Here is a 72089-nt window from a genome sequence, read left to right on the forward strand (position 1 = left end):
AAGTCAAGTTGTTATAAATGTTAGTATACAGAAAAATTATTACCTTTAACCACAGTAAGTAATTGCTATTTCACAATCAGGGCACAGATACATGAAAACGCCTGGCAAATGAGAGGATTTTAGCAGAGGAGCAGGACCCATGAGCACAGGCATCATACCTTTCAGCTACACACATTCAGTTCTCACCTTCTAAATGTGTCAAATATGAGCACTTACATTATCCTGCTGTAATCTCTCTGTAATACATAGAATATATAAACTTAAAATTATGCTCAGTGAACAATGTTTCAGTATTCTATCTTACTCAGAAAATATTTAGCTATTTCGATTATTTAGTTAAAAGAATAGACTCAGGAAATTCACTTAAATGGGTGTGTATTTGCAATTCACTAAAAGTGAATCAATGAATAAGCTTCTCTGTTATCTTCATTATGTTCAAGTACCATGCAGAGTCAGAAAACCTGATGCAACTCCAAGACCAATGTCATTGATTATAGCTTTTTTCTGAGTTTAGGTGCTGAAGGAAAAACTCCTTGGGACAGAGGAAATGATGATTGCATTTTCCAATCTATAAAACAATTGTTGTGATTATTAAATGAGTTAGCTTGGTAAAATTGCTTAGAACTGTATTTGACCCATGAAAGTGAAAGTGAAAGTGTTAGTCAGTGGTGTTGGACTCTTTGTGACCCCAATGACTGTTAGTCTACCAGGCTCCTCTCTCTGTGGATTCTCCAGGCAAGAATACTGGAGTGGATAGTGAGTCCCTTCTCCAAGGGATCTTCCCAACTCAGGAATTGAACCCAGGTATCTTGTATTGCAGGCACATTCTTTACTGCGTGAACCATCAGGGAAGCCCCCATTTGACCCATAATAAATGCTCAGTAAAGCTTAATTTTCATCATCATCTTTAGCATCATCATTGTCAGAAACATCCTGATAATAGGTATTTAAGAAAAGGTATTCAAAAAATTAAGTTCATACTCGGTTAGAAATGAATTAGTTACTGCATAATCACACAATTTTAAAGGTGAAAGTGCAGAAATTCAGAAGAATTCATGAATTTCCCATAATCACAGAACTTGTTAGGACTTTGCTACATCATATCAGTGTGGGATCATATCACAATTCTTAGAATGCCAAGGGCTACGATTTTAAACAAAACCTTCATTTTGGGATTAGTGTGTGTGGCTCAGCTGGTTAAGAATTCACCTGCAAAGCGGGAGACCTAGGTTCAATCCCTGGGCTTGTAAGATCCTCTGGAGAAGGGAAATGTTACCCACTCCCGTATTCTGTTCTGGAGCATTCCCTGGACAGAGGAGCCTGGAAGGCTACAGTCCATGGGATCGCAAAAAGTCAGATGCAACTGAGTGACTTTCACTTTCACTTTCATGTTATGACTGGTGAATGCTTTTCCTCTAGTTATAGTGCATGGCCAGGTTAGGTGAATGGGTTAAGTTTAGAAAGGGGGTTTTTCAAGGAAAGTTGTTTGTTTGTTTGTTTTTCTTTTTTTTAATTAAAAGGTACCTAATCATTGGAAAATATTTGTAAAATACAAGAGTATATATAAAGAAGAACATAAAGGTAATCTAATCTATAATCTTCCTTTCCATAACTACTCTAAACTGGCAGGTATTTCTTTTCTCTCAGTTCAGGTATGTATTTATTATTATTATTTTTATAAAATTGCTGTGAATTTCAAAGTTCATTTATTTAATAAAGAGAATAGTTTGGGAAGAAAGCAGATACCTATCTTGTTAGCACTTATATCCGGGCCTTTTCATTTGAGTGTCCAATTTTTCAAGTGTGAGAAGCTGACTGCACTTTAGCATTCTTTAGGGCATAAGGCCAAACAGTTTGTCTTTTGATTCTTAATTTACTGCTTCACTGTTGTAATCTCCGGAGCCATAGAGGGTGTTCATCTCTTTACATTGAAATGTACTCCCACCACACACACATTTTATTTTCTTTCACATGGATTTTAGAATTACCTTGTCAAGATCCACAATATTGGCCCATTAGGACTGTAATTTCTATCATATTGAGCCTATAAATCTTGAGAATTGTTATTTTTATATATTTATTTTCTAAGATTTAGAAAAATATGAATTTTATTTTCTATTAAAATATATTTGTTGGTGATTTTACAGAAGTTTCCTTTTTAAAAATATATTGACTGTAATCAAACTTTGTTAAAATTATTCCTAGAATGTTCATTTAATTTTGCCATTTTAGATTTTTTTTTTCCCTTGCTATTGCCACCTAATTAGTTATTGTTGATGTGGAGAAGTTTCTGAAAAAAATAAAACACAACACATAATTTTCTCCAGTATTTCTGCTTCTTTACATTTTAGTGGTTTGTTTCTGTAATTAGAATTTCCAAAATAGTATTCAAAATTGTTTTTCTATAATAAATCAGATCAATTGTTCTTATATTTAGAGTTCCAACAGTCAGCTGACATAGACTATGTAGATTTTAGACAAAAAAATTAACCCTGGCATTACATAATGTTTCTTTTTTCAAGAACTAGTATTTTATCATAGTTTATTTTGCATGCTTTTTTTTTTTATGTCTGATGTCACATATACATGTATTTAGTGACCAGTCTCTTCTTTTTAAAACTCTATTGTTCTTAGAATATGCTGATTTTGATTGTGATGGTTGATGAGAAATGAGGGATAGAAAGGAGGATTGAGAGAGTTCTCCTCGATTGAGAACTCTAAGACTTAACACATTTTCTTATTTTTGAAAGAGAAGCACATCTTCCTAAACTAAAGCATTATATAACAAGGAATTATGTTTTCTGGTGGTCAGATTCTCTGATTCTTGAGACATAGCCAGATGTGGAAGCCTAATTGCTATAACCACAAAACCCACAGAAATAGATTTTGGGCTGATGGTGAAGGCTTTGGTGTGTGAAGTCAGCACCAAGCATTTATCACTGAATTTTTCACAAAGTGCTTTGGAAGCCAAAAATACTGGTAGTTGTGATTCAGGAACAATATATGTATAGTTAGTTATGTCAGGAAGTAGTCTAAAACATCTTTTAAACTTTTGCTTTTTCCCTGAGTGTTCATCTGTGCATAATTTTACAGAAAGTAGGCTATTAAAATGAAGCATTTAAAAATAAATGAACATAATTTGTATTAATCTTTCATTTGCCTTTTTAGCCATACCTACATTTATCTATTTGATCTAACACTCTTTAATGCATATTATTTCTCAGTCAGTGCCAACAGTGGTAACAGATTATATAGTAGCTTAGGCAAAAATACAATGAGGACATTTTCATTTTATTTGGTGGTGGTGGGTATGTGTGGGAGTGTTCTAATCTTCATAAATAAAGTTCTGGACATGAGAATCCTATTACTTTTATTCTCTGTTCCCCTACTTTTTTCTCCCCAAAGCAAACACAATCTTTCTGTTTTATACCTACAAGTATTTTTAAGGCATGCATTTATAAAAGCATACTTCTATGTTTTAATAAGAGTAAAACATTAAATTTTATAAAAGGAATTGTCTCTACAGCTTAAAGCAAATGCTATTCTTAACTTATATCTCTACAAGTCAGTTTTTAAAAGATAGGCATACTTAGATTTAAGCAATATTTTGTAATTTATGAAATATCTTTGTTGGATTTAGAGCTAAGAAACGCTTTAAAGATCATCTAGCCCAAATTTACCTGTGCTCCCAGAGCAGAAAGACAACCAAAATTGAGATGTCCTGCTGGGTATAGGCCTTTGAACCATCTCATTCACATTTACTCTGTCTTTTGCCATCTTCTGATGCAGTCCCACTACAAACCAATAAGGTGATATATTTGTGTGCGTTGATAGAGTCTGGCACATTATGTCTGAAGGTTAGTAATTTCTAATGATGATCCCCATCATCTAAAAGTATGCATGCTAGTCTCTTCAATGTTTGAGGAAGAGCTCTTTTTGTTAATATTAAGATGTGCTACTTGCTTTTGGCAATTGCTATAGAGATGGACAGAGAGGCCTGGCATGCTGCGATTCACCGGGTCGCAAAGAGTTGGACACGATTGAGTGACTGAACTGCACTGACCTGAACTGATAGAGATTTTAGGAGTGGAGACATTGACACATTAAGTATATACATCGATTTGATGATGTTATTTTATTTTCTGAAAAGTTTAAATGTGGGGGGAAAAACAATGTATTGTAGTTTTTTGTGATTTAAGGATTCCCTCTACCTAATCAGATCATGACATACACTATACTATTTTAAATCTTATTTAGATGCATATTTTGCTGTTAATCTCATTTTAAGAAATTGTATTATATGACCTAACATGTGTAAAATGTTAGTTCAAAGAAGACATTTACAAAAAAGAATTCTGGTTGTTCTCTTTTACTATTATCATTACTACTATAGTTATTACTTTTCACAATAAGTGCTAAGCTTTTAATAATATTTCCTCCTTTTTCACCTGGAAAAAGAAACTAGAAAATAATGTAGGTTCTCCTTTTACAAGAAATTTAACTTCGAGATAGATTCTGCACTTTTTTGTAGAAAACTGAATGGCTTGAAATCTCAAAGAGCTGTGTTTGGGATGCTCAGTTAAAGCATTGGAAATTCTGTGCTCTTCTAGAGACATGAGGAAATTAATTTCCTACCAGAGCTCTGAATGCCCTGCTATAGAAATTGGTTTCTATTACTTGGTAAGTGTAATAAAATGTGCCACTGGGGGCAAAAGTAATCTTTGGTTAAGTTCAGTGTGCTGGTTCTTCAATTCAGATTTTTCCTCAGCCTCTCACCAGCTATGAGACCTTAGAGAAAGAATATCTTTCTCTCTCTCTTCTGTTACTTTTTAAACATCCAGAGCGAAGGGGAGCATGTTTGTCTCTGAGAATTGTTACAGAGGTAGAACTATGCTGATTGCATTGGAGATGATTGCTAGTGTTTCATAGAAGTTTTCAAGCTTTCTGAAATAAACTGTGTATTTGCATCTTTCAGACAGATACCATTTATATTAATTTTCCTCCTATTATTATCTAGTGTGAAGTCATTTTGGTTTAAATTTTACGGTATGTTTTTATTCATTATAAAGACAGGGAAAAAAGAAGAAACTTGACGTATTGTGATTGTTCTTATCTTTCTGTCTAAAACACATGCATTTAGGTGCCTCACAATTATTTTCTGAGGTCTATGATTAAAATGGTCTACATTTCAATCTTTTCACATCAGTAAGCATTTATTTATACAGTATTTTTCAAATTTCTTGTCACTCTCTTTTCCTCTTAAAATTAAAATAAAAATTACTAGTAACTGGAAATAAGGCACAGATATTCAGGAAATGCAATTTGGCAATAAATGCTGTTTTAAAGTACATTGCATGGTTTGTGGATAAATATTTCTTTAATGTGTGTAATTACTGGATCAGCAGAATAAATGTGGTCATGTCCTTGTAATTAATACATTGTCAAAAGTTCATTTAAGTATAATAATTTTACTGGGAAAATGCTGTCTATGTGTTTCCTGCAATAATTTGTTAAATTAAGTGCAATAAATATAAAATTACTCTTAGGAATATATTTATTTTTTTCAAGTTCTTTTTTACTAGGTGTCACATAATGCTTATAGGAAGCCCCTCCATACATCCCCTTTACACTACCCCTTACCTTTTCAATTAAAATCCCTCAAGCAAAGGTAAGGATAGATACTAAATATTACAATTAACTTTTCTATAAATTTCACTTTATCTTTAGAATTATTATAATATAGTATATATTGCAGCTTAGGTTGAAAATATTTAGCCAGAAATCATGCATGCAGACTGGCGGGTGGTCTTCGTCTTAATATAGAATGCTGGTGGTAAGGCATGCTGTCCCCTTCTGTACTCAACTGAATATTTCTCTGTGGAGGTTGGAGTCCCAGCAGCACAGAATTCTAGAGCTGGAAGTGATCTCAGAGATCACCCTGTGCAACCCCTTCATTTTATAATCTTGTCACCTTGCTCCAAGCCCTCCATACAAGGATGCAGGCCTCTGCTAAGTGAAATGGCTGTGTGCGCTCAAGGAAGACATGAGAAATCAAAGGTGCTTTCTTTTCAATGTTACGGCCAAAGGGCTGCAGAGAGTTATGTTTTCCATTGCCTGACATTTCACTTGTGGTGGGCATGTAGCTGGAAGTTCTATAAATAAAGGGCAGTGAGGAAACCGAAGATGCTGAGCAGGGTTGGGAAAAGAATGCACTGTGTGGTAGGCATGGCTGGAGGTCATGTGCAGCTAGCAAATACCTTGTTATTTTGGCTCTTTTCAAGTTATTGATGGATGAGGGATAAAGGACAAGATAAGGCTGGGGCAGGTAGGAAGGAGAGTGGACAGTTGTTAAGTCCAGCCTAGACTGATAACTGCTATTTTTAGATTCAGTGAACTGAGGTGGGTTGATCACTTGAAAATGTCTTCATGACCTCTTTGCACCCAGTTTCTTTTTAAAAAATATTCAAAAACTTTGACTCCAGATCAACATTTCAAATATTATACATTTCAATCATTTGACCCTTGAATTTCTATAGGTCTCGTAATCACTTAGAAGTTCAAAATCTAGTCTGCTTCAGAGAATATACCAATTTTATAATTAAATCAAGTTTTTCTTATTTTGCTAACTTGCCCTATAATAGACTACCCGCCCTCTATATACTAAAGTAACACTAACTTAAATTTACTGTTTGCACTTGATGTTGACTGAAGAATGTTAAATAGGAAAGAGTTATGAGAATTGAGTGAGGTAAAACAAATTCTTAAAATTCAATATTAAGCATTGTGACACCTAAAAATATATTACCATTTCCCATCTTGGAAATCAATGCACTGATTGTTTCTCTCTTACATTGACCTCTTCACGTAAAACTCAGACTCTCCATTCATACCTGGTCCTTGTGTATATCTCCTTCTTTCATCATCATACTCCTTCTGTCTTGGACTGATTTTTCCTACGCTGATGTAGAATCATTCTATGCTCTCTTTATATTGCCTTCTTGCCAAGATCACACACTGATGGGCTCATCACCTACACAGATATCTAACAACATTCCTAAACAAGAAGCCATGGCCTTTTATGTTCAGTTCAGTTCAGTTCAGTCGCTCAGTCACGTCTGACTCTTTGCGACCCCATGAACTGCAGCATGCCGGGCCTCCGTGTCCATCACCAACTCCCGGAGTCTACCCAAACTCATGTCCATCGAGTCAGTGATGCCATCCAACCATCTCATTCTCTGTCGTCCCCTTCTCCTCCTGCCCTCAATCCCTCCTAGCATCAGGGTCTCTTCCAATGAGTCAACTCTTCGCATGAGGTGGCCAAAGTATTGGAGTTTCAGTTTCAGCATCAGTCCTTCCAATGAACACCCAGGACTGATCTCCTTTAGGATGGACTGGTTGGATCTACTTGCAGCCCAAGGGACTCTCAAGAGTCTTCTCCAACACCATAGTTCAAAAGCATCAATTTTTCGACCTTTTATTATGCTACTCCCTAATTATATGAAAACAGCACAATGTATTCTTATACTAATTGCTTTCCCTTTCTAATCATTTAAGTCTTATTTGAGCAACCATAGAAAGCATACGGGGCTTCCATGGTGGCTCAGATGGTAAAGAATCTGCCTGAAATACAGAAGATGCAGGTTCAGTCCCTGGGTCAGGAAGATTCCCTGGAAAAGGCAAGGCTACCCACTTCAGTATTCTTGCCTGGAGAATCCCATAGAGAGAGGAGCCTGGAGGGCTACAGTCCATGGAGTCACAAAGAGTTAGACATGACTGAGTGACTAACCCTTTCACTGACTTTTTCAGAAAGCATGTAAGGTGGGGGAAGAAGGGGAGCCTTCACAATGCATTGCATAAACATAAAGTCTAGTTGTGAAAATATGTAGCAGATAGAGTAGACAGAGCAAGAGAGAAAGAGAGAGAGAGAGAATGCTAATAACTAGCTGGGAAACAAAAATAGCCAAGTCGTTAGTTAAAATCAATTAAGCACAAGGTTCTATACAATGATATGAATATATGAAAGCTCAGAGAGTAAAGAATTCAGAATTCAGAGACTGAGTTGGTAGAATTTTATGGGTAGTTTTAGTGCATAGTCATGGAACATGGACATGGATAAGAACAGTTGTTTTTAGATCCAATGAACTGAGGCAGGTTGACTTTGAAATTTATTAACCTAAGCTTTTGGGCTCTTCACTTGCATGGATCCCTGGTACTGGTAGGGGCTCTGACAACATGCTTATATGGTCCTTTATTTGCATTTATGATCAAAAATTTACAAAAGTAGGTTAGTTGATTTAACCACACTTGGTAAAACTCTTGCCTATTTTCCTTCCAATCTCCTCTGCATGTCCCTCCCTCTTTATCAAGTGGTATTACAGCAGTCATATCCTGTTTGGGGATCTTACTCAGGGGAAGTTTAGTTGGTGATACATTAATTTCAGTTTAATGGGTTATGTTTGTGTGTTTCACAGCCACTTTTTCAGAATTGCCAGATAAAATTTAGTACACTAGGTAAATTTTAACTTTAGATAATGAATAGATAATTCAGTTGTAAATATGTCCAAAAAGTATCTTTTCATATGAATTACAAGCTTCACTGGCCAACCCTTATTTTCCTTTACCAAATCTTACTATAGCACACTTGTGTGTTTGGTTTCTGCTATTCATCCTGGTGGGGAATGGCCACCAGGATGTGCTTCTCATCCGCTGTGCCTGCTCTCCACTCATCAAGTCCCAAAGGTGTGGGTTCAGAGGTCATATAACAAAATGGCCATGGTCAGTGCTGCCCTGGCACTGGAAGAATATCTGCCTGTGGTGGAAGAGAAACAAGGTTCAGAATCTCCTACATCAGAAGCTATATTGTGAATATTTTTTCTCAAATTTACAGCTCATAAATTTAAAAAAAAAAAAAAAGAATCTCACAGAAGTTTCCCCAAATTTGACAACATTCACATGCTTTTTATCAACATGACCTGTGATCCTGAAAATAACTTTTCTAAACTACCAATATAGAAAAAAAATCAGATATTTTATAAGGGGAGATTTTATTATCTTTTCATTATATAATAAATAAGAATCATTAAGATATTATAGTTCTATGAAGAGTCAAAGAATACACAAACAAAAATTGTAAGGGAAAAAATTTTAGAGATGGATCAGGCAGTCATTGATACAACTATTATTTTTCAAGTATTTGTGATGATTATTCTATTTAACTGCTTTAAAAATGATATTTTGGTGTGTTTTCTCATTCTAAGTAAATATATGTGCATTCTTAATTTTGCTTCCTTCTTAAAGAGGATATTCAAAATTGTAAAAGCTTTAGACTTGGTGTAATGGCTTGAACATCATCCAAAGATTCATAGAGTTATTTTCATACTGTGTTTGGTGTGTTTTGTAAATATTGATTCTTTTCAGTTAAAAAAATAAATAAACTATGATTTTGAGTTAGTTATCACCTACAGTGGGCTTTCCTGGTAGCTCAGCTGGTAAAGAACCCTCCTGCAATGCAGGAGACTCCAGTTAGATGCCTGGGTTGGATGATTCCCTGGAGAAGGGATGGACTACTCACTCCAGTATTCCTGGGCTTCCCTGGTGGCTCAGAAGGTAAAGAATTTTCCTGGAAGGAGGGTAACTTGGGTTTGATACCTGGGTTGGGAAGATCCCTTGGAGGAGAGCATGGCAACCCACTCTAATATTCTTGCCTGGAGAATCCCCATGGACAGAGGAGCCTGGTAGGCTACAATCTGTGGGGTCACAAAGAGTCGGATATGACTGAGAGACTAAGTATATCACCTACTGTGGCTCAATAGTTGGGAATTAACTGATATCAGATTGCCTGTGTCCAATTCAAACTTTGTCCTCTTTTTACCTTTATGAACTTAGGCAAATTGCTTGACTCACCTATGAGATAATACCTGTGATAAAAAACTTAGAAAAATAACTGACACATGAAGTCTTAATAAATTGTGAACAATATTAGTACTATTATTACGATTAGACCAAAAATTCACCCCTTGTAATTTATTAAAAAGAAGTAGGTACAAATGGGAGTATATTAGGCTCATAGTCTCATGGATCACTTAAGTTATTTCATGAGAGTGTCCGCATAAAGATACATAGGTTTTAACAATGAAACTCAAAGAAAAATGAGTAACCACAAGTGTCTCTTACTGTGTAGTCCCAAATGAGAACCATCCACAGACTCATAGAGTTATCTTCATATTGTATTGATTTGTCTTCTAGATTTGGGGTTCTCTTCAGTTATAGAAAAAAGAGCATCTGTGATTTTTGAATCAGTTATCAACTACTTATTCTCATGAGGCAGAAATTCTATAAAGGAGATTTTCTTCTCAGTGTAAAAGAAGAAAAAATATCATAGCATATGAGTCTCTCCTTTAGACTGTCAAAGTGATTCAGAATAAAATCATACCACTTAAAGTCACATTTGCTCAAGTCCCACTCACACCACATAATAATCAATGTACTTTTCACCAGGAGAAAGCAGAAACCGGCCATCAGTCTGAATGGTCTTGGGGCAGTTATGTCTGCCTCAGTGGGAATCTCAAATACTTGCTGACCCTGAACAACTGCTCATGAAGTTCTCTGACATCCATTAATTCAGTGTAATAATTTCATGGTAGACATTCAAAATAGATTCAAGTGCATGTTTGAAGCAAAGGAAAAGTAGTCATTTTACATATACAGAAATAATTGTATGTTAATATAAACAAAATAGTGTTGTGTGAGATGACACAAACTGAATGTTAAGAACTGAATGGTTTCATCTCCCTAAAATGTATATGTTGAAGCCCTAGCCCCCAATATGATAGAATGGCACTAGATAAAATCATAAGAGAGGGAACTCCCTTAATGGAATTAGTGTCCTCAGAAGTGAACAGAGAAAGACCAGAGCTAGCTTGCACTCTCTCTCTCTCTCTGCCATGTGAAGAAACAGTGAAAACTTATCCATCTGTAAGCCAGGAATAGGGCTTTTGCCAGGGAACCAAATTATCTATGACCTTGATCTTGAACTTTCCAACCTCTAGTACTGTGAGAAATAGTGGCAAAAAGTTCACTTGGGATTTTCCATAATGTTTTAAGGGAAACCCTGGACAGAGTTTTTGGCCAATTCAATAAATTCTGTTATTAAAACATCCAGTTTTGTTATGGCAGCCTGGGCTGACTATGACAGTATGTACTGAAGTATATCCTGTATTCTCTATGAAAACTTGTTGTTGTTCATCCACTAAGTCATGTCAGTCTCTGTGACCCTATGGATTGCAGCATGCCAGGCTTCCCTGTCCTTCACTATCTCCTGGATTTTGCTCAAGCTCCTGTCCATTGTATCAATGATGCCATCCAACCATCTCATCCTCTATCACTTTCTTCTTTTCCTGCCCTCAATCTTTCCCAGTATAAGGGTCTTTTCCAATAAATTGGCTGTTTGCATCAGGTGGCCAAAGTATTGGAGCTCTAGCTTCAGCATCAGTCCTTCCAATGAATACTCAGGACTGATTTCTTTTAGGTTTGACTGGTTTGATCTCCTCACTGTGCAAGGGACTCTAAAGAGTCTTTTCCAGCCTCACAGTTTGAAAGCATTAATTCTTTGGCACTCAGCCTTCTTTATGGTCCAACTCTCCCATCTATTCATGATTGTTGTAAAAACCGTGGCTTTGACTGTACGGACCTTTGTTGGCAAAGTGATGTCTCTGCTTTTTAATGTGCTGTCTAGGTTGGTCATAGCTTTTCTTCCAAGGAGCAAACATCTTTTAATTTCGTGGCTGTCATCACTGTCTGCAGTGATTTGGAGCCCAAGAAAATAGTCTGTCACTGTTTCCACTTTTTCCCCATGTATTTGCCATGAAGTGATGGGACCAGATGCCATGATCTGAGTTTTTTGAATGCTGAGTTTTAAGCCACTCTTCTCTTTCCCCCTCATCAAGAGGCTCTTTAGTTCCTCTTCACTTTCTGCCATTAGAGTGGTATCATCTGCACATAAGAGGTTCTTGACATTTCTCCCTGCAATCTTGATTCCAGCTTGAGCTTCATCCAGCCTGGCATTTTGTTCAGCGTACTCTGCATAAAAGTTAAATGAGCAGGGTGACAATATACAGCCTCAACCTACTCCTTTCCCAATTTTGAACCAGCCTGTTGTTCCATGTTCAGTTCTAACTGTTGCTTCTTGACCTGGATACAGGTTTCTCAGGGGACAGGTAAGGTGGTCTGGTATTCCCATCTCTAAGAAATTTCCACAGTTTGTTGTGACCCACACAGTCAAAGGCTTTAGCTTAGTCAATGAAGCAGAAGTAGATGTTTTTCTGGAATTTCCTTGCTTTTTCTATGATCCAACAGATGTTGGCAAGTTAATCTCTGGTTCCTCTACCTTTTGTAAATCCAGCTTGTACATCTGGAAGTTCTTGGTTCATGTACTGTTGTAACCTAGCAAGAACTTTTTTATAATACTTCTTATGACACAATGTCATTCTTTGTCAAGGTGACTTATGCTAGATTTCCCTGCAGTATGCTCCCTCCATATGGTTCTCCCACTATGCTCTTTTCCACTGTGAAGCATTTATCCGAGTCATCTGAAATGACAGATTCTGTCTCCCCCCTGATTTCTGAGGTCTATTAGGTCCCCATTTTTCTGAATCCCTAGTACCTACTATGATGTCTGGCACAAAGTTATGCTTTTGATAATGTTGTTTATATGAAAGAATGAGATGGGGGTATATATATTTTACTTGCTTAACATTTCACTTGACTACTGTCATATCTGCTGTCTGCCAATAAATGAAAGTGAAAAAGTGAAGGTCAAGTTGCTTAGTCGTGTTCAACTCTTTGCGACCCCCATGGACTGTAACCTATCAGACTTCTCCAACCATGGGATTTTTCAGGCAAGAATGCTGGAGCAGGTTGCCATTTCCTTCTCCGGGGATCTTTCCAACTCAGGGATCGAACTCAGGTCTCCTGCATTTCAGGCAGATGCTTTACCATCTGAGCCAACAGGCAATAGTTATAACTTTAGAAGTAATTCACTTTGGATCTTACTACTCTTATTTAAAATTCTTGATATTATCTCCTTATTTATTTATTTGGCTGTGCTGGGTCTTCACTGTTGCATAGGCTTTTTTTCCAGTTGTGATAAGTGAAGGCTGCTCTCTTATTGTGGTGCAGAGGCTTTCCATTGTGATGACTTCTCTTGTTGCAGAGCATGGACTCTAGCATACACAGGCTTCACTAGTTGCTGCATGTGGGCTCAGTAGTTGTAGCTTCTGGACTCTAGAGCACAGACTCAATATTCCTAGCAGATGGGCTCAATTGCTCCATAGCATGTGGGATCTACCCAGATCAGGGATTGAACCCTTGTCTCTTGCATTGGCAGGTAAATTCTTCACAACTGATCCAAGGGAAGCCCCTTGATCCCATTTTGAAAAAGAACCTCATGCTATGGATTTTGTAGAATGTGTATCTAATACGTACGTATATCAAATAAAGACACAATACATAAGAAGCACAACTAAGCATTGAGCTTGGAAAAACTCTAGACAATCTTGATCTTCACATCTCAGAATATGATTCTAAATTCCCAGTAAAGTTGTAGAGAGTAGAAAGTTATCATGAAAACATATAGCCTACTGAAGTCTGTATTATTATAAGTGTTTGCTGCCCTGGACCACTGCGATTATAGAACACGTACTGAAGAAGCACAGAGTTCTTTACTGAATTCCAAACATCATCAGTTCAGGGACAAATGCTTAGCTAAGGCTCACATCTATCATTCTGGTTGGTACATATGGTAATTTTCTCTAAATTGGCTGGTTTTCTCAGGCTACTGTATCATCCTGAGATATTAAGTTTTTAAATTGGCTCTTCCCACCTCTTTTAAAGTTAGATGGCTGATTGCTGTCACATAATTTAATGATCTAGTCCAATCTATACAATGACTGTGTAACATGGGCAAGATAATTGTAGATGAATTGCATGCCATTAATCAGTTGGCTTTTTGTTCTTACATGTTCCATTGCTTATCATTCAAGGAAGAAAATTGTCTTTTGACAGGGGTCCCATTGCAGCCTTTTTACTATCCAATAACATCAAGTCTGAGATTTCAAAAGATAAATGAGAATGAAATAAGTGTTAGGGGGCGAGACTTAGTTAAAAGGCCTGTTTATCTAGGAACAGTTTATACAGAAATTAAAAATTTGCCTGTATTGCTAGAGAATAAGCTGTGTAAGTTTGTTACATGAAAAAAATATGAAGTCTAAATATAAAATAGATTTTTTCATTAGAGATTCCCCAGTTTATGTGAGAGACTACACTCTGATATGAAAAGGATAACATCAAAGCTCTAACTCTTGGTAACCTCCCTTACTCTTTCACCCCCTAATAAACAGTGGCTATTTTCGCAGTAGGAGAAGGCAATGGCACTGCATCCCACTCCAGTACTCTTGCCTGGAAAATCCCATGGATGGAGGAGCCTGGTAGGCTACAGTCCATGGGGTCACGAAGAGTCCGACACAAGTGAGCGACTTCACTTTCCCTTTTCAGTTTCCTGCATTGGAGAAGGAAATGACAACCCACTCCAGTGTTCTTGCCATGAGAATCCCAGGGACGGGGGAGCCTGGTGGGCTGCCGTCTATGAGGTCTCACAGAGTTGGACACGACTGAAGCGACTTAGCAGCAGCATTCTGGCAGTGGAACTTTTTATCTTAAGTGATAGCCTAGGCACTCTATTCGTTGTTACACTTTACTCTCTCAGAAATGGGAAGCCTGCCTTTTTAATCATGTGTTCCCACAGCCTAGCTCAATTTATTAGATGCTCAGTTAATATTTCTTCAACTAGACCAGTTTGTTTTTGATCTAGTAAAGCTAACTCTGCAAATAAAGAGTGATTACTAGGGAAATAAATCAATATGAGCCTTCTGGATGGGGAGTCAACACAGTGAGTAAAATAGTGACTTTTCCAACTGCATTAGAAGATGTAATTAATAGCTTGAATGCAAAGTCAGAAGCCCCCTTTTGTATTCAACATGTGTCATAGAGTTTTTATTTCATGTTGTTTTATTTAATCTCTGAGGATGACAACTAACTCAAATGAGATTGTAGAATAATCTCTTGTTAAACATATCCATATAGTCATATTTATATACACATATGCATATATAAGCAAGTATATGCGTATTCTTTCTTTCTTTTTTCCTGTTAACTGTAGACTTTATGAGTTAAATTTCTGATTGAACCACTTGTCGTAAATTACTCCTCTAATGCATCTCAGTGCAGGGATGAGGGAAGGAGATGGACTTTGCTTGTCTTGTAGACAGATTTTCTCAATGTTATACCAGATGTTCTTAAATGTACTCTTTGTTCCTCTTTTTTGACTGTTCCCACTTGTATCCTCTGGGGTAAAACTGTTTCTGTGGGAACGACTGTCAATCAAGAATGTATGTTTCTTGATAATAACTTGAAGGCAAAGTCAACTGTTGTAAAGAGACTGATGGAGTCTAACAGTCATGGAAGCAAAGTTAAAAATCTAGGGGGAAACATGAAGTTATTTCAGCATTAACATAAAACATTATTTACCTCCATTAAGCAGAAAATATTTGAACAATAATGTCTTACAACTGGCACTTATTTTATTAAAGTGAAATAGTTTTTTAGGAGAAACAATGACCTCTCTCTATATATATATTTCTCCTAGTATTTTCTAGCTGCATCTTCACCTCAGAAATCTTTGCATATTCATAACTCCTATTTCTTTATCTTAAAACCTTCATTTTAGTCTAAGCTATAAGATGGCGCCCCTTGATGAAAAGCAGATGGTTTTTTGTTGTTTCTTTTTCTTTTTAAGAGCATTTGGATTTTTTCAGTACAATGTAGAATGCTAACTCTTTTTAATAAGCAAGAACATAGCCATGGCACTTAAGTGAAAACAGGGCAGAGGGGCTGGCAGTCATATAAGGAAAGCTTCATCAAACACCAGGACATGCGAATGTGCAAGAATGAATGATCAGAAGTGGGTTTTAAATCAATTTTATCTTCACCATTTTAACATTGAGAAGAGTTGTTAGTTGTAAACCAATTGTTATGCAACTTAATGAACTAATTAGGAAAATCAGTTGCAATAATAGTATTGGTACAAACTGATCTGAATATAAAAAGTAGAATTAGAATTCTAATACAAAACTTTTCCAACTAGAAAGACTACATAATACTGTTGATAGGATCTGCTCTTTGTAAAATTAATCATAGATAGTTCTTCGTTTATTGCCTTTGATTTTTATAGTCCATTCCTCTGTTATAGTGCTGTATCACACTTATACTTATGATTTTCCTGTTTGCATATGTGTCTTGCAGTTCTGCCAGTATGGTCTAGTTCATTTCTTAACAATGTTGTGTAAGCTGGCTTTATTATTATTTTTCTTATTCCTTTGCTTCATTTAGTGAATGAATGACTGTCATTCAGAGGTATGAAATATCAAGACCTCTGACCAACGACCACACTTGGCTTGACAAGAATGCCACATCTGCCTGGTTAAATCCTAAACAAAGCTGGAGAATACTGGAACAGATTCACAAATAACAGAGAAAAGTCATGTGAATATTGCTTAGGCCATTTTTCACATGAAATTTTCCAAAGATGGAATCATAAACTCCAGAAGACATACGCCAGTTGTCACTCCTATCTTTTGTTCCCTAGGTTGTGCATTTTAATATGAATGAAATATTTTCCTCAGAGGTAACTGGGTAATTCTTTTGATAGTTACATAATTTTATATCTCAGTGATGAAATATTTATGTATGCAATTCAAGTTATCTGTTATAAAGGGAAACTATTTAACCATAGTGAACTAATGGTACATGGGGAAAATGGGTGTCAAAAGGAAATTTATTATATCTTCCAAATACTGCTTTCTGTGGTCAAATACAATTGTGTGATTGTGAAGTAGCATTGTTTATTTTTCCAGTCAAAAAGTCACTGTCAAAAGTATGTTTGGGGAGGGAAAAAATGGCCTTAAAACAAATGTATCACAGGGAATATCTAAGTTGTTTAAAAAAAAAAAACCTAGGGCAGCATGTTAAAAATGAACATTTCCAATACAATTTGTCACCCATGCATAAATCTTGCTGACATTTTCAGTCACTTTAATAGCTTGCCCATTTTATAAATCAGTATGAACTTGCACAGTTGCAAAAAGTGTGTATTTTGCACATCTCATTTGCATACTTTACCGAAAGCCAATGAGGCAGTGGGAGCAGCACTGGTGATCACAATCCGTGTTTGGGAGAGGCAGCGGAATCAGTAATGGCTTTGCCTTTAGGGACTGCTGTACTCCATAGGGGACGAAAATGAGAAATATTTTTCAAACAGCAGGGGTAAAGGTTTTAAAACTAGAAACACATGGAGTGATAAAGATGTTAGTGCCACAGGGCGCATAGCAGGAAAAATTTACAATGTAAAAACTGTAATTTCAGCATTAGGAAGTAATAATCGTGTTTCATCATTGTTATTAAAGCATGACCCTTAAAGTCACATAAATTAGATATAAGTTTCAAGAGAAGTTTATTAATCTTTAGCAGGAAAATATTAGGAAAGTTTATTATCAGATAAGATTTTCAGGGGGAGACACGTTCTTTTGATTGTGTGTGTGTGTGTGTGCACGTGTGTGACTTCTCAAGGAAGTCTGTATAATTTCAAAGGGTAAATAAAACTTTGCTCCCTATTAGTGGGTATAAATAATGACTTCTGACAGTTAGCTTTTATTCTTTTAGATTAGCAATTTGAGTTAACACGATACACAAAGAAGGGGGATTAACCCATCTGTAATAGTTCTACTTGTCCGGAATAAAATAGTACATGGGAACTAAAGCTTTTAATACAGAATGTTGCTTAGATGACATTGATGGTGAAAACTCATGTTGCTAACATAATTATTAAATTGTTAAAAGACTTAGGTTTCTTAGAATATTGAAAAATTTGTAACTATATAATGAGGTTTTATTACTAGTTCTGTGACAAAATTAGTGAAAAATTATACTTTAGAGAAAAGCAAGAGTCAATAATTATCAATGGGCATTATAAAACTATTTATGTAAAGAAGGTAAATTATTGATAGTGGATATATTAATTTGGAATGGAGTATCTAGATCATGGATGAAATATTGTTTTTACCAGTTAAGACTTACCTCAAAAGTCAGGTTTTAGAAGTTGTGAATGAAACCTCTTTGTTTGCATAATTATTTAGGTTGAACTCAAATCTTGCCAAGTTAAGGGGAAAAAAACTTTCTCCTTGTTCTTTTTTTTCTAATAATCTGTTTTAACATTTATGAAATATGATGATGAGTTGTAAAACACAGATTTTATAAAACATAGTTGTGGGACAGCAACACTCCTCAAATATTATAAACTGAGACAAAACAAACTTGTATTAGTGCAATATCAGAAACACATTTTTGCATACAAGTAAAAACTGTTATAGAATATACTGGAAAATATAAACAAGTATAAAATATAACTTTTCTAGAAACATAGCCACTTTTTAACATTCTCATATGTACTATTCCAAAATTCTTTTAAGAATATGTATGCAGCCATATAATTTTATTTTGTATACACTTTTATAGAAATATGCTTTGTAAATGTATAAGGCTGTTATTATTTTGGCACAAACAGTGAATGTGTTATCACTTAGCAAAGTGTGCCTAAGTAAAAAGCATGTATACTTTGATAGAATGATAACTGAAGATCATTAAAATGAGATTAATTAAGTGCAAAGGACTTCCAATAAGATATTAAGCTTGTGTACTATGCTCCATCTGAAAAATATCTACTACTGATTTATTTAATAGCACCTTCTCATTCATAGATATTGCTTATATTGTTCTGAGTATTTTAGATGTTTTGTGATATTTTCAAATGCTTTCAGATAGATAAAGTGATATTTATCCTCTTTCAGAAAAAGTAGTCATCCATAACAGTAAGTTGACTTAAGTCAACTTAAGTAAATTTGTATTCCATTGCAGAATCATGAAGTAAATAATTTTCATTGCATTTGTTAATTTGCTGCAGGAAAACCAAAAAGAGTCAGTGATAGGAAATTCATGAGAAACAAGATGAAGAAACTACAAGGACCATGAAAATAACCATTCCTGAGTGGGACTGAGTTGCAAACTATTTGCAGAGGGAAAGGACTTGGTATAGTCTGTGTTATACTTAACCCAGAGTGAAATAGGAAAAATAGGGAGGGAAAAAGTCAGTGAATTGAACTAACAACAATGCTGCAATGCTGTCACTGGGAAAAATAAACCACAATTAAACCAGCATATGAAGAGCCCTGGCAGGCTATAAATGACAAGGGTACAGTAAATTCAGACTTTGGTTCATCTTTAAGGCAGGTAGAATTTGAAAATGAATAGAAATAATGAAGAATGCTTTCTGTGCTTCAAGAATGAGATTGCTTTCCTTTGAGATATCTTCTTTTATATTTTTCTGTCATCAACTATCTCTGTTCTATTTAGTATGTATCACAGTAATGTTATGTCATTGAGATGTTTATTCAGCAAAAGAGTGATATCTTAAGTTTGGGTTATTTCCATGAGGAGATTCACATTGCAAAATTTACATGTCAATATGAAAAAAAGAATGTGAAAGTGAAAGTCGCTCAGTCCTGTCCAAATCTTTGTGACCCCATGGACTATACAGTCCATGGAATTCTCTGGCCAAGAGAGTGGGTAGCCTTTTCCTTCTCTAGGGGATCTTCCTAACCCAGGGATCACACCCAGGTCTCCCTCATTGCAGGCGGATTCTTTACCAGCAGAGCCACAAGGGAAACCCAAGAATACTAAAGTGGGTAGCCTACCCCTTCTCCAGCGGATCTTCCCAACCCCGGAATAGAACTGGAGTCTCCTGCATTGCAAGCAGATTCTTTACCAACTGAGCTATCAGGGAAGCCCCTCATATCAATATACTCACCCTATAAAGTGAGAGCTGTTCTAATATGCTAGTCAGCATTTGCTAGGTTATGTTGCATTAACAAATCACTATCAACTTTATACAAACATTTATTTCTTACCATATTAAGTAAGTGTTAGTTGCTCAGTTGTGCCCAACTCTTTGTGACCCCATGGAGTGCAGCCCACCAGGCTCCTCTCTCCATGATATTTTCCAGGCAAGGATACTGGAGTGGGTTGCCATTTCCTTCTCCAGGGGATCTTCCCAACTCAGGGATCAAACTCAGGTCTCCTGCACTGCAGGCAGATTATTGACTGAGCTACAAGGGAAGCCCAAGAATTAAAGTGGCTCTTATCATATTACATGTCTGCAATTGTGTGTTTTCTGTGTCTCTGACTTACATTCATTTTTGGTTCCAGATTGGAAAGTCACCATGAAACAAGAATATGACTCTTAAATCCTTCTGTCTAATCACCTCATATTTTATTAATCAGAGAAAGTCACAGAGCAAGCCTGATATCCATGCCATATCCATGTGGCAAACCACAAGAATATTCTACAAACAGCTAGAATGGGTGGCAATGTATAACCCTTTTATGGGGAATATAGGATAATTTTGCATAATAATAGAATTTGTTATACTTGTAAATACAATAATATAAGTTAAGCTTTGAAATGAGTGTCTAATTTCAAAGTTTTTTCTTCAATTAGATTTTACAAATACAGTTTTTAATTTTTCCACACTGCTTTTTAGATTTTATTTGGTCTTATTTGATTATTTTTGTTCTTGTTGGCTATCCTTTTAGTGTCATATCCAAGAAAATCATTGCCAATGTAGTTTTATTCTAACCATGAGACTGGGTGGAACGTGGAGGATACAGGAGAGTTGGGGAGGTTGAAATCAGTGTTGATAATTTTATTGACAAAACAATTGGATAAGAGAAATCAAAAGAAATCACCAAAGAGATGGGAGACCCTTTTTTCTCACTCTACTGTAAAAAGCAGAGTTTTTAGTATTAATATCTGTAATGCCACCTGTTAGTTGTTCAAGGTAATCTGTGCTCTTTTTCTTCCATGGTTTGCCCCAGGGATGGAACTGCTCAGCCACACAACTGAATTTTCAGCCTCCTCTTTAGTTAAACAGGCCACATGATGATATGACTCTCTAGGATGGAATGCTTGCAGGTGTAATGCCTACCAGTTTGTTTCCATAAAAATTCCTTTGTGTTCTGATTCTTGCTTTCCCTTCTCCCTTCCCTGGAGATGGAAAGAGATGATTATTCTATCTTTGAAAGCCACCGGTTGAAGATGGAAGAGCCACGTAGGCTGTGTCTGTGAATGTGGCAAAGCCTCTCCCATTCCTCAGCTCTATCAGGAGCGCCTGCCCTGTGCTGTTACAGGAAAGAGAAAAAAAATGTTACTGTGTTTGAGCCACTATTATGGGATCTATTTATTATAGGAGTTTACTTTTCCACTCATTTGAAAAAGACCCTGATGCTGGGAAAGATTGAGGGCAGGAGGAGAAGGGGACAACAGAGGATGAGATGGTTTGATGGCATCACTGACTCAATCGACATGAGTTTGGGTAACCTCTGGGAGTTGGTGATGGACAGGGAGGCCTCGCATGCTGTGGTTCATGGGGTCGCAAAGAGTAGGACACGACTGTGCAACTGAAGTGAACTGAATATACTCTTCTTTCTTAGTCAGTGATATTTTCTGTGAACTTGCCTTTTGTTCCTTCTCGGCTCAAAAATCTTCAAGTGGCTTCCTATTGCCTAGAGAATAACGTTAAAATTCTTTAGTGCCCCTTTGAGAGTCCTTACCAAATGTTCTAAATTTCTGTCACTTTACTATTATACATTCTGTAAATAACAAATGCTTGTTGAGTTTCTCTACTACTACACATTTTTTAGCTTCTATGACTTTGATTATTCTATTCTCCTTTCCAGTAAAGCATCTTGCTTTTTTGAAAAGCTATTGATTCTTTAACTCTGCCATCTCCTGCATATGTTGTTCTCTCAAAACAAATATTAAAAATTGTTTGCTGCTACAATGAAAAAAAAAACCCAATACATTTATTAGCACATGCCCTATATCATAGAGATTGCTTTAATTTTTCTGCAAATGTTATCTACTCCTAAAAAACAGAGACTGTTTCCTCTTCAACTGTATATTCTTATCATTGTATCTTGTTTTAAAGTGCTCATTTCTTTTAATGTGAAAGACTATCAAGAAAGTCGACCCAGGAATTAATAAATATTGATTGGTGGATTCTATACAATTCATTAGTGATACTTTGTCCCAGAGATTGTTAAAGTTCTAAGGGATATAATCATTAAAAAATTGAGTCATATTGCTTATAAACAATGCAAATGATCGTCAATTATAGTATGATGAATTCGAATATTTTCTTAAATTTTGAAAGACGAGGTGCTGCTAAAAAGAGATGTTGCTTTTATAAATGAAATGTCTTCTGTTTTTAAGAACTTCATCCAACTTTCAAGCAATGGATACCATGTTTTCAGACAAAAGGGAACATATCAATACTGAAGGTAGAGGTCTCCATCAGTGAAAGGCAAAATTTATGTATTAAATATTGGTCTCTCTATTGACACAAAAAATTTTCAATTTTTGTAGCTCAAGTCAATTATCTCAGTGGTTTTTTCAGTTCATCTGTGGTCATGAATTATTTTCACATAGAATTTATCTAAAATTTTTGTCTGTGATCCAAGTCATCTTATCATTAGTTAAGTATATCACTTCTTTTAAAAAATAACTTAAGTAATTATTTTATAATTTCTTTGGGTTTTTAATATCTCATTTTGACTTTTGGGTTTTTTAGGACATAATTTTTCCTTGTAATGACTTATAAAACAGATAATGAAATATATTAGAAAAAGGGATCATCTTACTGACTTTTCTATAATACATTTGCAGTTACAAAATGACAAAAAAAAGAATGAGCTGTAAGTCTTGTGAAAAATCTGGATTGCTTTTAACAGAAGAGTTTCTATTGTGTGTAAATTTTACTAAAAACTGAAGTTCCAATACTCAACTCTCAGTTTTCTTTATTTTTCAATTTACTTACATATTTTTTTCAAGCATAGTTGATTTATAATGTTTTGGTTTTACATGTACAGCAAAGCGATATGTATAAACATATATATATATATATACACACACACACACACACACACACAAACATATATTCTTTTTCAGATTCTTTTCCCTATAGATTATTGCAAAATATCAAGCATAGTTATCTGTGCTATAGAGTAAGTCCTTGTTGGTTATCTATTTTATATATATTAATCCCAAACTCCTAATTTATTTCTCCAACCACTTCCTGCTTTAGTAGCCATAAGTTTGTTATCTATATCTATGGTCTGTTTCTATTTTATATATAAGTTCATCTGTATCATTCTTTTTAAGATTCCATATATGTGATATCATATGATATTTATCTTCTTCTGTCTGGCTTACTTCACTTAATCAATTTTTTTGATAGTAAGCTAACATAGCATCTACTATAGGATATTAAGATAAGGTAGAAATCATGTAATGACTCTGGCTATCCAGGGAAATAATAGAGTAGAAAGAAATTTGTAATTTTTTGAAATTGAGACAAGGTTTTCAAACTAGAAGTTAAATATGTCATTGACAAACTTCTCTGACTCTTAAGTTAAAACTGGGATAAAATATCACAGATCTCAAAGTTTATGAGACTCAGTCACAAGTTGTCCATATGAGCTTGAATTTTCAATACTGATATTGATAATGTTCCATTACTTTTGTAAGATTTCTAAATAAAGGCAGAACACTCTCTAGTAAATTTTGCACAAGTAATTCTGAACTATTTCATTAAACAGAGATGACAGTTTATGCTTGCTTACACTTTATGGCTCATCTAAGAATCCATAGATGATCTTCTTGATGTGAAGCATGTATTGGCTACATGCAGGTGATTATTATTTAGGAGGAAAATCTATGTTCTTTGGATCCATCATTAGCATATATATTTTACTGGTATTTCTAAAACCAAACTATGTTATCCAATCTTGGTTTAATTGATTAATTAACTGATTCATTAAAAATTAATCAATGTATGTCAATAATTGTCCTAGGTATTAAGGATAAAAACATATACAAATATTTAGTATCTTTAAAAGATCTCAGGAGGAATGTAATGCTCTGTCAGGATCTTCAAAGGAAACATGTCACATTCAAGTTAAAGTTATTCAATTAATTAATACAGAGGTTAATTCAAAGGGTCAGGCAGAGTTTAGGTAATCCAAACTCTGCATGGGGCTTCAGTGGCTCTGCCACCATTAGTCCTTAAAGAGAGGAGAGAAAAGTGAAAGTAGCTCTGTAGTGTTCAGCGCTTTGTGACCCCATGGACTGTAGCCTGCCAGGCTTCTCTGTCCATGGAATTCTCCAGGCCAGAATACTGGAGTAGATAGCCTTTCCCTTCCCCAGGGGATTTTCCCAACCCAGGGATTGAATCCAGGTCTCCCTCATTGCAGGCAGATTCTTTACAGTCTCAGCCTCCAGGGAAGCCCATGAGAGGAGAGAGTTGCCAAATTTTATTAAAGACAGAGAAAGGGCTGTTGTGGAGGTCCACACCTTTCAGGTGTCAAAATACACCAGACCTCTCGACCCTGTGAAGCACTCCTCATGCACTTCCCTCTGCCACTCAACCTCCAAGACCCAGTGGTTAAAGGTAACCAGAAGCCAGAGGGAAAGGACCACATTCAAGTCTTTAAGATCAGCCCCAGAGGGCAAGTGAAGGGAGGTGGAGTAAGAATGGGAAAAAAGACATCCAACACAATGATTATATTCAATTCACAGAGGAGGAAGCTAGAAAAGTCATAACTGGTAAATGGCAGAGCCAAAATGCAAAGCCAAGTTTGCCTGATTCCAAAGCTTTTTCTGCCTTCCAGCAATGTTGGAAAAATGCCTTCAGCTCTCAAGGCACTTGCAGGATTATAAAAAGGCTAAACTGCGGAGAAAAGAACAATGCATATATCATCAGTATCAAGATGTCAGGTGGGTTTGGCAGCCCTTGGCCATGGCTTTCCTTTGTACCCTATTAAAGACGAAGGAGGAACCATCAATTCCTTTAATCTGTGAATGAGTTTAGAATTGGGCCTCTGTCCAGGTGAGAATTTTGACAACCTTGAGAAGCATCACTTAAATGTTGCAGCTGTTTATTTCATTGGTTGGTTGAAAAAGCAAATCAGACTTCATGATCCCATACCTTCTCTTTCTGCTACCTTTGTCCTGAAATGTAGTTTTTTGTTTGGCATTTGGGGAAAATTGGTAGAGGCTACCAATACTTTAACTTTGGGATCTTTAGAGTGTTGTTGTTGTTATTGTCTTTGAAGATGCAGGTGATGTGAATTTCATCTCCATTGATGCTTCTATTCCTTTAAATCTAAAATTGCCATAAAAATACAAACTTTGTCAGATGGCAAAGTTTTAAATTATCAGAAAGGAGTCTAGAAAAGATGAAGCCTGTTCTTTCCTCGCAGGCCTGCATGTGTGGAAATATTCTGTAAAACTCCAGCGTCAGCATCCAAACATTATAAAGGATGCCACTGTGCATTCATAAAACCCCTTACATTCTACTATGGGATCATTTTCAATCGTTGTCACTGTGCTACAAAGGACAGCTTAATAACTCTGGTCTAAACTCTGTGATTACATATACTCAGATGCTAATTTGATATAATTGAGTGTGCTCTTTTGTTGCATTCTACATTCAGTTTATGTTTAATATGTGAAGACTGTATTTAGCGGTGGTTATCAAGAGTGAAGTAAACCCCACAGGTGCTCCGCCCATGCTCAGGCATCTAAGTCACCTTTTCCATTAGCTGCTAATATTGTTAGCAGCTGAGGCAGCTGGTACAGGAACAAGAGTTCTGCAGTTCCTTTACTTGGGACAAGATTCATTTAAACCAGATCTGAATGCTCTATTTCTATGGCACATCTGTTTGGGTGACACAATGTATGCTTTTTTTTTTTTTTTTAACATCTTAAACATTTTGAATTTTGTAAGATTTTCTGTAGGAAAAATATCAGTTTTTTTTTTTTTTTTAAATTTATCAATTCTTAGTCTTCTATATGTATCATTTAATTACTAAATCCACAAATGCAAGATCCACACATACTTTGTCACCAAAGGTGCAGAGTTTCTTTCTTTCTTTTCTTTTTTTTGCTGCAAAAAGCTTTATTGTTTCCATTTGGTCCAAGACTTGAGAGAGGGCCCCAGGATGTTAAAAATCTGCCTAATGGCTGCAGAGAGGGCTTCAGGCAGCCCTGATGTCAGGTGGGTTCTTCAAAGGCCACTGGTCTCCAGAAGATCCTAGTCGTGCTTGAGGTTGAGCCTCTCGAAGAGATACTCGCCCAACCCAGCCTGGGGACCAGCCAGCCTGCGGAGGTTGGTCAGGTGGTCACCCATCTTCTTGATGAGTTTCACTTCCTCATCTAGGGCGTGGGTCTCCAGCAAATCACAGATGTGGGGGTCTCCGCGGGCAGAAGCCAGGCCATGCAGATCCAACAGGGCTTGATTCAGGTTCTTCTCTACAAGAAGGGCAGCTTCCATAGCGTCCTGGTTTTACCCCACTTATCTTGAGGTGGCTTCTGCACGTCCAGGAAGAGGGCGCGGCCGCCACGCTGGTGTTGCAGTTTCAGGAGACGCTCCGCGCCCTCGCGCTTCTCCTTGGCCAGTTCGTGAAAAAAGTGACCCACAGCCTCCAGAGCCACGTCGTCGCGGTCGAAATAGAAGCCCAGAGAGGTAGGTGTAGGAGGCCCGCAGTTGCATGTTAATCAGGCGGCCTCCACCTCGGTAGAATAATTCTGACGAATCTGGCAGCTCATGATTGGTCGGTAATAAGGAGTTAAAAAATGCTGGCTGGTCCCGGTGATCGCGGACAGCTGAGTGGCTGACTGGAGGTTGCGACTGGAAAAAAGATTGGAGGGTAGTCGGAGGCTGGAGCAAGGGGCATCCCTGGGTCTGCTCAGTCCAAGCACTGTTGAAGCAAGAGACAGATCCGCCAAGCCGCCGAGCGCACTTCAGGTGCAGAGTTTCTAACTTTGTTCATTCCGAATGAGCCTTTTTTTTTTTTTTTTTTTTTAAAGAGAGTTGTACAGTTTCAACTGTATATATGTCTGCATATATACATGATAATGATAAAACTTAATCTATTGCAAGTGAGATAATCATTGTTTGAATGATTCCCTTTCAAGAATATCACCTAGCACTCAGGTTTTGTGTTTGATTTTACAATTTGTCTTTTTTTTTAATTATTGATTTTTTTTATCACAAACATAAGAATATGTTTTTATTAAGTTTTCAACTTGATTATAATATTTTAAAAGGGTTGATACTTATTTATTATATAAATATACATAGTCACCCTGCCTGGAAATTTAGGATCCAGTGTCAACACTGTTTCACATAATTTCGAAACAATGAGCTATGATAGATTGTATTATATTTGAAATTAGTTGCTTATATCTAAACAAAAAGGCCCATTTGGGGGATTTGGTCATGTGACTTATTAATTTAGCCAATTGAATGTGACCAGAATTGGCATCCATTGTGTCTGAGCAGAAGCTTTAAGAACTATTAGTTTATCTCATTTTCTTTCTGCCATGAGAGGGACAAATCCTATAATGGTGACAGTTCCTTCTGTCTCTGTGACTCCTTCACATGGCTCCTTTCATCCTAGACAAGAAATGAAAGCAAAAATGAAGCAATGATTTCCAAATTAGATGTAATGCAAGCACACAATCTGTCCATTGTTAACCATGTTTAGTTTGCTTTTCTTTACCACAACATACCTAAAAAAGAGATAACTGATATAAAAATTGGTACCTATAGATAGGATGTAGCCATGGCAAAATTCCTAAAATACGTGGCTTTGGTTTCAGGGCTATAGGGTTAGAAGTGCAGAAACTCTTAAAAGAGACTGGAAAAATGAAGGAACTTTGTGGAGTGGTGGTATATTTGATAAATCTGTCTCATGCAATAACTTGAAAGACAGATAATGTATTAACAAATTTGCAATTTATTTTATTTTTTATTTTGTATTCAGGTATAGCCAAATAACGATGTTGCAATAGTTTCAGGTGAACAGTGGACTCAGCCATACATATACATGTATTCATTCTCCCGCAAACTCCCCTCCCATCTAGCCTGCCATATAACATTGAGTAGAGATTCACATGCTAAACAATAGGTCCTTGTTGGTTATTCATTTTAAGTATAGCAATGTGTACATGTCCATCCTAAACTCCCTAACTATCCCTTATCCCTATCTTTATTCCCAATAATCATAACAATTAACTTGCAATTTTAGATGAAGAGGTTGAAAAACAAAGTATGACGGAGTGACTTGGTTGCTTTTAGCAGCATTAAAAAAAGCTATTAAAAGAAAGACATGAGCTTAGAAAACTAAGATATAAAGATAATGAAAGAGATTTGCAGGTTCTAAAGATGCTACAGTTTTATTTTCTTCAACCAGTAAATATAAAATTGATAAATGCTTTGAATAACAAAGACAGGTTTGGTCTAGGGCAAAGATCAGATTAAGAAAGTTAGTGACTTGCTGTAGTTAAACTCCAACTCCCATTGTTGTTCAGTCATTAAGTCCTGTCCAGCTCTTTGCTATCCCATGAACTGCAGCATGCCAGGCTTCCCTGTCCTCCACTATCTCCCAGAGTTTGCTCAAACTCATGTCCATTGAGTCAGTGATGCCACCCAACCATCTCATCCTCTGTTGACCCCTCTCCTCCTGCCCTCAATCTTTCCCAGCATCAGGGTCTTTCCCAATGTGTTGACTCTTCGCATCAGGTGGCCAAAGTATTGGAGCTTCAGCATCAGTCCTTCCAATGAGTATTCAGTGTTGATTTCCTTTAGGATTGACTGGTTTAATCTCCTTGCTGTCCAAGGGACTCTCAAGAGTCTTCTCCAGCACCACAATTCAAAAGTATCGATTCTTTGGCACTTGGTCTTCTTTATGATCCAATTCCATAAAGGGATTAAATTGGCTTTCATAAAATCTATCCCTTTGGACCAAGTGGTTTACAGAAAAGACAAAAAACAGCAAATCAACAGGTTCTCTGCTGAAGCTTGATAGTCTCAAGGTATTGACAGTAGTCTAGGGAGAAAAAGGTGCTTGTCATAAGGAATCATACACATCTTTAGTAGAACATGGAGTTTATTAGGATCATATAGATAAAGATTCTAGAGGCTGAAAGAACTCCTTGACTGGACCATAATCCAAAATATAGCAAAACATACCAAAACAAAAATGTGAGAATTAAAGAAAACTTGATCTCCCAACCATCTATGGGCAAGATGCACCTGTTAATGCTAGTTAGCCTCTGGAGAGGGTATGCAATTTAATACTTTCTTCAACGGTAAAGCGTCTGCCTGCAGTGCGAGAGACCCAGGTTCGATCCCTGGGTTGGGAAGATCCCCTGGAGGAGGAAATGGCAACCCATTCCAGTATTCTTGCCTGGAAAATTCCATGGACTGAGGAGCCTGGTGGGCTAGAGTCCATGGGGTCGCAAAGAGTCGGACGCTACTGATCGACTTCACTTTCACTTTTCACTTTAGATGTGTCAAAGGAGGTTGAAAAAAAAAAGGATCTCTTTCCACCTTTTTGAGGGAACTGTAACCAAGACAACCTGGTGATATCATCATGCAGGAGAACTGAGGGCTGATCCTGGAAGGTTCCCTACCCCCAGAGTAGGTGACCACTCAAAATGTTGCTGAAATAATTTCAGGCTTCTTATATACCAGTTATTTTATGCTTCCCATTCTCCTTTTCTAACACAATGTTTATTGAGATTAATACATTCCTGTTCTGCTACTAAATTGTTGGTGTGCATGGAAGAAATAACTTGTCTTTGTGGTTCACACAGCTCTAATTTAAGAGAAGTTGCACTTATAATGTAGAGATAAACATGGACCCTAGACTGGAGTCTAATTTCATGGTTGGTTGAGATTTTTTTTGAGATGTCTTCTTTGGGGTAGAATGTGTTTATTATATGTGGAGATAGAAAGGAGTGAATGTTTTATAATTAAAAGGGTGAGATATAATAGGTCAGGCTATGGTTTTTCCAGTGGTCATGTATGGATGACTGTGGACTGTAAAAAAAGCTGAGCACCGAAGAATTGATGCTTTTGAACTGTGGTGTTGGAGAAGACTCTTGAGAGTCCCTTGGACTGCAAGGAGATCCAACTAGTCCATCCTAAAGGAGATCAGTCCTGAGTGTTCATTGGAGGGACTGATATTGAAGCTGAAACTCCAAATCTTTGACCACCTGATGCAAAGAGCTGACTCATTGGAAAAAACCCTGATGCTGGGAAAGATTGAGGGCAGGAGGAGAAGGGGACGACAGAGGATGAGATGGTTGGATGGCATCATTGACTCGATGGACATAGGTTTGGGTGGACTCTGGGAGTTGGTGATGGACAGGGAGGCCTGTCGTGCTGCAGTTCATGGGGTCACAAAAAGTCAGACCTGACTAAGTGACTGAACTGAATTGATATAATAGGTTGTATTATTGTTCCCAATTATTGGCTTCCCATCATAAGTGATTGTGATATCTTTCTATTGCCATATGAGTGAAGGTGAATGTCCTTGGGTGGCATTTCTGTCCTTCACCCACTGATATGAGACACAGCCATCTGATTTAATCTGGTCAATGGGATAAAGGCTGAAATGCTGACTCCATATGTGAGTGGAGCCTTTAAGTGAATAGACTCTCTCTTTTCCTTCTGCCATAGGAGCAGTATGTGTCAGGTGCAGCTGCTTCTGCAGCCTCAATCCTGTAACGTAGACATGAGAAGCAAAGTAGGGCCACATCTGGCACCTAGCCAATATGTAACTGGAGTTAAGCAGTAGATTTGGTTACTTTAAAGGTGCTGAGCTTCAAAGGGATCACGTTGGAAAAGCTGAGTGTTATGTGAATATTTGAAACTCTTTCTTTTTTTTTCCTTTCCCAGTTTTGTTTGACAAGGGTGTAAAAGGATAACAAAGGCATTTGCCACTGAGATATTAAGGAAAACGGCTAGGTATTACCAGCAATAGTTTGGATGCATGATAAGGCCAAGTAATAAAAAAGAGATAAATTCAAGATATAGCCAACGGTTTCTTAATTCCACAATATAAGACACATGGGAGAATTTTTAAGTGTAGTCCCAAAGCAAAGCTTTCATTCTTTAAACTTTTATACAACACTCACTGCCATCAGTATTAATGAACACACCTATTATTGTATTAAAGCACAACCATTTTCTTGACCTGGGGATGGATTCTTTCACTATCATCTGTTTTCTCCAAAACAGTCTCAGCTAATGTTAAGATACCCTTGCTTTATGAGTTATCCACACAATTCATCTTTTGGCATTTCAAAAGCTCATGGATTTTGCAAAGCAGCCTTTTATTTTCACCTTTTGATAATGCAGCTCATAATGAGGTTAGCTCATCTACCATACTGAACTTGACACAAAGAAAACCTGGATAAAATATTGGTCATCAAATCTAAGATTCAGATTGTACTATTGCAACATTACACAAGAATGCACATTAGGAAAAATTGTCAGAGGCTTTTAAGGTGTCAGAAAGGGCAAGATCTGCATGGATAAATTATGAGAATTTTTTCCCTTTATTCTATTATGCCAAAAATACTACCACCAGTCTGGTCTTCTGTATTGTTGAGCCTGAACCTTTGAAATAATAAACCCTCAAACTTTCTAAAGCATTTTCCTATTTATATTGGTTTTATGTTCATATATTTATGTTTCTGGGCAGTCTTAATTCATTCACAGTTCCATCTCAGGTTTCTGTACATTGTGATACCAGTCCTGTGCTGGACTATTCAGCAAGTATATTTATGAAATTTTTACAGAAATTCAAATTTAATGTAAATAACATCATTTCATTGTGCTATTATTTGCTAGAGAAACAGTATTTTAATATTATTTAGGAGTGTTAGTAGTTTTTATTGTTAATAAGAAAATAATTCTTAAGAGATTACCAAAAAGGGGGGTTGTAGGAAGAAGAATTCTATAGTAATGTTGGTACTCATTTCTACTAAATAATTACAATGATAAATATCAAATATTTTTATAGCCCTTGTTTTATGCCATGTATAATTCTAAGCTCTTAAAGTATGTTCATTTATTTAACTTTAAAACAATACCAAGAAGTGGCTATTTTATAGATATATATATATATTTTACAGATGAGGAAATACAGGCACAGATAAGTTAAGAAGTTTAACTGTGGATACACAGCTAATAAGTGGTGGATTTATCAAATCCAGGTAATCTGAACCAGAACCTCTCTTTTAAACTATAATAGGTTCACATATACCAACATTAAAATTTTGATTACCATGTAAATATTCTCAGTTTTATGCTAATGCACCATAAACCACAAGGCTTTTGAGTTTTGTAGGGAAGAGTTCATTAGTGGGATTTGTTGTTCAGTTCCTACTCTAAACTGTTTATTTTGGTAGAGATGTTTGCCAAAGTTTGTGTTTACTTTCCATACAATATAGTTTTGCTGCCCTAAGTTATCTTCAGTTACTGAGTTTTTTTTAATGGGTCTTACTTCCTGAATTAGGTGCTTCTAAAAGGTAGGGAGAATGATTTATTTATCTTGCTGATTCCATCATCAGTGCCTGTCTTTGCAGCCTCTTGTAAGTAAAAGACACCTTCTCATTACTTATGTAGGTTCATTTATCTTCAGTTTAAGTCAGCCCTAACATTTGACTTATGGAATTGGAGAGGTCTTCCTGTTATTGTTCCCCAAATATGGACGGACCAATATATGGCACTACAATGCAGTCATCCAGAATCTTAGGGCAGGCCCTCTGATCACATGTTTGGCCAAATTATTCTGAAATAGAAACAAACATTATACTTTTGGAGTGTATAGAATGTGTTTCTTTTTCTTGCAGGTAAGGAATAAACACTTGCAGAAGACTAGAATAATGGGATTCACTAGAGAAACTTTTCTTATAAGAAAATATAAAGTGTTTTATTCATTGATGATCAGGGAAGAATGATTGATTTTCATGATTAGGCATTGAATTCCAAACCAAGAATAGCAATGGCACTTTTGCTGGAGAGATTAATTAAGGCATGTATAGTAAGAAACAATATTATTGATAAATAACCTATACTGAGCAATTTAATAAGATAGTAAAAGAAAACAAAAACACAGACCAGGAAAAGTACAAAACCATCTTCTAGCACAAGGAATAAATATCTGAGCTAGGTGCTGAAGGAGAGGCAGGAGATTTGGCCTAGGCAGGACCAAATCCTGGGGTAACTTCTTCTTTTCCTTTATGCTGCTGCTGCTGCTAAGTCGCTTCAGTCGTGTCCGACTCTGTGTGACCCCATAGACGGCAGCCCACCAGGCTCCCCCGTCCCTGGGATTCTCCAGGCAAGAACACTGGAGTGGGTTGCCATTTCCTTCTCCAATGCATGAAAGTGAAAAGTGAAAGTAAAGTCCCTCAGTCATGTCGGACTCTTCGTGACCCCATGGACTGCAGCCCACCAGGCTCCTCCGTCCGTGGGATTTTCCAGGCAAGAGTACTGGAGTGGGGTGCCATTGCCTTCTCCCTTTTCCTTTATAGACAGTGAGAAAAAGCCCATGGTGTAGGCAGTGACTGGAAGTATATAATTATGTTCCAGAATAGCATTTAATTTCAAGGATATGTGATAACTTATTTTTGGATAGACCAAAAAAAAAAAATGAGGTCAAAGGTGAACCCCAGGGAACTTACTATTTGAAGTTCAAACAGGTAGTTGGTATCTGTGCTGTCCATAAAGTAAGAAGGCCTCAATCTTCAACTGTGACTCAGATGCAGAAATCCATTGTCTAGAGGGAGATGTGCATGAACATAGCTGGGTTCTCTACCTAGTGGGTTGTGAACATTGATTCACAACTCTTCTCACCATTAGAATCATCTGGCAGAAATTTAAAATATCTAGATGGCCAGAATCCAATGCTAGATAAGTGAATGTGTAGTTTAATTAACATTTATTAACAAATGCCTTGATCATTAGTTAAGTGTTTTGTAGTTTTCTGTCTCCTGTTGTTTGTTTATATTTTGGTTTTAGTTTGTTTGGTTTCGTGGTTTAGATTCCTGGTGGTTCTAATGTACAACCAGGATTGCGAGCTTCTACAATGTGTGCAAAGCTACTCGGGATTTTGTAGAAATTCAGATTTTGGTTCAGGAGTCTGCCTGAGGCAGAGCCTGGGAGCCTGCATTCCTATCAAATGCCCAGGTGCTACAGGTTCACACACTACACACAGGCTCATGAGGCTCTTCCCCACGGTAACAACACTTCAGTTCAGTCGCTCAGTTGTGTCCGACTCTTTGCAAACCCATGAATCGCAGCACGCCAGGCCTCCCTGTCCATCACCAACCCCCAGAGTTTATTCAAACTTATTTCCATCGAGTCGGTGATGCCATCCAGCCATCTCATCCTCTGTCGTCCCCTTCTCCTCCTGCCCCCAATCCCTTCCAGCATCAGGGTCCTTTCCAGTGAGTCAACTCTTCGCATGAGGTGGCTAAAGTACTGGAGTTTCAGCTTCAGCATCAGTCCTTCCAATGAACACCCAGGACTGATCTCCTTTAGGATGGACTGGTTGGATCTCCTTGCAGTCCAAGGGACTCTCAAGAGTCTTCTCCAACACCACAGTTCAAAAGCTTCAATTTTTCGACGCTCAGCTTTTTTCACACTCCAGCTCTTTGTCCAACTCTTAACAACACTTAGAGGGTAAAAAAGGTTTCTCTTATTAGAATCAGATAAGTACTTCTGATGAGTTCACATTTCAGAATTAGGGTCTAAAAGTAGAAAAGGACATTGTTTAGCTTTAGGTTATCCATCTGATATGTGCTAGGGAAAGTTTTAACATTAAGCTTCAAGCTTCTTACTGGTGTTTCTCATTCTTTTAAAGAATTTTGATCTCTATATGGCTTCAGCTTACTTTTTATAGTTTCTACAAACAGGAGTATTTTTTCAAGCTTTACTTTTTGGAGTTTGTATCATGAATTGATAATTTGGGTATAAAATAATTTATGTATAAAATATACATAATTTTGATAGGCTAATATTCTAATCTGCCATCCTTAGAGTTTGTACCACAAGAATACAAACCTTGTTTCCTATTTCTTTAAAAAAAACTTTGAACATTGTGTGACAAGATTTTACTTACTGGTAGTGTGAATTTTTAGGTGACTTTAATAATAGCAGCTACCAGATTCATTTCAGAAGAATCTTTCCATTCACTTAATCTTGTTTGAAATTGCATTAAGGAATAGTTAATCACTACAAATTTGATATCATGAATTACTTCTGGAAAAATGCATTAATAAAAACTACAGAACAAATTGTTAACAAGAGTAAAGTTTTCTTTTTTGAGTGTTTTTGCAATGTTTTAGGGAATCTCCTTGGGTCATGAAGTGCTGATAAAATGTGCACAGTCATCACTATTTTTTTTGTTGTAGTTTGTTTGTTTAGCCCATTAGAATAAGCAATGACTTTCTTCTGAATCCTGATATTTGAATGAATGTTAATTGTACTATTTAAGTTAAGGTATTATGTTAGGCATGGTGGAAAGCCATGTCAACACTTTAAGTCCACCTACTCACTCTTAATGGAATAAAAAATGCATTTTAAAATCTATGTGTTGCAAGTCTGTTTTCATGAATTTATTTATATATATATATATTTGCACATACAGTGTTGAGATTTGAGAAAATATGCCTGCGTCTCATAACAGATTTCATCTCTTTATTAATAAGATATGTGGGAAGTCATATGAATTTGTTTGCTATTGCTGTGCCCCAAATTATTACACCTTTAGGGGCCTAAAGGAATACAAGTTACAATCCGCTAAGTTAGAACACAATTTCCATGGTCAGGATTCTGGCTGTTGGTGAACTGGTCCTTTGCTCAGGTTTTCACCGGGATGCAATTTTGGTGTCATTTAAGGCTGTGATCTCCTCTGAGGCTTGGAGTCCTCTTCCAAGCTCAAGCCCAATCTTGCTGCCAAGATTCAATTATTGCAGTTACAGGGCTGAAGCTCTCAGCTCTGAGCAGGTGCTCACTGTTCTCTAGCATGTGACTCTCATCAAAATGTGAATTTTTTCTTCATTTAGGCCAACAGGAGAGCACATCTGACATGTGAACTCTCTCTGACTTCTTCCTGACTCTGACCATTTGATCTTTACAAGGGTTCATCTAATTGTATCTTGCTCAGACTGGAGACTTGCATTCGATCCCTGGGTTGGGAAGATTCCCTGGAGAAGGGAAAGGCTACCCACTTCAGTATTCTGGCCTGCAGAATTCCAGGGACTGTATAGTCTATGGGGTCACAAAGAGTCGGACATGACTGAGCAACTTTCACTTTTAGACTTAATATTCTAACTTTTTATTAACTTGAAGTAAACTGATGAGAGGACTTACTTCACTGGAAAATTTCTTCATCTGTGTTATATAACATAATCTTATCACATGAGTGATAGCTTATCCATAGAGCTATGTGGGCTTGACCCCCACCTTCCTGTTAGTGGGACATGGAAGGTGGGGGCATCCACCCCAAGGGGATTATTATGGAGCCTTAAGATCTGATGGAATTGCCTTGCTAGGTTTTAGAAATACTGATACTTAGGGTCCATTTTCCTCACAACTTCTCCCTTTTAGAATGAGACTGTCTATGCCTTTTGCATTATTGCATTTTGGAAGTACATACCTTGCCTGGTTTGACAAAGTCACAACTACAGTGGGATTTTGCCTCAAGATGAATCGGACCTCACGTCTAACCCATGATGTCACCTTAGGTGAGACTTTAGAGTTGATGCTGCAATGAGTCAGGAATTTCAGAGCAATTGTTACAAAATTAATATAACTCACATGTGAAAAAGATAAGAATTTGGAGGGCAGAATGTTAAAGGCTAAAAGTTTGTATGGTGTGGTATGTGCATACTCAGTTGTGTCTGACTCTTTGCAACCCCCATGGACTACAGACCTCCAGGCTCCTCTGTCCATGGAATTTTCTAGGCAAGAAATACCAGAGTGAGTTGCCATTTCCTTCTCCAGGAGATCTTCCAGACCCAGGGATCAAACCTGTGTCTCCTGCATGTCCTGCTTAGGCAGGGGGATTCTTCACCACTTGTGCCACCTGGGTATCTCCCCCTCAAATTTATATGCTGAAGCCCTACCTCCACCCCCAGTGAGACTGTGTTTGCAGATGGGGCCTCTCAGAAAGTTATTAAGGTTAAGTGAGGTCATAAGGGGAGGCCTTGATCCAAAAGGATTAATATCCTTATATGAGTTGCCAGAGAATGCTAGTCCTTCACACCTTTCTCTGTCTCCACATGCACATGGCAAAGAAAGGCCATGTGAGCAAAAAGTGAGAAGGCATGTCTCTGCAGTCCAGGAGGAAAGCTTTCACCAGACACCTATTAGCAACTTGACCTTGGACTGTTAGTCTCCAGAACTGTGAGGAAAACAGTTTCTATTGTTTCAAGCCATCCAGACTGGTGGCAGCACAGTGGACTGATAAACTAAATCATACAGTATGTTTGGTTAGCTAAGGTAGATGATGCCACTGTTATGCAACCTCTACTGATGTGTTTCCAACAGCATTATCAGAATTTTCAGTTGGTCCACATTTTTGGTAACACACAGAATTTTCTTTCTTTTTAATTTCAGTCATCCTGGTGGGGAGATAGTGATACAATAAACAGTTTTATTTAGCATTTCAACAGTAATGAAATTAAATACCTTTTCTTACTTTTACTAGATATGGAAATATTTCTTTCATTAAGTGTTGAAGCCATTAGCCAGTTTTTCTAAAAAGATGAGCTTTATTTTTCTTATAAATTTTTAGTCTTTTATATCTTTTGTACATGATTTAACACATCTCTAGTAAGATATATGTTTTGCAGATACATTCTTCAAATCCATGTATTGTATTTCACTTTTTAATGCTTTTGGTTAACAAAAATTCTTAAATATATTTCAATTAATATTTTATGGTTAGCATTTTGGAGTTCAGCTAAAAATTCTCTGTTTACCCCAAAGTCATGAAGATGTTCTGTGTTTTTGATTAAAATCTAATTTCTTTATATTCCCATTAAGAACTATTCAATACAATCTATATGGAATATCTTTGTGTATTTGCTGTAAGAAAGGGACTAAATTCATTTTTTCCCATATGGATAAATAATTAACTTAGTTCCATTTACTGAGAAAATACCATCTTATCTCCACTAGATTGCATGCCACCTTTGTCATAAATCAAGTGACTGGATATATATTCATCTGTTTCTGGCTTTCTCATTCTATTCCACTAGCTGGTTTTTTTTTTTTTTGGATCCTTTTGCTAAAACTCTGCTATACTAATTGATATTAGTTACTAAAGTTTTCATTAATGCTTGATAGCTGGTAGTGAAAAATCTCTAGCTTTATTCATCTTCTATAATATTGCCTTTCTATTCTTGGCCTTTTGTATTTTCATATGGATTTATGGGTCAGTTTTAATTTCCATGAAAATGCTCAATTATATTTTGAGAAAAATTGGGTTGAAATCATAGATTAATCTGACACAAAAGGACATTTTTACACATTGCGTCCTCTATTCCAATCTATACTCATTATATGGGGCTTTGTTTTTACAATTTTTCTTTAAAAATTGTATCTCAATAATATTATTTTATCTTTAGTGTAGAGGGGTATAACACAACTTTTGGTAGGTTGCAATGATTTTGATTCTAATGTAGTCATCGTTATTTTAAAGAATTTTGTTTTTAATTTGCTTGTTGATGTATAGAGGTACACTTTTTTTTTATTAATCATGTATATAGCAAAACTGTGAGATTCACAGATTTATTCTATATGTTTTTCTGTAAGATTTTTTTTTTTTTTATTGTCCTAGGTACAGAATCATTTCATTTCTAAGCTGGAAGTTTTTATTTCTTCCCTTCCAATTGTTATAGTCTTTCTTTTGTTTTCCCCCCCTTTTTCATGTGTGTGTGTATCTGTGTATTTGTCCACTAGCTAAAACCTCCAGTATGATATTTAATAGAAGTGGCAATAGCACCCCATAGAAGCAGACGGACACACCACTCAGTGTCTGGTTTGTATGCTGAGACTGATGATGTCACACACACTCCAAGAGGTTATGAAAAGGTGTATAACTGATATAATGATGCTTTCTAGGGAAAGTAAAGAAGACTCCCATGGAGGTCTGAAATGGCTTGAGAGACAGTTGAGGAAAGGGACTGGTTTAAAGCTTTATGTTTGTTGGTGGGTATGGCTGGAATGAGGACTCTCTCACACAGACTAGATCTTACATAGTTTGAACTCCTCATCAGAGCCAAAGGAGAGAGCATGGGGACTTTCTTATCAGCTTGTCTAAATGGGAGGCAGAAGTAGAGGATGGGTAGTGGGCTTGAAATAGGAAGCACACAAACCTAAACTTACGGAGTCAGCTTTATTACATATGCTTTATTCCCTAAATTTGAGGTAAATTTTTAGATATTGTGCAACTGAATGTAAGATTTGACTTAAAATCAAATAAATTATGTGTCTACATCTGGTGTATTGGTTGAATATTCTGGGAATTTTCTTTATCTGAAAGAGAAGTGTTAAACTCTTTCATTATTGTAGATTCATTTATTCTCCATCTTAGTTGTCTGAATTTTTGTTCTATATATTTTGGCTAAATGTTTTTGGGTACATATATATTTGTTATCTTAAAAATTGGATTGACCCCTTTAAGATGAAATCATCCTTTTTATTTCAATGAATTTTTTGACTTTGGTGTATTTGTCTGATATTAGTATTATTGTTGTTCAGTCACCTAGTCCTGTCTGACTCTGCAACCCCATGGACTGCAGCACACCAGGCCTCCCTGTAACCTCACCAATTCCTGAAATTTGCCCAAGTTCATGTCTATTGCATTGACGATGCCATCCAGCCATCTCATCCTTTGACACCCTCTTCTCCTTCTGCCCTCAATCTTTCCCAGCATCAGGGACTTTTCCAACGATTCCGCTGTTTGCATCAGGTAGCCAAAATACTGGAGGGTCAGCATCAGTCCTTCCAATGAGTATTCCAGGGTGATTTCCCTTAAGATTGGCTGGTTTCATCTCTTACTATCCAAGGGACTTTCAGGAGTCTTCTCCAGCACCAGAGTTCCAAGGCATCAGTTCTTTGGTGCTCTGCCTTCTTAAAAGTCCAGCTTACACAACCATACATGACCACTGGGAAGACCATAGCCTTGACTATATGGACATTTATTGGCAGAGTAATGTCTCTGCTTTTCAACACACTGTCTAGGTTTCTCATCGCTTTCTTGCCGAGAAGTAATTGTCTTCTGATTTCATCGCTGCAGTCACTAACCACAGTGATTTTAGAGCCCAAGAAGAGAAAATCTGTCACTATTTCCACATTTTTCTCCTTCTGTTTGCCATGAATCAATGGGGCTGGGTGCCATGATCTTAGTTTTGTTAATATTTAGTTTTAAGCCATCTCTTTCACTCTCCTCCTTCACCCTCATCAAGAGGGTCTTTAGTTCCTCTTTGCTTTCTGCCATTAGAGTGGTATCATCCGCATATCTGAGGTTGTTGATGTTTCTCCCATCTGTCTTGATTCCAACTTGTAACTCATTCAGCATAGCATTTCCCATGATGTGCTTGGCATAATATTAAACAAATAGGGTGACGACAGCCCTGTAGTATTCCTTTCTCAATCCTGAGCCAGTCAATTGCTCCATACAGAGTTCTAACTGTTCCTTCTTGATCCATTTACAGGTTTCTTAGGAGACAGATAAGATGTCTGGTATTCCCATCTCTTTAAGAGCTTTCCAAGAGCTTTAAGATCTTTGTTAAGATCAAAGGCTTTAGCATAGTCGATGAAACAGAGGTAGATGTATCTTTCTGGAATTCTCTTGCTATCTCCATGATCCAGTGAATGTTGGCAAGTTGATCTCTGGTTCCTCTACCTTTTCTAAACCCAGTTTGGACATCTGGAAGCTCTTGGTTCATATAATGCTGAAGCCTAACATGCAAGATTTTAAGCATAACTTTACTAGCAAGAGAGATGAGAACAATTGTCTGATATTTAGAACCTTCTTTAGTACTATCCTCCTTGGGAATTGGAATGAGGATTAACCTTTTCCAGTCCTGTGGCCACTGTTGGGTCTTCCAGATTTGTTGACATATTGAGTTCAATACTTTGCTGGCATCATCCTTTAGGGTTTTGAATAGCTCTATTGGAATTCCATTGCACCCACTAGCTTTATTGACAGCAGTGCTTCCTAAGGCCCAGTTGACTTCACACTCCAGAAAGTCTGGCTCTGAGTGACTGATCACACCATCTTAGTTATCCAGTTCATTGAGTTCTTTTTTTTTTTTTTTTTTTTTTTTACAGTTCTGTGTATTCTTTCCATCTCTTCTTGACCCCTTCAGCATCTATTAGCTGCTACTGTTTCTGCCCTTTATTGAGTCCCTTTTGGGGAGGGAATGTTCCTTTTTTATCTCCAATTTTCCTGAAGCAATCTCTAGTCTTTCCCCTTCTGTTGTTTTCTTCTAGTTTTATGCACTGTTCATTGAAGAAGTCCTTCTTGTCTCTTCTTTCTATTCTTTGGAACTCTGTATTTAGTTCTATATACCTTTCCCTTTCTTTCTTACTTTTCAATTCTCTTCTTTCTTCATCTGTTTGTAAAGTCTCCTCAGGTAACCACTTTGCCTTCTTGCTTTTCTTTTTCTTTGGGATAATTTTGTTTTTGCCTCCTGTACTATATTACAGACTTCCATCCATAGTTCTTGAGGGACACTCTTTACTAGATCTAATCCTTTGAACCTATTGGTCACCTTCAGTGCATATTCATAGAGGATTTGATTTAAGTCATGCCTGACTTCCCTGGTGGCACAGATGGTAAAAGCGGCTTTCTACAATGGGGGAGACTGGGTTCGATCCCTGGGTCAGTAGATCACTTAGAGAAGGAAATGGCAACCCACTCTAGTACTCTTGCCTGGAAAACCCCATGGATGGATGGGGGAGCCTGGTGGGCTACAGTCCGTGGGGTCGCAAAGAGTCGGACACGACTGAGTGACTTCACTTTCTTTTTTTCTTTGGCCGGCCTAGTGGTTGTGCCTGCTCACTTTAGTTTAGGTATGAATTTTGCTAACAGAAGCTAATAATCTGAGTCACAATCCGCTCCAGGTCTTGTTTTTGCTGACTATATACAGCTTCTCCATCTTTGGCCACAAAAGATGTAATCAGTTTGATTTCTGTTATTAGTTCAGTTCAGTCACTCAGTCATATCTGACTCTTTACAATCCCATAGACTGCAGCACACCAGGCTTCCCTGTCCATCACCAACTCTTGGAGCTCACTCAAATTCATGTCCATTGAGTCAGTGATGCCATCCGACTGTCTCATCCTGTCGTCCCTTTCTCCTCCTGCCTTCAATCTTTTCCAGTATCAGGGACTTTTCTAATGAATCAGTTTTCACATCAGGTGGCCAAAGTATTGGAGCTTCAGCATCAGTCCTTCCAATGAATATTCAGGGTTGATTTCCTTTACAGTTGACAGGGTTGATCTCCTTGTGGTCCAAGAGACTCAGAAGTCTTCTTCAACATTACACTTCAAAAGCATCAGTTCTTCAGTGCTCAGCTTTTTTTATAGTCCAACTCTCATATCCATACATGACTATAGGAAAAAACATAGCTTTGAGTATGTGGAGTTTGTTAGCAAATTAATGTTTCTGCTTTTTAATAAACTGTATGGGTTGGTCAGAGCTTTTCTTCCAAGGAGCAAGTGTCTTTTAATTTCATGGCTGTAGTTACTGTCAGCAGTGATTTTGGAGCCCAAGAAAATAAAGTTTGTCACTGTTTCCATTGTTTTCCCATCTATTTGCCATGAAGTGATAGGACTGGATGTCATGATCTTTGTTTTCTGAATGTTGTTTTAAGTCAGCTTTTTCACTCTCCTATTTCATTTTCATCAAGGCTCCTTAGTTCATTTTCTCTTTCTGCCATAGCAGTAGTGTCATCTGTATATCTTAGGTTATTGATATTTTCCCCAGCAATCTTGATTCCAGCTTGTGCTTCATCCAGCCTGGTATTTTGAATTATGTGCTCTGCATATAAGTTAAATAAGCAGGGCAATAATATACAACCTTGACATACTCCTTTCCCAAATCGGAACCTGTTCATTGTTCCATGTCCAGTTCTAACTTGCTTCTTGACCTGCATACTGATTTCTCAAGAGACAGGTAAGGTGGTCTGATATCCCATCTCTTTTAAGAATTTTCCAGAGTTTGTTGTTATCCACACAGTCAAAGGCTTTAGTGTAGTCAATGAAACAGAAGTTTTTCTGGAACTCTCTTGCTTTTTCTATGATCCAGTGGATATTGGCAATTTGATCTCTGATTCCTCTGCCTTTTCTAAATCCAGTTTGAACATCTGGAAGTTCTTGGTTCACGTATTATTGAAGCCTAACTTGGAGAATTTTGAGCATTATTTTGCTAGCATGTGAGATGAGGGCAATTGTGCAGTAGTTTGAACATTCTTTAGCATTGCCTTTCTTTGGGATTGGAATGAAAACTGACCTTGTCCAGTCCTGGGGCCACTGCTGAGTTTTCCAAATTTGCTGGCATATTGAGTGCAGCACTTTCACAGTTTCATCTTTTAGGATTTGAAATAGCTCAGCTGGAATTCCATCATGTCCACTAGCTATGTTCATAGTGATGTTTCCTAAGGCCCCCTTGACTTTGCACTTCAAAATGTCTGGCTCTAGGTAAGTGATCACACCATCGTGGTCATTAAGATCTTTTTATGTAGCACTTGTATTTTTGCCAGCTCTTCTTAAAATCTTCTGCTTCTCTTAGGTTCATACCATTTCTGCCCTTTATTCTGCCCATATTTGCATGAAATGTTCTCTTGGTATCTCTAATTTTCTAGAAGAGATCTCTAATCTTTCCCATTCTATTGATTTCCTCTATTTTTTTTCATTGATCAGTTAGGAAGGCTTTCTTATCTCTCCTTGCTAGTCTTTGGAACTCTGCATTCAGATGTGTGAATCTTTCCTTTTCTCCTTTGCCTTTTGCATCTCTTCTTTCCTCGGATATTTGTAAGGGCTCCTCAGACAACCATTTTGCCTTTTTGAATTTGTTTTCTTGGGTATGGTCTTGATCACCACCTCTTGTACAGTGTTATGAACCTCCATCCATAGTTCTTCAAGCACTCTATCAGATCTAATCCCTTGAATCTATTTGTCACTTCCACTGTATAATCATAAGGGATTTGATTTAGGTCATACTTGAATGGTCTAGTGTTTTCCCTGTGTTCTTCAGTTTAAGTCTGACTTTTGCAATAAGGAGTTCATGGTCTGAGCCACCATCAACTCTCAGTCTTGTTTTTGCTAATTGTATCAAGCTTCTCCATCTTCCACTGCAAAGTATGTAATCAATCTGATTTTGGTATTGACTATCTGTTGATGTCCATGTGTCGAGTTGTCTCTTGTGTTGTTGGAAGAGTGTGTTTGTTATGACCAGTGCATTCTCTTGACAACACTGTTAGCCTTTGAACTGCTTCATTTTGTACTCTAAGGCCAAACTTGCCTGTTATTCCAGGGATCTCTTGACTTCCTACTTTTGCATCCCAGTCCCCTATCATGAAAAGGACATGTTTTTTTGGTGTTAGTATTAGGAGGTCTTGTAGGTCATCATATAACTGCTCAACTGATACTAGTAGAACCATACAAAGTTTACTTTGGTTAATATATGTATGCTCTTTATCCTTTCACTTTCAAACTTCTTCTCAGCCAAAGCAAATTAAATGTATATTCATATTTCTAAGTAGATTTAAAAATCCAAGAATTTTACTTAATTAGCCTATTTGTATTTGAATTGTTATTTATATATGTATCCACAATCATATTAGTCATTTTTTGACTCATTTAATTTTCACTTTGGGATTGTTCACCTTTTTCTTGATTCACCAACATTTTTTTTTCTTTAATTATATCATTCTAATTATTTTATTATTCTCTTAGTGGTTACTGTCGGTAACAACATTTTGTATTTATTTTCACTATCAAAAGAGTTTCTTTATCTATAAAATACCGCTAGAATATCAAAGCATTATCTTCCTCAAATTCCCAGCATACTACATTGTGGCCATGCACACATAAAGCATTACAGTTATCTTTTTGTATAATCTCTAATTATATTTAAACACATTTTTACTTCTTAAAAAATCCTTATTTTCTTCCCCCATTTTATGTTTCTGTTTAGGACCTTTGCCTTTTTGAAGAAGTTAATTTAGTTTTTCTTTTAGTAAAATACTGATGGTGGTAAATTATCTATTTGTCAGAAATTGCCTCTGTTCACCTTCTCTTTCACAAGAATATCTTAATGGGTATCTAGGTTAGCATTATTTCCTGGTGAGCTGTAAAATGTCATTCTGTTGTTTTACTTTTCATAATTTATGTTGATTAGTCATCTCTCTGTCTTATTGTACCTATTAAGATAATGTAGTATTTCTCTAGTTGTTTTTAAAACTTCTTTTTTTTTTTTTAAATATTTTTCTGTCATTTTCTTGGTATAGCTTTCTTGGTATTTATCCTTAGATTTTTCTAATCTTCACAAATCTCTAAATGGGCATCTGCCAGGAGATTTGAAATCCTTTGCTATTATCTCTGCAAATATTTTGCCCCATTCTCTTTCTCTTCTTCTTCCATGATTCTCATTACAGGTATATTAAAATTTTTAAACATTTTTTTTGAAACATGACTTACATCCTCTGTTTTTTTCTTTTTCATACTTTTTTTCTTTCTCTGCATAATATTTTGTATTTCTTATTGACTTTCAGTTTACAAAACTTGTGTTTTTCTACTTGCAGTGTGCTATTCAAGCCATCCATTTAGTTCCTAAATTCCAGGATCTTATTTTTCAATTATGGAAAGTTTTTATGTTCATATATTCCAATATTCTGTTGAAATTTCTTTCTCTCTACTTATGTTTTTGTATTTACTCTGTATTTTCTTAAACAATAGTTGAATATTTAAAGTGTTTGCTTGCAAATTCTATTATCTATGTATTCTATTAAATGTCTTCTGACAATTTTTCTTTATATTTTTTGCTTAAGTCTCTTCCTCTTCTTGGATCTAGTATATAATATTTTTATTGCATGCCAGAGATTATGCATAAAGGAAACACAGAAGTTCAATATGTTGTTACTCCAACTGAGGATGTTCTTCCCTATGCTAGACAGATGGGAAAGGGCTAAAACCTCAGTGAAATCATGAAGGATTTGTTGGAGAACTTGGTTGTAGTTTTACTGACTCATTTTTTTTTTTATAAATTTACAGATATTTTAATTGTATATTTTCCCAATTAACTGATGACTCATTCTATCTTTGCTTTGTTTCTTGGGCCTGCCCTCCTTGAGATTTGATTGAAAGCCATTTTTTTTTCCTCTCTCTCTTTTCATTTATCCTAATGAGATCACAGCAAACTGAGGTTTACCCTCTAGAATCTCCCAATTCAGTACAGTCTATAAGACTCTGGAATGACTTTTGCTGCTTTCTGTAAACTTTTAAATAACTCCCAATCTTTCTGCAGTTTTGAAATTCTGAAGTATGCTTTAGAAAACACTAGCTTAGTGATGAAGTGAAGTGAAGCTGCTCTGTCGTGTCTGACTCTTTGCGACCCCATGGACTATAGCCCACCAGGCTCCTCCGTCCATGGGATTCTCCAGGCAAGAACACTGGAGTGGGTTGCCATTTCCTTCTCCAGGGGATCTTCCCAACCCAGGGATCGAACCCAGGTCTCCCAAATTGCAAGCAGACGCTTTAACCTCTGAGCCACCAGGGAAGCCCAGCTTAGTGATAAGACCTCTCAAATTTTAAAATTGTTATTCATATGGTGCTTGATACCTGTGACTGGTTCATGCTGATGTATGGCAGAAATCAACACAATATTATAAAGCAATTATCCTCCAATAAAGAAAAGAAAAAGATTTTAACTGATTTCTCTTTATCCCAAAAAAGTATGTAAGATTAAGGTAAGCTATACCATCAAACTGTGACTAGAAAATGCCCACAATTCAGTAAATGCCTCAAGCAAAAAAATATCTGATGAACATGAAGTCCCCTTGAAGACATTCTCTACTTTCTGGTACTTTTGTTTCTTTATAAGTTCATGTCTTTAAAAGTATTTTTTTGAAATACATTCAACTTTTAAAAATTCTTTAAGGGAGAGCATTCCCATCATAACTTATTGCATCCTTCTCATAGTGGGAGCTCTCAGTGAGGTATCTTTTCCTTTTTTTAAGTCAAATATATTGAAAGTACAATTTAAATGTATAATCACCACCACAACCATAAAATAGTATGTAGAATATTCCCAGCAGCCCCAAAAGTTTTCCTGTGGATTTTTCTGTCAATTACTTTCTTCTACTATTAGACCCAGCAGACATTAAGTCCCTTTCCTATATTTGTGCCTATTCCATAATGGAAATACAATATAATTGGGATCATAGAGTATGCAGTCTTTTGTGCATGCCTTCTTTCACTCAGCTTAAGGCTTTGTAGATTCATCCATATTGTTACATATATCCATAGTTCACTAATATTTCTGAAAAACATTTTATTTATTTTACATGAGTTGACAGACATTTGTCATTTTTCTAGACTGGTAATTATGAATAAAGTCACTATATCAGGACATACATTTCTAGACCTTGAGGAGAGGGTTAAGGGCATATAGGCTATTTCCAGCTGTCACTGACATATAGATATTTGGGTAGGCAAGTTTTTATCTCACTTGCATAGATATATAGGGATGAACTATATAGGGTGTGTAAGTATATATTTGCTTCATAAGAAATTGACAAGACATTTACCAACAGAGCTGTATTATTTGACAGTCCCCACTAGCCCTGTATGCAAGTTCCACTTGCTCAACATCTTCACTAACACTTGATATTTTCCATTTAATTTTAACTAGTTAGTATGTAGTGGTTTTAGTTTTCATTTCCCTAATGTCTATTAATGTTTTTAAGTGAAATGTCAATTTTTTTGCCTTTTTTCTTGGACTCCTACTACTACTTACTGAGTTGTAAAAATTCTTTGAATGTTCTGCATACATGTCTTTCATCAGATATATACATTATAAAAATGATCTCCCTGTCTATAGCTTGGATTTACCTTTTTGTAACAGTATCTTTGTATGTATGAAGTTTCTTACTTTGATAAAATTTAATCTGTATTCATGTATATATATCTGTATACAATTATATGCATATCTGTATATATTTGCATATATATATATGGCTTTCCTGATAGCTCAGTTGGTAAAGTACCCACCTGCAGTGCAGGAGATCCTAGTTCAAATCCTGGGTGGGGAAGATGTGCTGGAGAAGGGATAGGCTACTCACTTCAGTATTCTTGGGCTTCCCTTGTGGCTCAGCTGGTAAAGAATTCTCCTGCAATGTACTGTGGGAAACCTGGGTTTGATCCCCGGGTTGGGAAGATCCCCTGGAGAAGGGAACGGCTACCCACTCCAGTATTCTGGCCTGGAGAATTCCACAGACTGTGTATAGTCCATGGGGCTCTAAAGAGTCGGACATGCCTTTGCAACTTTCACTTTGACTTGCAAATATAAGAAATGTAAATACATATACCTAAACAATCTTTCCATAGCAGAATGATACTAGGATTTTCTACTTTGTTTCTTTCTGGAATTTCTATATTTTACCAATTGCATTTATGTCTGTGATCTACTTTGAACCAATTGTTACATATTGTACCCAGAAAAAAGTGAGAGTAGCTGTTCTTTTATTTTTTCCTGTGTTGATGCTCTTTTCCAGCAGTTATTCTATCCATGTCCCACTATTGGATGGTGAAAGCCAGTGAAGCAGATAACTTTTATCATTAATTTCATAGATCTGATTAAGTGGTATTATCCTGTAGGAGTTTACTTCAGGAACTGTTCTTGAGGTGCCTCATCCACATTGGGAACTAATATAAATGATTAAACTTCAAGGTGCTACTGCAAGGGATAAAACCTTTACAAATTTGAGGAGGAAGGAGTAAATGTAGTTTGCACACAAAAGGTACGAATGCATAGAATGTGGTATAAGTGATAGGATGTTATTCCATGATTAGGATACAAGACTGTATATATTTCCTTTCTGTTCCCTCTCTGTCTCTCTTATTCTCTCTTTCTCTCTCTCTCATTCCCCATCTCAGCCTGATATATTGGGACCCTTTGCTAATGGAGAAGTCTCATATAACTACAAGTTGAAGCCAGCCTCTGGCCAATAGCATATGAGGAACAGAAGCTTTCTGTCCAACAGGCTGTGGAAACTAAATTCTGCAAACAACCATGTAGGAGAGTTTGAAGCAGTTCCTGTCTTAGTCTGTTCAAGCTATTGTAAGAAAATACCTTAGACCAGGTAGCTGATAAGGGGCACCAAAAAAAGTATTGCCTACAATACAAGTTCTAGAAGCTGGAAACTCAAGATGGGAGGGATCATCTTCTGAGTCTCAGACTTCTTGTATCCCCACGTGACAGAAGATGCTGGGAAGCTCTGTGAAGTCTCTTAAAAGCACAATCATCCCATTCATGTGAGCTTCCTTCTCATGACCTAATCATCTCCCAAAGCCCCCAGCATACTAATAACTATCTCACTTGAGGGAGATAGTGAATCTGGGGGGACACAGACCTTCAGACCATAACAGATCCTTTCTCAGCTGAGCCTTGAGACTGCTGTGACCATATCTGGCACTTTGCTTACAGCCTATGAGGGACCTTGTGTCAGAGGCATTCAGCTAAATTATACCCAGATTCTTGATCTACAGAAACTCTGAGATAATAAATATTGTTATTTTAAGCCTCTATGTTTGGGATACTGTTTCAGTTAAGTCGCTCAGTCCAGTCTGGCTGTTTGAGACCGGTGGACTTCTGCACTTCAGGCTTCCCAGTCCATCACCAACTCCTGAAGCTTGCTCAAACTTATGGCCATCAAGTACATGATGCCATCCAACAATTTCCTCCTGTGTTGTCCCCTTCTCCTCCCACCTTCAATCTTTCCTAGCATGAGGGTCTTTTCCAATGAGTCAGTTCTTTGCATCAGTGGACAAAGTATTAGAGTTTCGGCTTCAGCATCAGTCCTTCCAATGAATATTCAGTGTTGATTTCCTTTATGATTGACTGGGTTGATCTGGCAGTGCAAGGGACTCTCAAAAGTCTCCTCCAACACCACAGTTCAAAAGCATCAATTCTTTGGCACTCAGCTTTCTTTATAGTCCAACTGTCACATCCATACATGACTACTGGAAAAGCCATAGCTTTGACTAGACAGACCTTTGTTGGCAAAGTAATGTTTCTACTTTTCAGTATGCTGTCTAGGTTGGTCATAGATTTTCTTCCAAGGAGCAAGCATCTTTTAATTTCATGGTGGCAATAACCATCTGCAGTGATTTTGGAGCCCAAGAAAATAAAGTTTGTCATGGTTTCCATTGTTTCCCCATCTATTTGCCATGAAGTGATGGCACCGGATGCCATGATCTGAGTTTTTTGAATGTTGAGTTTTAATCCAGCTTTTCCACTCTTGTCTCCACTTTCATCAAGAGGCTCTTTAGTTCTTCTTCACTTTCTGCTACAGGGGTGGTATCATCTGCATATCTGAGGTTATTGATATTTCTCCTGGCAATCTTGATTATAGCTTGTGCTTCATCCAGCCTGGCCTTTGACATGATATACTCTGCATATAAGTTAAATAAGCAGGGTGACAATATACAACCTTGACATACTCCTTTCCAATTTTGAACCATTCTACTGTTCCATGTTCAGCTCTATTGTTTCTTGACCTGCATACAGATTTCTCAGGAGGCAGATCAGGTGGTCTGGCATTCCCGTCTCTTTAAGAATTTTCCACAGTTTGTTATGATCCACACAGTTAAAGGCTTTGGTGTAGTTAATAAAGCAGAAGTAGGTGTTTTTGTTTTTTTTTTTTTTTCTGAAATCCCCTTTTGGGGGGGGTTGCTTTTTTGGTGATCCAAAGGATGTTGGCAATTTGATCTCTGGTTCCTCTGCCTTTTCGAAATCCAGCTTGACTTCTGAAAGTTCACAGTTCATGTACTGTTGAAGGCTGGAATACTGTAGTGGGTAGACATTTCCTTCTCCAGGGGATGTTCCCGACACAGGTATTGAACCTGTGTCTCCTGTGACTCTTGCATTGGCAGGTGAATTCTTTACCACTGAGCCACAGGGCTTCCCATAGGAATTTATATGGGCGACAAATACCTGAGATACCCTTACTTTAATATGAGACAGTTAGCAGGAGAGCCTCATCACCATGTGCATGCCGAGGCTTCACTTTATCAGAAATGATATCCTCTCCCCTATCCCCTCCTATTCATTGCTTTCCTCTCTTCCTTACAAGTTTTTCCTGGTAAACATTCCCCCAAAGCATATGTGTGTTGAATCCCTATCTTTTATGAAACACAACTGAAGACACTAAGAATTGCCCTCATGCTTATTTATATTCATCCTTAGGGTAATTTTGTCCAAATGGTGGAGGAAGAATTGTAGATATCCAAAACTTCTGTGGCACAAAAGACACAGAATGCTGAGCACTGAGCTGAGCTTTTTGTGTTTTATAGCAGGTTCCCACTAGCTGTCTATTTTACACATGGTAGTGTATATATGTCAATTATACTCCAGTGAAAAGCAATACTAGAATACTATCTTCAGATTCTATCCAGAAGTTCCATTTTACTGCAAGTTTTGACTCTAGGTAAAATATTTGAGGAATTGGTGATTCTAATGAAGAAATAGAAAAGAATATTTTGCCAGAGTGACTTCCTAAGATCCAGTTAACTAGAGAGATTAATGGAAGTGGTGTAGGTTTCAAAATATGGTCTAGCCTGAGAAGATATAGCATCATCCTCAAGCCAAAGATTTTTCTATTAAAAACTAGACCACCAAAGATCAATGTTTAGACTATTCATCACTGCATTTATTGTTTGTGTGTGTTTATCTTTCATTTTCAATCTGTATGAGATGAGGCTTGCTTACTAAACCTGCTGTGGTCATTATTTCATGGTGTATATAAGTCAAATCATTATGCTTTACACCTTTAACTATACAGTAAAAGAAATGCAAAAAGGCAAAATGGTTGTCTGAGGAGGCCTTACGAATAGCTGAGGAAAGAAGAGAAGTGAAAGGAAAAGGAGAAAAGGAAAGATACACACATCTGAATGCAGAGCCCAATGAATAGCAAGGAGAGATAAAAAAAGCCTTCCTCAGTGATCAATGCAAACAAATAGAGAAAAAAAATAGCATGGGAAAGACTAGAGATCTCTTCAAGAAAATTAGAGACACCAAGAGAACATTTCATGCAAAGTTGGGCACGATAAAGGACAGAAATGGTATGGACCTAACAGAAGCAAAAAAGATTAAGAAGAGGTGGCAAGAATGCAGAAAAACTATACAAAAAATATCTTCATGACCCAGATAACCACGATAGTGTGATTACTCACCTAGAGCCAGACATCCTGGAGTGTGAAGTCAAGTGGACCATAGGAAACATCAAGACAAACAAAGCTAGTGGAGGTGATGGAATTCCAGTTGAGCTATTTCAAATCCAAAAAGATGATGCTGTGAAGGTGCTACATTTAATATGCCAGCAAATTTGGAAAACTCAGCAGTGGTCACAGGACATTAAAATGTCAGTTTTCATTTCAATCCCAGAGAAAGGCAATGCCAAAGAATGCTCAAACCACCACACACTTGCATTCATCTCACTTGCTAGCAAAGTAATGCCAAAATTCTCCAAGCTAGGCTTCAGCAATACACGAACTGAGAACTTCCAGATGTTCAAGCTGGATTTAGAAAAGGCAGAGGAACCATTGATCAAATTGTCAATATTCATTGGATCACTGAAAAAGAAAAGAATTCCAGAAAAACATCTACTTCTGTTTCATTGACTATGCTAAAACCTTTGAATGGGTGGATCATAGCAAACTGTGGAAAATTCTGAAAGAGATGGGAATGCCAGACCACTTTACCTGCCTCCCAAGGTATCTGTATGCAGGTAAAGAAGTAACAGCTAGAACTGGACATGGAACAATGGACAAGTTTGAAATTGGGAAAGGAGTATGCAAGAGTGTGTATATTGTCACCTTGCTTATTTAACTTACATGCAGGTACTAAGTGCCAGGCTGGATAAAGCTAAAGCTGGAATCAAGATTTCCAGGAGAAATATCAATAACCTCAGATATGGAGATGACACTACCCTTATGGCAGAAAGGGAAGAGGAACTAAAGAGCCTCTTCATGAAAGTGAAAGAGGAGAGTGATTTAAAACTCAACATTCAAAAAATGAAGACCATGGCATCCAGTCCCATCACTTCATTACAAATAGACGGGGAAACAATGGAAATTGGGCTCCAAAATCACTTCAGATGGTGACTGCAGCCATGAAATTAAAAGACACTCCTTGGAAGAAAGGCTGTGACAAAGATAGCCAGCTTATTAAAATGCAGAGACATTAATTTGCTAACAAAGTTCTGTCTAGTCAAAGCTATGGTTTTTCTAGTAGTCATGTATGGATGTGTGAGTTGGACTATAAAGAAAGCTGAATGCTGAAGAATTGATGCTTTTGAACTGTGGTGTTGAAGAAGACTCTTGAGAGTCCCTTGGACAGCAAGGAGATCCAACCAGTCCATCCTAAAGGAAATCAGTCCTGGATTTTCATCGGAAGGACTGATACTGAAGCTGAAACTCCAATACTTTGACAACCTGATGAGAAGGACTGATTGGAGAAGACCCTGATGCTGGGAAAGACTGAATTCAGGGAAGAGGAGAAGGGGATTACAGAGGATGAGATGTTTGGAAGGCATCCCTTACTCAATGGCCATGAGTTTGAGCAAGCTCCGGGAGTTGGTGATGGACGGTGAAGCCTGGCATGCTGCAATGCATGGGATCACAAAGAGTTGAACACGAGTGAGCAACTGAACTGATTGACTGACATTAACATAATTTCCAAGTCCTAATTAGTCTTTCTCTTCAAAATGGCTTGTCTAGCAGTTTAATAGATAAAGGATTTTGAAGGGGTTATAAAGAAACTTTACTCTAGAATGAAAAGTGCTGAAGGTATCACAGAGCCTCATAATTAAAGAGAAACTTACATCTCAATTAAATTTAGGCATCATTATGCATAAAATATCAGTGAGTGCCAAGAGACTAAAAAAAATAGTCCTATTGATGTTAATAGATAAAAGGTAAGAGAATATTGATTGGACCAAGTATTGCAGAAGTTAGAAGAAATATGAATAATATCAGGAAACTGGAAGTCAGTCCTCTCTCTAGTAACCTGATGAATGTATTCTTGACATGGAAGAGCTATCCAGTGTTTCAAATACATTGACACAAGTTTAAAAGAAATGCTATGAATAATTTTTTTAAATTTTGAGTGGATTGGAGATATTGGATATAAAAAATAATATGTACACAGAAATTATTTGGGAAAAGGAAAACAAGTAACACTTAAAACTGATAAGATATTCCCCTGATTCACTCTTACAAAACATTTTTAAGAGACTGAGGTAAGTTATTTCAAAGGAGGGCTATTTTAACTTTCAGGATTCGTGACATAGAAAAAATTTTAAGAAACATATCAGGTTAAGTAGCTTCTTTGAAAAAGTAATGGGTTATAACATAATTAGAAACTTTTCATTAGAAAAACTAATACTGCTATATTTTAAAAGAACTTTATAATAGATCCCGTATAAATAGGTAAATTGGAGTAGGTAATGGCAACTCACTCCAGTATTCTTTCCTAGAAAATCCCATGGACAGAGGAGCTTGGAGGGCTACAGTCCATGGGGCTGCGGAGTTGGATATGACTGAGTTACTGGGCATGCACACATATAGGTAAATAGATAGTTAGATAGATAAAGCTAAAATATAGATATGTTAATATAGTTATAGATGTGATATTTGTAACTACATCCAGCTATATCAATGTCTTCCATTTATATCTTTTCCATCTTATATATCTATTTACAAGTAACAATCTGTAGCAGTGGTGAAGAAATTTCTAGTTAAGAAAGTTTAATTTTACTGGATCTTGGTTTTCTCATATGTAAAATATTGAAGATGGGTCCTGTGATTTTCAAAGCCCTTTTTCACTTTAAGTCTTTGAACTCTGTTATTATCTAAGACAGTTTCTACTGCAACAAACTTCCATAAATATTTAGACCTTACAAGTGAATTTTATGTGATGATAGAAAAGAAATTCTATTGCTCAAAGTATTTTTGGACATTGCCAATCAGTGATAATTTTATTGAGTTGTTTTACCCACTGCCTAAACTTGGCTTTTGGCATAAACACATTGTTGGAATTATATCAATGCTGAATATCAAGCTCTTGTCTGGTTTTTTAAATCTGGATGGAATTCATGTAATTCATGGTAATTTTAAAATATACAGTGGTTTCTGCATTTGTCCCAAAGGGTTTTCTTCAGTACTTGTCTTATCTTGGAAAGTGTGTGTGTATGTGACATTCTACCTAATGTTTCCAGCTGTCCCATAATAGTATTGACGCAACAGTAACCACCCTGGCTTTGAATAAATTAAAATCACAATCATTTCAGCCTCTCCCTTTGCTCTGCCTATATAAGGGAATCTTTATTTTCCCCCTCCATTCCTCCCGTTGACTCTCTGTCCCTCTTCAGAAAGACAGATGTCTTCATTTTTTTGGAGAGCCTCCTTCTGTTACTGGTGTCTGTGCTAATTTACTGCTATAAAAATTGAGAGAGGTTATAGAAAGAATATGGTAAGGTAAACAGTTTGCACATTTGATTTAGAAAAAGATGTTAGTTGAATCTATCATCAGAATTATCATGCTACAAAGACATGTTTTACCATTCTGGGTCACATGTAACAGAAGAGTTTACCTGACCAACCAATCAACATATACCAAAAGTACAGCAAAACTAAATTTAGTTTTCTGCTTCATCTCTCTTATTATCAGTTTTTCTCTTTTCTTTTGCTCCCTTCTTATATCTCTCCCTCAGTCCCAACCTCACTATCTCTTCTTTAATTTTCTGCCGACCTGACTTGAATTCAAATAATTAATGTCATACTTGGATAGAAGAAAAAAAAAAATTCATTGCCTCACCACAAGTGCACAAATTTAACTAAATTTAGTATTATGTTTGTATTATCTCCATGATGTGTGGGGAAAAAAAAAAATCTTCATTTGTTTGTATTTTAACGAGAGTAAGCTTTTAGTTTTATATTTAGGTTAACTCCTAAATTTTAAATTGCTGTCCCTCTTGTAGCTGAAGTGTATTCTGATAGAAAATGTGGCTTTCTAAACTGGTAAAGGTATGCTGTTGGAGTTTTGTTTGCATCTCATGACTAAAGTTACATCTTGGTCAGTTTTGACTCCAATCCCACGGTTTGCGTTGACTTAGTAAACTAGAAAATAACTCTATTTTTGGAGAAGGAAATTTCTTTACACTAACACCAAAATAATGAGCATATTGTTTGGTTTCAAGTATGGCATGGTTTAGATTTGTGTTCTTACTATTATTCCTAATGATTTGAAAGGACATCCAAGGGTTGGGACTTTAAAATCATGCTAACTTTTTTTTTTTCACACTTATCACATACTTTATTTTTAAAGCCAAAGTACAGTCATACCGTTCTAAAATCATGCCAACTTGTATGGCTTACTCTTGAAGATTTCCTCATGAGTTTGCTTTGTTTTTTCATCTTAAAAAATCTCAAAATATTTTCTTGAGGTATAATGGAGAGAAAAATGACCAAAATCATGAGAATAAAACAATGAACAAAAAGTATTTCAAAGGATCAGGTTGAGGTTGAAGGGCACCAGAGTGCTCTGAAGTGGTCTGAAAATAGAGGGAAGGGGCAGAAGGTCATGACTATTTTATCATGTTAGGATCGCAGTTGAAATATCCAGAGCACAGTTCACATATTTACAGTGAGCACTAAGATTGTTTTATGCTCAAATCTTTCAAATTTTTCTGAAGACAAACACCAATATTTTAAAATACGTTGAGAGTATATTAAGACTCTATTGTTTTGTTCTATATTCATTAGAAATACATATTACATATAAACATTATTTTTCCATATAAATTTCATGAGTAGTTAAAAGGAATACCTATGTGCCTTAAAGTTAAGTTCATTATAAATAAATCATACACTATATAAGTATTATAGATACAATCTGTAAAATATTTTAAATTTTTATTATACTGAAGGAGAAGCACTGTATTTGAATGTGTAATCAAAGCAGCATAAAAAATTATAGTTTCATGTCTAAAATCTTTAGATAAAAATTTTTCATATAAATATTCATATCCTTATCTTTAAATTGAAAATATTTAAATTACCTGAAGTTTGAGAAGTTCCACTTATACTAATTTTCAAAACAACTTGCCCCCAATATAGAAATCTTTTAATATTGTTTTCATTTCAGAAGGAAGTTAATACTTCTTCATTTTTACTATCATTTAAATGACGGGTAGGGTGAGAGTTCACATATGCCATATCTATAGTAAGAATCATCTTTTAGATAGTTCATAAAACTTTTTGTTGTTAGTCTGATTTTTCTAATATCTAGCTTGCCCTTTCTTTCTTTCTTTCTTCTTATTGATGCCTGAAACATGTATATGAGTTCAATTTAGATATCTTCCTAAAGGTTTTTTGCACTGATTTATATGAGGTTATTAGTAAATCTATTTGGATGATCAATATAATCCCCACTCTCCTCCTTTTTTTAAACTTCTCTCCACCTGACAATTAAATTTTATCAATATTAAAACATCATTTATTTTATTTATGTAAGAGAAATGTGTCAGGGAAAACATCCATGGCAAACATAAAACAGTCTGTGAGAGATGAATTATTTTCATAATGCTATGCTGTACCTTACACACTTTATCTGTTTGATGTTTTTGAATAAATTGACTTGGCATTTCAAATACAGATAAGTAGTGGTTTTAATTTTTAAAATCAAAGAAATCAGACAAATTATTTATTTTAATAAAGCATTGATCAATTTGATTACATTACCAATCTATTATACACATGGCATAATAATTTTTATTGCTATTAAATTCTTACCTGATCCCTAAAAATACTTGTGATACAGGAAAATTAGAGCATTGTTCTTCCTATTTCATTTGTCCTACTAATTTCACAGCTGTATAGTGGGAAACATGTTGAGAGAAAGTATTAAAATATTTTAAAGCCGCATGGGATTATTAAAAACTGAAATGAATGCTCTAAATCTTTGAGACAACTGTTCATCAGATACATTTTCTTAAAAAGGAAAAAAAAAAAACCCTCCATACTTTACTAGAAACCTAGAATTCATAGCTGTTAGTTCAAGCAATGTTCCTGGAGAATGGTCAGAGGAATATACTGGAACATTGGAAGAGGAAGAAATTAGCCAAATTCATCATTTGCTTTTAATTTTGCATTTTCATTCAATTAATTCCCCTTACTTGTCTAGCAAGACCGAACTCATCTTAAAAGTCTTCATTCCTTTTGGCTTAATTTAGATTATGATGCCTGAGAGTCTTGGACTGTGAATGATGTGGCCTATTTTGGGGGGCTACTGTCTAACTGCAGCATTTTTGTGGATGGGAAAAGCAAAAGCATTTCACATACTCCAAGAAAAAGTAGTGAGTGTTGAAAGTAATCAATGACTTGCCTTTTATTTCTTCTAAATGAAAAGCTTAACAATTGTCACAGAACTCACCAGTGCATTCTGGAAATCTCATTCTGTCATCATGAAACCCTGGCTGTAGCAACATCTGTCTAGAGCTGGACAGAACCCCGGTGACCTGTGCTAATATTGTATCCCTAGTAGTCAGAAAGCGAGCAAGAAAGGTAGAAGTAAAGAAACATGGAAACGGCTTAAATGACAGAAAAATACTCTCAGAAGAAAACCTGTTCTTTCTTTTTGTTCAAAGCTGTCAGAGATAATTCTCTGGATGTTTGTCTACTTTCATTGAACAAGAATCAAAACATATGTTACAATATATACATATTAAAATTAGTGATGGACTCGACATTTTAACAGTGAATACATGTTTATTTTTTTACTTTTTCTCATATCTTAACAATTGCAAAATGTGTGAATTTATTTTTGTTTTACATTATACATTAGACTTTAATGGAAATATTAGATTTTACATTATTTTACATTAGATTTTGCATTATTATACATTCAATTTTACAGTATTATACATTAGATTTTACAGTATTGTAACATAAGATAAATATTAATAGATCGTTAAGGATAACAAGAAAGAATAGACCTTCATCTTGCCTTCTTTAAAGCCAATGCGAAGAGATTTTACTTTTTCTCTCGTCACCTGGGGTTGGTGTAGCTATGTCACTAAGTTCTTTCATTTCACTGAATGTGTCATTTTATCCAGCCTAGAATTCTTGCCACCAGGCAATCTTCTCAGTAATGATTGAAAGAAATGAAATGTACAGATTTACTAGATCTGTCTGATTCATTTGCCATAAAACATTGTCATTTTATTAAATGGATTATTTTTTATGTCACATATATACATATATGGATATATATATACATATCAAATATATATATTTCTTTCTTGGACATTGGAAGTCTAGTATCACTGTAAAACTATTTAGATGAAACATGTTTTAATGAAATGACATGCACAGCAAATCTTAAGACATCCTTTCCTCTCATTTATCTCTGCATGGATGAACATACCTTTGCCAGGGGGTGGATGATTGAATAATAAAGCAAATTGTAAAGCTCAATACACTTCCCTTAGCACTAAAGCAAATCAATCACTCTGGAGAACACTAAAAAAAAAAAAAGACTGATCATTAAGGTTTTCAGACAGGGTTTGAGTGCCTTAGACTGTTTAAAAAAGTGTGTGTGTGTCTCTCAGTGTTTTGTCAATTTATGAGAAATGTAATTTACAAATAAAAATTAATTTATATAACATATTTACAGCCTCTGAGACATGTAATTTCTCAACCTCACAAATATTAGGATGAGCAGAAATCTGTGTTAAGCATTTACCATCATAGAATTTTTTTAATTTCCCTGCCTACATTTAGGAAAGTTCAGGAAGCTCAAATATCAACACAAGTTTTCAGTTCCACCACTTCTGCCTCAAGTGCACAAAGACAAAGCAGTAATCTATCTAGTTTATTTCTTTGAAAATGGTGTTCTTAAAGTACATCTTGCAGATAGATTATCTATCCCTCACAGCAAAGCTTCACAATGGGAGTCTAATAATTGCTCCTTTTCTAATTTCACTAAATGAGTTATAATTATTTTATGTCTGTTTTATGGTTACTGAGTAGTATTAACCTAAACTCTAATTATAATATAGCTTTCAAAGAAATGTATGGACACCAAATTGATGAACAGCCAGCTTATGTAGGAACATCCCATAAAGCAGATACACAGCTAATAGTTTTAGGAATAGCATGTTAAAATTCAGGAGCAAAATTGATTTGTGAAGGAAACAGGATATAAATTCATTAAGTTTATATCTTCCAAGTCTGGATAGATGGAAACATGCATTTGTGATTATTATAAAAAAATTTACAGTTAAGCACAAAATCACTATTTTCCATTATGTTTGAAACCAATGATAAGATCCTTGAGTCCTGTATAATACTCACAATGTGCTTATCAAATGCCAGAGTCACTGGATTTGTAGCAATCTTTGCAAAGTAAATGGAGGCTTCCCAGGTGATGCCATGATAAAGAATCCACCTGCTAATACAGGAGATGCAGGAGTTGCTGGTTCTATCCGTGAGGTGGGAAAATCCCCTGGAGTAAGAAATGGCAACCCACTCTAATATTGTCGCCTGTAAAATTCCATGGACAGAGAAGCCTGGCTGGTTACAGTCCACGGGGTCTCAAAGAATCAGACACAACTGAGAGACTGAGCTTACAAAGTAAATACTAATGAACTATGACTAAAACAAATTTTATTATTGAAGAAAGTAATTCCTCTAGGGTGTTTCAACAGCAATATTTTATTTAAAAATTTTCTGTGTTGATATTATGACTTTTTAAAAAAAATAAAATTGGCTAATCGATGGATTTTTCTAAAAGGATAGATAAAACATGTTTTTACAGCTAAAAAAATCCTTTAAGTCTAACTACTGAAAAATAACTAGTTTTAGAGAGATATACCTTCATGTTTGATAGCCATATTTTGAAATGTTCCTATAAGTTGAAAATTAGAGAATATTTACATAAAGATTAAATTGATTCCTTATGCAATTAAAGTGCATTTTTATCTGAAAAAATTTGGTTTTATCAAAGTAAAAGGTAGTCCAAAGCAACAGTAAGTGTGTGATCGTTGGTGCTGAATATGAATCCTCTAATACTGTCTACCTTGTCAACAACGAAAATGTTTCTAATCAAGCAAATACAAATTCACATTAGCCCCTTAGAAATCTTTCTAATTCATCTTACCCTTCCAATAGGGTTTTTTGCTTCCCCAAAGACTATAGTGAACTTTAATTCAGCCCACTAAATATTTATCAAAGCCTTGTAATATGCCAAATACTGGTACCTAGGAATACGAAGATAATAAAGCACAGTTCCTTACCCTTAAGATATTTACATGCTATTTCTAAAAACTGATATAAATGATTAATTTTCATATAATGGGATAGCACTAGAAATTTCTGGAATGGGAATGTGCATCAGAATCTGTGGAGTCCAGAAAATACTTTCTCTAAAATGATAGCTGGTTAAGAAGGTAAGAGAGTTGTTACAGGCAGAGAGAGCCTTAGAGTGAGGGCTCGGAATGTCTATCCAATCAAAGGTGAATAGAGATATAGAATGGTTGTGTCTTTTTATTGGCCTCTATTTGTCTTCATTGATTGGGCAATGAAAAATGGGAGTAGCAGGTGAAGGCTAAGAATGTTAGACAGACAACCATCTGATTTACTCTGTGCAACTTTGAAAATGGGCCCTGAATTTCCAGGCTATCCTCATTTCCAAATTCTTTACTGTTCTCAATTAATTTTGTTTTTATAATTCTAATGTCTGAAAAAATTGCTGTAACATAAATACAGATATGGAAGCTGGCAACCTCATGACTCTATCTAATAGTCTAGGAAGAAATGTTTAGCATTATTGCTGATATATAAGTTGAATTTTGACTCATTTTCTCATTTTACCTTGTCCCATTTCCTTCAGTTCAGTTCAGTCGCTCAGTCATGTCCGACTCTTTGCAACCCCATGAACTGCAGCACGCCAGGCTTCCCTGTCCATCACCAACTCCCAGAGCTTAGTCAAACTCATGTCCATTGAGTCAGTGATGCCATCCAACCATCTCACCTCTGTTGTCCCCTTCTCCTCCAGCCTTCAATCTTTCCCAGCATCAGGGTCTTTTCCAATGAGTCAGTTCTTCATATCAGGTGGTCAAAGATTTGGAGTTTCAGCTTCAGCATCAGTCCTTCCAATGAATATTCAGGACTGATCTCCTTTAGGATGGACTGGTTGGATCTCCTTGCAGTCCAAGGGACTCTCAAAAGTCTTCTCCAACATCACAGTTCAAAAGCATCAATTCTTCGGTGCTCAGTTTTCTTTATAGCCCATCTCTCACATTCATACATGACTACTGGAAAAACCACAGCTTTGACTAGACAGACCTTTGTTGGCAAAGTAATGTCTCTGCTTTTTAATATGCTGTGTAGGTTGGTCATAACTTTTCTTCCAAGAAGCAACCAATTTCCTTAAGGCTGGACAAATTGATTTAAAGTCTGTGGCCTTCAGGCCTGTTTTGTTAATTTTAATAAGTAGAAAAAAGAGCTGTTAAGCAACACTGTAAATGTTTGAGATTGGTTTTAAGACATAATTTGTTTTTGGTATAACCTTTTAACCTTTTTTCTAGTTCACCAGACTTCTCAAAGTGAGTTTATTTGAAGGGCTAACAATTTGCTTAGCTAACAGATTCCTGTGTATCCTATTATATCTCCTGGCATTAAGTAACCTTTTTATACAATAAAGAAATAATTTGATAAAGACTTGTATAATATTATCACTTCGCCCTCCCTGCCTTTTTTCCCCCCCAGTTATAAAGTAAGCTGGATTATTTTCCCTTCACTAGAATGGCTATAAAACAACATCTGGGTCTTTTGAGTTTATCATTTTTGCTTCCTTTATACCAGTTGGGCATCCTTATAAATTTAAAATGGGTTTCCATCTGCTAAAAGCTTTTAACATGTTTATTTTTTATTCTTTCCCCTGAATTCCAATCCATAATGCAGAGTTTTTTTTGTTGTTATTGTTATTTTTAACAAACCTGGATATACAGTATGAGAAACCATACTGTAGTTAAGCATTTGCTTAGCTATATTGCAAAAGATGAGCATTTTTGTCATGTGCCATGACCTCTCCTGAGGAGAGGGGAGGAGACTATTTTTATTCATCTGGGTCCGCATTTCCACTACCATAATACATTGAGGCAAATTTATTCTTTACTTCTATATTTTAAAATTTAACAGGGCAGAAGTATTATTTGACTATTGACTGTCAAGCAATGACTTGAATCTGAGATACTGATGTAGGAATGCCATTATTTCATTCTAACATATTCTCCTATGTCCTTCTCTGCATCCCTTAAGTATGATTTTTGTTTGTTTGTTTTGGCATTATCATGGGGAGAATCAGTTACTTAGTACAATGCTGCCTTCTATAAATGGCAAGCACTAAACCAGAAACATTATCTCAAATTCATATTTACATAGACAATAAAATTATAAAGGGAAAATTCAACCAGGAAGCAGCCATTATCTCAGTGGGCATTTTATCCCATTCCCACCCAGGACAACTGTGTAGTATTGGAGCTTCGGCTCCAGCATCAGTCCTTCCAATGAGTATTCAGGATTGACTTCCTTTAGAGTTGACTGGTCCTAAAGACAGAACCTCGGGAATCTGAAATTTGCCTTACTTAAGCCAGTGGATGTTTAATCATTATAAATCAATTATGAATATTTTTCAGTATGAGATAAAAGTAGATCTTTCTCATTTTCTTTGTAAGATATATAAGGAAGTTTGAAGTTTGTAATTATTAAACCTTTGAATTAATATTAATTCACTCTTGAGGAAATCACAGGACTATTTCTATAAACTGCTCATATTCTGTGTGTTCATGAGCTTACTAAGATGGATAGTAACCTTTCTGGCATTTTACATAAACCCAATAATTCTTCTTAAAGGATTTAGTATTTTTGCTTGTTGGCTTCCTATCCTTTAGATATTCTATTTTCTTCCTACTACTGAGTACAGAATACTTTGTTTCATAGATTTAAGTGTAGTGATGGTTAGGACAGACTTTTCAGGTGGCTCAGTGAATCTCCCTGCCCAGTGCACGAGAAACAAGGAATATGGGTTCAGGCATGAAGGATCTCCTGGAGGAGAAAATGGCAACTCATTCCAGTAGTTTTTCCTAGAAAATCCCAAGGACAGAGGAGCCCAGCAGGCTACAGTCCATGGCATTGCAAAGAGCTGAATATGACTGAGCATCTGAGGACACAAAAGCCAGTGGTTCAGTTGAGGCAGAGGTTAAGCCAGAAGAGCTGTAATGCCAATCCCATCTCTGCATTGACTATGTGTAACTGTGGAGAAATGAAATTGCAACTTTCCCACTGTCAGAGAAATGCTCTTCCATAGCATGTTCGAAGGTAATGAGCATTACCTAGGGTATAATTTGTATAGTCTAGATCACTGTACTTGACATACAGTTGTTGTTCGGTCACTCAGTCCTATCTAACTCTTTGCAACCCCATGGACTGCAGCACGTCAGGCTTCCCTGTCCTTCACTATTTCCCAGAGTTTGTTCAAACGCATGTCTGTTGAGTCAATGATGGTATCCAACCACCTTATTTTCTGTTGCCCCATGCTCTTTTGCCCACAATCTTTCCCAGCATCAGGGTCTTTTCCAGTGAGTCATCTCTTCGCATCAGGTTGCCAAAGTATTGGAGCTTCAGCTTCAGCATCAGTCCTTCCAATGAGTAATCAGGGTTGATTTCCTTTAGGATTGACTGGTTTGATCTCCTTGTTGTCCAAGGGACTCTCAAAAGTCTTCTCCGGCACCACAATTAAAAAGCATCAATTCTTTGATGCTCAGCCTTTTTTATGGTCCAACTCTCACATCTCTACATGACTACTGGAAAAACTATAGCTTTGACTATATGGACCTTTGTTGGCAAAGTGATGTCTCAGCTTTTGAATACACTGTCTAGGTTTGTCACAGCTATTCTTCCAAGGAGCAAGTGTCTTTTAATTTCATGGCTGCAGTCACTGTTGGCAGTGATTTTGGAGCCCAAGAATATAAATTCTGTTGCTGTTTCCATTTTTTCCCCATCTATTTGCCATGGAGTGATGGGACCAGATGACATGATTTTGTTTTTTTGAGTGTTGAATTTTAGGCCAGCTTTTTCATTCTCTTTCACCTTCATCAAGAGGCTCTTTAATTCCTCTTCACTTACTGCCTTTAGGATGGTGTCATCTGCATCTCTGAGGTTCTTCATATTTCTCCCTGAAATCTTGATTCCAGCTAGAACTACATCCAGCCAGCATTTTGTGTGATGTACTCTGAATATATGTTAAGCAGAGTGACAATATATAGTCTTGACATACTCCTTCCCAAGTTTGAACTAATCCATTGTTCCATGTCTTGTTCTTACTATTGCTTCTTGACCTGCATACAGATTTCTCAGTAGGCAGATAAGGTGGTCTGATAGTCCCATCTCTTTTATTTTTTGGTTTGTTGTGACCAGACAGTCAAAGGCTTTTTCATAGTCAATGAAGCAGAAGTAGATGTTTTTCTAGAACTCTTGCTTTTTCTATGACCCAATGGATGTTGGCAATTTGATCTCTGGTTCCTCTGCCTTTTCTAAATCGTGCTTGTAAATCTGGAAGTCCTAAGTTCATGTACTGTTGAAGACTAGCTTGAAGGATTTTGAGCATGACCTTGCTAGCATGTGAAATGAGTACAATTGTGCATTAGTTTAAACATTCTTTGACGTTGCCCTTCTTTGGGAATGGAATGAAAACTGATCTTTTCCAGTTCTGTGGCTAGTGCTGAGTTTTCCAAATTTGCTGGCAAATTGAGTGCAGCACTTTCACAGCATCATCTTTTAGGATTTGAAATAGTTCAGCTGGAATTCCATCACCTCCACTAGCTTTGCTTGTCTTGATGTTTCCTATGGCCCACTTGACTTCACACTCCAGGATGTCTGGCTCTAGGTGAGTGATCACACCATCCTGGTTATCTGGATCATTAAGATTTTTTTTCTAATTCTCTGTGTATTCTTGCCACCTCTTCTTAATCTTTTTTGCTCCTGTTAGGTCTATACCATTTCTGTCATTTATTGTGTCCATCTTTCCATGAAATGTTCCCTTGGTATCTCTAATTTTCTTGAAGAGATCTCTACTCTCCCATTCTATTATTTTCCACTGTTTCTTTGCACTGCTGTTTGCATTGTTGCTCTCTTGGGGGGCAAAAACAAAACCTGTGTGCAGAAGAACCCAGGAGAAAGGAGCAGTGACCCTACAAGAGACTGAGCCAGACCTGCCTGTGAGTGTTTGGGAGTCTCCAGTGGAGGTGTGGGTCAACAGTGGCCCACCACGAGGTTAGGGGCACTGACTGCAGCAGTCTGTTAGGTGTGGTGTGCTGGCTTAAGTCCTTTTGGAGGAGGTCATCATTACTGCCATTACCCCTACCATATTTTGGCATTAGGCCAAACTACGAGGTGGGAACACAGGCCCATCCATCAGCAGAAAATTGAATTAAAGATTTACTGAGCATGGCCCTGCCCACCAGAGCAAGCCCCAGTGTTCCCCACAGCCAGTCCCTCCAATCAGGATGCTTGCACAAACCTCTTACCCTCATCCATCAGAGGGAAAAGAGAATGAAAACTACAATCACAGAAAAATAACCAAAATGATCTCATGGACCACAGCTTGTGTAACTTTGTTAAACCATGAGCCACGCTGTATAGGACCACCCAAGATAGGCAGGTCATGGTGGAGTGTTCTGGCACTACATGGTCCACTGGAGAAGGGAGTGGCGAACCACTTCAGCATTCTTGTCCTGAGAACCCCATGAACTGTATGAAAAGGCAAAAAAGTATGACATACAGTAGTTATTCAATAAATATTAAATAAGATAATTATCATCATTTCCCAGGGCTTCTCAAGTACCTTTTATTTAAAACAAAACAAAGCTTAAATTCTTATGTGTAGAAATACTTTTGAGTGCCAAAACAGAGGATTTTGTTTTGTTTTCAAGGGGTTGTGCCTCTCTCCTCTGGCCCACTATTCATTTACTTCATATGTAATTGAGGAAGTGATCTTGACCTATTATTGTCAGTCTAACAGTGACTAGAAGCAAATAATTTTAGTTTAGTTCTGAATTCTTCTTCCTTGTAGTCCTTTATTTAATATTTGAGTTTCTAAATGACTTAATTCTCATCACTTTTATCCAGTATCACTTCTATGACTTTTTTTTTTTTTTTTTGGATCTATCCTCACTGATACTAGGACAATAAATTAACATTCATAATCTTAGGGCTATACCCTTTTAGGTGCTAAGAATTAGCTCAGAATTCCTTGTATTTTCCTGTACCTTAGGTTTAAAATCCATGGTAGAAGAGGTCATTCATTTTGTTCATTGACATAGTTCAAGCTCCTAGTTTAGTACCTGGTTGTAGTAGCCACTGAAAAAATATTTATTGAGTATTAAATAAATAGAATTACATAAATATTGAGGCAGTTAGGCAACATCTAAAGCCCATACAGTTTTAAAATTCTGAAGATTTTTGTGCTATTTGAACTCCCACTGATTTCTATATTTCTAAGTTTAACAACTCATATGGGGAACTGTTGTTATTTGTCTTGTATCATGTTAACATCATTATTTGTTTCTACTGTCAGACTGATCTTTTGATCATTGGTTTACCTTCCAAATTCATGTTGCTTACATTCTATTTCTTGGTCAATGATGATATTCCTGATTTGTTTTTTTTTTTAATAGGTCTAACACTTCACAATTTAGCTTAACTTAGGATCCATTGTTTAATTCAAGTTATCCTAAATCAGTCCAGTGATTTAAGTCTCTGAGTTCCAGAGCTGCTCAACCATTGGTGAAGTATAATTAGCTACATTTTACAATTTTCTTGTCTTCTTAGAAATGCATCTTTTTAAACTCACTCTTTTCCTTTACGTATCTTGTAGATGTTTGAATCTAGCTCTTTCATCTTCAACTTTTTCCCTAATTCCATAGTACTTAAAATTGAGTACTTTGATTATATCATTCAGTATCTACTAGGGCACTGATTTAAATATGCAGATTGGCAGACTCTTTCTGAAACCTGTCAAATCTAGTTTTCTCGCAAAGCAAGTTGATATTTGAGGCAGGAAACATTGTTTTACACTGATCACATTGTCATTATCTCCTCCTGGATTGTAGTTTCCCATGATAATTTCTTGCCTGACTTTCTATGTGTTTTATTTAAAACAACAACAACAAAAACCAAATTATTCCCCCAGACTAAGCAAAGTGTGGGAAAGTTCAGCTCTAAATATGTTGTTAAAAATAATAGAGAATATGATGATAAGCAATTAAGAGAGGGCTCTTAGCTTATATTAGAGCAACAAACTAGACCAGGAATCAATGAGAAGTTTTCCAAAAATAACCAGAGAAAAAGATAGCCAATAAGAGCCATACTCAGTGTTACATCTTGAAAGGATCCCAAATTTAATTGGATCTGACCATGAAGCAATTCTGTATCAGGGCATTATCAAAAACAGTAGAACAATCAGTCAGCCATTAGTGGACATTGACACCTGAGTATGATGCCAATAATAGACACAAAACTTTAAGAAGAGGTGGGGACAGGGGCAAAGAGAGTCCTGCTAAAACCATTGTCATGCTTAGATGACTAGACAGATCCCCAGAGTTTTCCCTCTGAGGTGAAACATTGGAGATTACACACTGATGTGGAATAGTGGATCATTAGCCACAGTTGGTATAGGTTATATAATTGCCCAAATTAGAAATTAAAAAAAATGCAAAGAAACAGGAAAATGTGATACATACAGAGGAAAAATCTTGATCAACAGAAAATACCCTTGAAAATGTGCAATTTAGCCAACAATTTCAAAGCAAATGTTATAAATATGTTGGAAAAATGAAGGAAAACATGCTTAAAGAATTAAAGAAGGATATGATCCCCATGTCTCATCAAATAAAAACTATTAAATAGAGAAAGAAATGTAAAAATAAGAAAGTTCTGAAATTTGAGAAGCAATAACAACAGCAATAATAAAAAAAATGAAGCATGTTAAAAATGAAATGTTAATTTGCAGACAAATATAAATTTCTATAATAACATTAAATGCAAAAATCCAATCAAAGAGTATGAACTGTAAGTCAAACATCCAACTCTTTATAAGCAGACACACTAAGATTCAGAGATACAAATAAATTGAAAGAAAACAAGTGGAAAAAATTTTCAAATAGTAAACCTAAGAAAGTTGGAGAGGCTGTACTCCAAAGTCAGACAAAATAGATTTTATATATATTCTAGAGATAATGAGGGACTTATAATGAAAGTTGTCTATCCATAAGAGATATATAAAAATTGCAAACTTATACAAAGCTAACAACAGAGCCTCAAAATACTTGAAACAAAAATTGACAAAACTGAAATTAGAAAAAGATAATTCAAGAATACTAGTTGGACGTTTCAATGTTACATTGTTAGAAATGGATAGAACAACTAGGCAGAAGATTAACGAGAGAATGGACATCTGGGGAACACTCTTCACCAGAACAGCAGAATACAAATTTTTCTCAAGGGCGTGTCTTCTCCAGAACAGAATATATGCTAGGCTGCATAACAAGCCTTAATGGGTTTTAAATTATTTCAATTATATAGCATATGTCCTCTGACCATAATGGGATGAATTAGAGTTCAATAACAGAAAAAATTTGGGGAAATTCACATATATGTAATGCTTAAAAAGATGTGCTCCTAAATAAATGGTTGAAGAAGAGATCACAAAGAGCATTAGAAACTAATTTGAAATGAACACAAAGGAAGACAGAATGTATAAAACTTTTGGGATTGAGGTAAAGCATGATTTATAGGGAAAAATATGCTGTAAATGTTCATATGAAAAAAAATAGATAATGAAAGAAATAAAATCAATAATATTTCATTTTAATATAATAAAGAAGATAAAACCAAATCTATAAAAAGGAAAATAATGAAAACTAAATCAGAAAATTAACAAATAAAGGATAACAAAATCCAAAATTTGGTTCCTTAAGAATATTAATAAAACTGGCAAATCTTAAGCTAGGCAGACTGAGAGAAAGACAGAAGAGAGACTTATATTAATCAGGAATGAAAGAGAAACCATCATCACTTGTGATAATTTAATGAAAAGAACAAATTTATAAAATGGCACAAACCACTGAAATAAATTCAAGAAAAAAATAAGAATAGATCTATAAAAAGTAAAGAAATTGAATTTGTAATTTTAAGAAACTTCAAAGAAAGGCCAGGTTGATGGTTTTACTGGTGAATTCTACCAAGAAATTAATTTCTTTATAAACTCTTCCAAAAGATAAAAGAGAGTACATACCTCAGCTCATTCTATGAAGTCATTTTTTCTCTGATATCAAAACTAAAGAAATGACAAGAAAGCTACAGACCAATATTTCTTATCCATTTGATCGTGTCCAACTCTTTGCAACCCAATGGACTGCAGCATGCCAGGCTTCCCTGTCTATCACCAACTCCTGGAGAATGCTCAAACTCATATCCATAGAGTCCATGACACCATCCAGTCATCTCATACTCTGGCATTCCCTTCTCCTCCCTCTTCAATCTTTCCCAGCATGAGGGTCTTTCCTGATAAATCAGTTCTTCACATCAAGTGGCCAAAGTATTGGAGCTTCAGCATCAGTCCTTCCAATGAATATGCAAAACTGATTTTCTTTAGGATTGATGGGTTTGATCTCCTTGCAGTCCAAGGGACTCTCAAGAGTATTTTCCAACACCACAGTTCAAAAGCATCAATTCTTTGGTGCTCAGCTTTCTATTATGGTCCAACTCTCACATTCATACATGACTACTGGAAAAACCACAGCTTTGACTATGGGAAATTTTGTTGGTAAAGTAATGTCTCTACTTTTCAATATGCTATCTAGGTTTGTCATAGCTTATGTATCTCTTATGACTGCATCCCTGTATCTCTTATGAGAGACTGTATTGTTTATGACTAGACACAAACATTCCTTAACACAACACTAGCATATCAACTCTAGCAACAAATAAAAGAGACTAAGCATTATTATCAAATGAAATTTATCCAGGAAAGCAAGCCTGGATCAACACGAAACTTAGTGTTATACAAATTATCAACAAACAAAAAGACAAAAATTACATGATTTGGCTAACACCCTTTGGATGATAAAAACAATTTAAAAACGAGGTAAAGAAGGAAACTCTCAAACTAATAAGGACATGTACAAAAACTCCACAGCTAATATCATAATTAATAAAGACTGAACACTTTGCACCCCAAATAAAGGGAAAACAAGGATGTCCACTCTCACCAGTTTTATTCAGTATTGTATTAATGGTTCTCTTCAAGCCTGATAGGCAACAAAATGAAATAAAAGATGTGCAGATATCCTTGAAAAGGATGAAGTAAAACTATCTTTTTATATATTACATAATTTTGTAGATAGAAATATTTAAGGAATCCACTTAAAATTCTAGGATGAGTAAACATGTTCAATCCAATTACAGAGTTTAGGATCAATAACAAAAATTAATTGTATATACTTGAAATGCATAACCCAAAAGTAAAAGTAAGAAAACAATATCATTTACAATAGCATAAAAAAGAAAAAAAATTAGCAATGATTAAACTTTATATTCTGTGAAAAAGTGTAAAACATTCAAAAATATTCAGAAAACTATAATTAAAGA

General features: G+C 36.3%; 1 pseudogene; it reads right to left on the minus strand.

Moving 5' to 3' along the window:
* Positions 1 to 26265: 26265 nt before the first annotated feature.
* Positions 26266 to 27001, minus strand: LOC139038004 (ferritin light chain pseudogene; annotated as a pseudogene).
* Between the last annotated feature and the right edge of the window lie 45088 nt (positions 27002 to 72089).

Source organism: Odocoileus virginianus, chromosome 13, assembly GCF_023699985.2.
Source record: "Odocoileus virginianus isolate 20LAN1187 ecotype Illinois chromosome 13, Ovbor_1.2, whole genome shotgun sequence".
NCBI classification, from domain to species: Eukaryota; Metazoa; Chordata; class Mammalia; order Artiodactyla; family Cervidae; genus Odocoileus; species Odocoileus virginianus.